Below are 71,398 nucleotides of genomic sequence, written 5' to 3'. Positions count from 1 at the left end.
AGTCGCACGTCTTCTTCCACATTCTCCGTTGGCGTTCTCTTCTAACTTCCCCACTGTCAGCAATTTCTTCGTAGAACGCGTTACGCTCAGGCACTTGGTGTCCTTTCTCATTTTTTTTCAACATAATCCTCTCCCTGCGACCGTCCAGGCTCGACAGCCCACAAACGGAGGGTTGAAGCCCTCGCTTCAGTCTCCCTGTAATTTTAATGTTTTGTGGGAGCGACTGTACAAGCTCGACCGTCCACAAACAAACCGCTGAAGCCCCCGTCTCCCTGCCCAGTGCCATCTCGGTGGAGCTGTACTACATCTTCTCGACGGTGTGGGGGCGGGAGCACTACACGCTGTACGGCATCCTGCTGCTGGTGGCCATCATCCTGCTGAGCGTGACGGCCAGCATCTCGGTGGCCCTCACCTACTTCCAGCTCTCGGCCGAGGACTACCACTGGTGGTGGCGCTCCGTCTGCACGGGAGGGTGAGCACGACGGCTCGGCAGTGCAGGGGTTAAATCACAGTGCCTGGGTCATCTGTCCAACTGGCGTGCTCTGCATCCCATGCTGCCCTTGCGTCAGGGCGTTCCCAGAACACCGACCGGAAGGATTGCCACAATTCTATGCATATTTGCTGCAATCCTGGCGTTTGGTTGTGGTCGTCGAACCACCCGTAGAAGACGACGTGACGCAGGCGTCGCATCACTTGTGGCTACCGGGGTTTTTGTTTGCTGGCCTTTTGCAAAGCTGCAGTAGAACAGTTTTCTGTCGTAGCTCTACTAATAGGGAGCTTCTTTGGTGGGTTTAGAGTTGTTTAAGGGTGCTCGCACCTACCGCGATAAAGGCGCGAGCATGAGGCGCTTTTGGATAGCTCTGTATTTGCAGAGGGAATTCCCCATAAATAAGCTACGCTTAGAGCAGGGATCAATCCCTTTGATCCCAAAGAACATTAATATGCATTTGATGACAGCCAGAAAACACCACCCAGTGTTGGCGTTGATGCGACGAAGCAGGGCAGAAGCCTATGCACATTGCACACAGTAATTCTGATACTAGAGACTATATGGCACGGAGTTGAAATAAATGATTTGGTGATAGGAGCACTTAAACTGAGACAAAAGTTTACTTGGCGACAGGGCCATTCCAGACTGTCGGGGATCTCGGGGAATCCCCTGAAGGTACCCTGGGAAGCCTCCAGGTTCCTGGGAACTTGGTTAGAGAACTGATAGCTTTGAATTATCAGCACTACATCATAAGGTTCGGGGGTTTTAGAATAACATACACACTTTTAGTGCATAAAAGTGCTTCTATTAGTGTTCGTTATGCAAGAGAGCTGGAACAGCGTTTCTCCGCTGCAACGCAAAGCTCGAGCGTTTCGCTCTTGCGACGGCACCAAGATACACTGACAACTTTTGTTTCACACACAAAATGCTGTAACTTGAGAAAAGCAAAATTTTTTGGTTCAGAGCAACATTTGTAATTCGTTGAGATATGAAAATCAGACACGAGCGGTCGACCAGTCGTATCCCCTCACGTCGCACCGCGTGTTGCAAGCAGCGAGTTGCCGGCGATTGTTGCCCACCTCTCCGGGTCTTCCAAACGTTTCTGGCGTGCACCGCGTCAGAGGACGCCGCTAATGTCGCGCTCACAGCGGCTGCTAAAGCCATCACGACCGCCACAATCCCGTAAGACCTGCCATTTTCTGTGTTTGTCTTGGCTTTAGCCAACTTCTTGCTCGTCACGAATCCACCTCGGAGGAACGCAAACTCCTTGTGTACGCGCATAAGTTTTAAAAAATTGGCGTTCGCAAAAATAAAGTTTACACAGCGCAACATGCGGTTAGCATTCGACGCATATGCAGCGGTAACAATGTTATTCTTTGTGATTCTAAAACTCCCCGTCATCTTAGGGGCGCTGCCACTTCGTTGCTCATAGCAGAGCTGGTGCAAATGGCGATAGTTAATACGATTTGGAAGTGCAATTTCCCCAGCTTCAGATGCAGCGTCGAAAAGCTCGGGCAATGTTGTTTTCCTCCACCGCGGACCGTTCAGACTTTTGTGGAAGACGGGAAAGTTGTTCCCAGCAATTTCGGATGCAGGTTCAGATACCTGGCAACCAAAGTGGCCGAAGTGTCGTTAATCTAAAACATAGCTCATTTCGTGGCTCTAATCTGCCGTATGCACGTCTGCTGTTGCATCACCGCGGACGTAGTTGCGCAGTTGCGATGTCACCAGCTTGAGATGTGGTGAACAGACCAGTCGGAGGCAGCTTCTTCGCACCGAGCAGTAGGTTCGGTGTGCTAATGACTGGTGGGCTCCTCACCTCTTTCTTTTTGTTCCCCGCAGGTCGACAGGTCTCTTTGTGTTCCTGTACGCCCTGTTCTTCTACTTCTTCCGCTCCAACATGGGGGGTGCCTTGCAGGCCGTCGAGTTCTATGGCTATACCATCCTCACGGCCTACATCTTCTTCCTCACCCTTGGGACTGTGAGCTTCTTTTCGGCCTACAGGTTCGTGCGCTACCTCTACACCAGCATCAAGACGGACTAAGCCGTGCAAGGCGCACCCTGCGCAGCCGGCCGGAGTCGGCTGCATCTGGTCATGCTGGTCTTGTCTCGGCTGGGCCGGCCTCCCTTCCTCTCCGTCGCCGTCGGATTTGTCTTCGGCTTTTCGGCCAAAGTGAGATGCGAGGCAGCGTGTGTTTGTGTGTTTGAGGCGGGCGTTTTATTTCGTGGTTTGGCTCCTTTTGTTTGCGGTGGATGGCGCTGTGTAAAGGCGTCCGGTGTCGTGCTCAGCAGACAGTTTTTCAGTCTTGGGTTGTTGACGTCTGGTGGCTTTGTGGACACAAGTGTTGTTGGGTGCCATACTGAGATTGCGAGGTCCTTGTCAAATTGTTTTTGAAGGTAAAGACCCTCTTGTTTTTACTTTAAAGGGCACTGAAGTGGTTGTTGTGTTTTGTCTTTTTATGGTGCAAACTTAGTCTGTCTACTGCAAGCATCCTAAAAAGTCCAACGTTATGATCATCCATGACCTTTTTTTTCTATTAAAAACACGACCAAGCTGTTCATGCCCCTTTTTTCTAAGATCTCAGAAAAAGGGGAATGTCCTTACGTTTGGTAAAATTTTTAATAGGCAAGAAAAGCCACATGGTTGTAAATTTAGATACAGGAGGATGCCTAGGGTGTGTGGACTCAGTGATTGCCATAAAAATATGAACACAAAAACCACTCCAGTGCCCATTTAAAACACGCATATAGAACCGCAAATTGAATGGTTTATGCGGTAGTGAAACAAAATGTCATGTGTGTATGAAAATGTTTGCAAAGAAGTCTGGTTTTGCTTGTAATTAATATTTTAAGTCAACAAAAAGGTATTTTGGCTGCAGTGCTTTTTGCGTGAGCAAGTTACTAGTTCCACCGTTTTGGCACAGCTGTGTTGACTCGCATTTCAAGGCGGTGCAACTTCAGTATTTTTCCAAGGCTAGTCATAACAAATCTCGCTCAGCTTTCATAGAACTATGCCTTGAACAGGGATCATTGTGTGTTCATCATTTATTTAGAATTGTTTATAGGGGCCAAGAAATTTCTTTGTTGTGCAACTTTTCATATTTGAGCAAATGGTCATATCCATGTCTGCTAGAGTTGGTGCAAATGTTGTTGAACTGTGTACTTGTCATAAAGAGCTGCTCACAGCACATTGTGACTGCAAGGAATGCAATATGTACTATTGTGTGGTTGCCCTTAATTTATTTATTCTGTTTGAACACTTTTGAGATTGATATTAAAGTTACGAATATTCATATATGCTGCAGTATTTTTCAGCTTGATCTGTATGCATTTCAAGTGTGCTCTTCAACCACAGCATATGCGGTTGTTCAAGGCTTGCCAATCTCCTAAACATGAGTGCACTAGCGCACCAGGGCAATGAGCCAAGTGCTTCCTTTCCACACTGGGCATTCTAAGAAAGAAGAGCACACTATTTTTTACTTTTTTACATTGGATAGCTTGTCATCTTCCTTGCAGCAATGCGATTGGTGCACTGTTTGCACTAATGTTGTGCCAAAACCCAACTTCACTTTATTAAAGCGAACGCTTTAAGGAGCTTGTGTCGCAGAAAAGCCGGCTTCGGCGGAACAAGAAAATCCTGATTGGTCAATAGGGTCATGACGTCAGCCACACTTCGCACAAAAATTTCAAACAACCCACAACGCTCCTGTGAAACGTGAAAGTGATTAAAACATGGCATGTAATATGAATTAAAGGTCGCCAGGTGTCTCAAATGATCTCACTTTATAAAGTTAATTTAATTTGCCTTAAAGAAAAATTTAGAATAATATTAGGCGGAGGCGGTATTCGAACTCACGACCCTTTGTCTGTTTAGCTTCCACGTTCCACTCTTAAAGTCCTCCTGCAATTTTAATACTGAAAAATATAATAGCTGGGGACCCGCTATATGGCTGGATCGTTATGGTGGGCTTATCCGAATTTTCAGAACTTTCAGTTATTGCCTTTAGTAACATACTACTCGATTTGATGTCTGTATCAGACACTGAGCATACTCGGAAGTCGCACAACATTCTCATGTTTGTGGTCTGTTCTGGTGAGTTAGGTAGCTTCATTGAGTGTGCTTCTCACCGTGCCCTGCAGGGAAGCAAAAACTGCAGATTAGGCATCACAATTTTTCACATCATGCATCGCCGCTGTGCCGCCATGTACTAAGCGACAAGCACTTCTCCGAAGTCAGGCATCGCACACACAAACAAACTATATAAAAAAAAATTTGGTAAGTTGATTCTACAACTCTGCCTTGCAGCGCGAAATTCTGAATAAAACTGACTAGTATAGACGATTGACTGCAATATCCCGATTATTTCTTAGTTAAAATTCGACATTTAGCAAGGATACTTGTGTATAAGCTTCTCTTTTCTCTATAAGCTTCTCTTTTTTTTTTTTTTGTCATCTTTCTGGTTTACTTATAAGCTTTACATAGCTTCGATCTGTGTGAAGGCACAGTGAACAGAGTAAATTAATACTACTCGCTTAGCTGGAGTGGAGGGAAACTTGGGAATAACCTTAATTAGTTCGACTGGATTGTTTCTAAGGCTTATTTTTTGTTCAAAATTAATCTCTTTAATCATGAAATCCTACATATAAATTGTCATTGATAATCGAATGACAAAATTGTTTTGATTTGAATTGATAACTGGAGTTTTATTAAAACTTTAAAATTTCATTGAAATATCAATTTCGGTGCACAATATTGTTTTGTTCAAACATATACTGTTTGGTTTACCTTTGGCCTTACCTAAAATAACCATTCACAGCAGTACATACTGTCCTTCATTCTACATATTATCATGCCTGGTACTGCAACGTGCAAAAGCTAGTTCTGTGTTTGAAGGGAAAGTTCCACAGAGGTGGGAAGGCAGTGTAGACAATAGGGACTTTTAGCAAACCGTTGCCACCTACCGCACTCCCGGAGCCTTTGAAGCATGCTTTTAAACGTACGTCCCGCCGTCACGGCATCGCCCGAGCACGCACTTAAAAGCATGCTTCAGAGGCTCCAGTAGTGCAGTATGCAGAATATGGTAACAGTTTGCTAAAAGTCTCTATTGTCTTTTGATGGACAGGCCAACACATTAAGGCCCATTCACACACTTGCGTTTGACTACGACTGTCCGAGTCAAGACCGGTTTTTTTAAGCCTATTGCGGCGGCTTACGATCGGATGCGCTGGTGTGGAGCTGGTCATAAGTTGCCAAAAGAAACTTAAAAGCCGGTCTCATCTCGGTCGGTTTCAAGTGTGTGAATGGCCCGGGAATTAAAATGAAGTGTAAACTTATGCTCCTGAAGTTGCTTTTGCTGCTCTAAAATGGACTTTTAGCTGCTGAAAACGGTACTCCAAAATGACTTGAACATATCACATCACTGTCATTGATATGTTTTTGTGCCAAAATATAACGCGCGGAGCCACACGGAGCCCATGCTTTTTTTTAGCACTTTGCTTGCGCAGGGCATCCGTTAATGCATTGGCAGACGTTCGCCTTTGTAACCAATTGCTGCAGTGGTAGAAATCACGGAGCGCTAAACAATGCCCGAGGTAAAGCATGCGCTGTAAGGCCAACCCAAATGTGCAGCTACGGTGAACAATGCCAGCCTGAAAGTATAAGGAATGGCAACCACGGCCACAAGCAGGTTGTTTGACACCGTTTAGTATATGTCGGAAACATTACATACACTTCTATGAGAAAGAAAAACTATTCACCAACCAATCCCTAAATGTGAAGGGGCCCTATGTTTCGGAACCAACTCGGTTCCTTCATTCGGGGCGACCGTGTCCGTTGAAAAGTAGCTGCTGCTTTTAAAAGTGGGTATGAACATTGACTCCCAGCAGTTTGTTCCTCTTCTAAGAGGTTGTGTTTTGTGAAGGGATCGGTTGGTGACTATTTTCCCTTTCTGATAATTTGATCCCAACCAGACAGATCCCTGTCAAACTTGTTTACTTTTAAGTACACTTCTATTCACAGGTGTAGCCGAGACTTCAAAACAGTCAGTCATCGCTACGTCTCGGTCGATCGGAGCGTCGCTGAAAACCTCCATGGCCCAGTTCGAAAGGGTCATCTGTACGACCTTAGAGCCGTTGCGCATCACCACACTTTCGGAGAACATGAGGTCATGCAGCTGCCTCAGCCTCTTCTTTCCTGCTTTCAGGCCACATCTAAGCTTGCGCAGCTTCATCCTCGCCTGAGCCAGCTGAATCTTCCGGTTGTAGATGCCCTTCATCACCCGCTCCTGCTCTGGCGGAAGTCTGGCCATGTCCCGTGGCTCAAGGTCCACGTCATCCTCTTCCAACGGTCCCCACCTCCTGCTCGTTCCTACCGCAGCCATTGCGCCGCCGGTCACGGAAGTTGACGTGTTTGCTGGAGCGTGCTTCACGATGAAGCTTGGCTGCGTCAGCGAAGTTCCCGGCTGCCTGCCATCTTTCGTCCGCACCGGCACGATGACGAGGCGAGACGAGGGCGGAAGGGTCATCGTGAACGGTTTGGACAGCGAAGACTCCATGATCATTGTCTTGATCGGCATCTTCTTGGGGTTCATTTCGGACAGTGCCGGGGCGGGGTGAGACGGGTGGCCGACTTCGGGCTTGTGGGACGTCACGGTGACGACTGCAGTCGGCTTCTTGGGAAATTCGAACAGCGTGGGCACTGCATCGTCACGCAGAGTAATCAGCGGATCGATGCTCGATCGCTTGGTGAAGCAGGTGGGGTCGAAGTGGTCCGCGCAGAGGCGGTCGTACAGCGTGGGCGTGTACCCCTCCATCCGCATGTTTGCGAGCCACATCTCCCGCAGGGTGGCGTCCTGGTCTGGAAACCTGGAGAAGGAGCAACGGCAGGGTCATGTCAGACAGGGACAGTCGGTCACCAGCGATACGAGATGGAATGCGAGAGCAGCGACCAGGGAGAAGTACTAAAGTCACTGTATCCTGGGAAAGTAGCGCCACTGCCTTCCCTGCCTGCTACAAACCGACACACAGATGACCAAAACCTCGCATCGGTGTTCGTTGCCATGGCAACCGCCATTTCGGTCCTTTCCCATCTTCGAAGAGTCGTTTTAAACCAGTCTCGCCAAGATCACGATGGAGCATCGTCATACTTAAAGGGTTTCTCACCAATAAAAGTGTCTTTGGCAGTATGCATGCAATCAACTTACCACAGATCTCTTGCAGTAATATTGTTCTTGCGCACGAATTTTAACATCGCTACTTATGCTGACGTTTCCCCTGCCGCCCGCTAGATTGCGTGGTCCTCGCTTCCTGATTGCTGTTCGCGCATTCCAGCTCGTATTGCCGGTGACTGTACCTCCACTTCAAGGTGAGCCAGACAATGTGTAGTGTAATGAGTATGGATGCTATACTTTGTTTCAGCTTATGATAGACCACAAAGGACACTACGAGTCACCGGAGCCAATTCATAGCTTGGAGGGCGTCGCATGCCCTTCAAGTTGGGCAGAGTGATGCGGGGAGCGCAAAGTCACGAGACATGCTATGAACTACGGATTGGATCGTGTAGCTCGTAGCGTCCATCGCAGCACATCTTGAGGTGAAACAATACGTGCGGAGCGCAATTTTGTCTGCTGCTTGCACAGGGGTTGCGATGATATCAACACCGAGCTCTTATTGGCTGATTGAACAAAATAGTGGGTAGACCTCAAGCAATCTAGCATTGAGGTCTACCCACTATCCTTTCAATTAAAGCCAATCGGAGCTCTGCGTCGTTCTGATGTCACTGGAACTCCTGTGGAAGCAGCAGACGACTTGCACTCTGCATAGATTCATGTTTTCCTGTCCTTTTTCGCCACTCTCCAAAGTAAACAAAACAAAAAACAACGTTTTATATCGTGCTGTTAAAAACTTAGCGACGCTTTCTGTGCCACGCTATCGAGTTTAGCGTCGTTTGGAGCACTGGGAACCAAGCTTGCGCAAGTCGAAGCACTTGCGCAAGCGTGCTGTTGTTTCTTCATCTGCAGCACGGTGGTAACTACGTATACCTTGAATCACAATAGACTTGACGGCGAGAATACATAGGATAAGAAACTGCGAGCCCTTCTGAATATGCAAGCTGAGCAAGAGCATGCGAGTTCTTGCAGAACCCATACAAAACATTTGGCAGTCCTCTCCTTACGGAAGCTATGAAGAGCACGCAGCTCCGCCCTTTTTTTCATATATATATATATATATATATTTTAATACGCACATGCATCAGAATATCTTACAGTGGAATTTTAACATTACTTACGGAAAGAACAGCCGTAGAGAGCATTTGCGCTTGTTCTTGCAGTGGATGAACGCACATTTGGAGCCCCTCCTCACGATTGGTTTTGCATTTGCACTGTCCATCCTCATAAATCGAACAATAAGACAGTTATGTGAAAAAAAATCGAAATTGCCTCGATGTTTTTAGTAGCTGCCCCAATAAAACCTGGGGTCACGGCTTGTGCGGAACCGACCAACGAACGCGAACAACCCCGACAACAACCACAACCGCCATGCCCGCCAGCCCTAACGGATTGATGACGGATACTGCGGACGCTGCGGATACTTGCTGTGGATACTTGGATCCACTGATCTCAATAGAGAATTAGAGATCAGTGCTTGGATCCTTGGAGTCCTTGGATAGTATTGGCTAGACTTACAGGGAAATGCCGGAAATGCCCAGAGCCGTGTATGGAAATGCCCTTTGCGTGGCCCTTTGTAATAGGCGGTAACTTGCGCTACCTAGCTTAAGATGTCTAAAAATATATATAAAAAAAAGAAAGAGTAGCAATAAATAAAAGACAATTTTATCAATATGATGTGACTTGGGAACGCATTCAACCAGCGGTTGAATGCGTCTCTCTCGTCCTTCTTACATTTGTGTGCTTGGGTTGTTCAGCTGGTGTCTCCTAAAAACCAACGTGCTCAACTCTTTCCGGTGGTGACTTGGGAAGTCATTTTTAAGTTAAAATAATTCAATCTCAACATTTTTAATCCTACGGCCATACTTTGAGATTCATTACCTCTTGTACACCTTCATGCTCCTCCATTTCAAATACAGTGAAGTCAAATTACGATGATAATGCAAAGGTAAATGCGAGCTGGGCAAGAATAGCTGTTAGTCCCCCTCTCCAGGAATTGTTATCGCAAATACTTCTCCCTCTCTTTTTATTGAATGGTTTTACCGCGCTGTTCCTATTTCGTAACTGGAGAGTTTTACAAGTAAATGTTTAGTGCATTTTTAATGAAGAAACACCTGTTCACAAATTTAGTAAAGTCTGCGGCAGATAAATGCGAACATACTTAACGATATAAGAGAAGAAGAGCTTCCCAAGTAGTCTCACTTTTGGTTTCAATATTAGGCCTCTACCAAACGGTAAAGGCCTTCCAAAAATTGGCCTATAGGCTCATTAGAGTGCCCCTCCCCACGGTAATCTTTAGTAAATGTTTATTGTGAAAAAAGGTGAGACTCGACTATTTACATACTATGTACATGAGAGCCGCTCTTCCCGAAGAGCTATTAAAAGCACAGCCGGACTTCCGGCTCCGACTCGTTAGTTCATATATGCAAAGATCGCGCGCGGTTCTTCAAGACATCACTCGGACATGCGTGGTGCCCTTCACCATGAAGAGGTCGTGGTGGTTCCTCCATCTCGCCCGGAATTCGCTCTGGCTTAGCGTCGCCAAGTCCTCAGTGATCCTGGCAAATAAGGCGTTCCGCGTCTCGAACACCAACTGGCGCAGGGCGGTTTTGTTTCCTCCGTAGATGGCCTTGTTGCGCGCCGTCCATAGCTGGAAGACCACTTCGAGGACCAGCAGTCCGAAACCTGGGGCTTTCCTCTGTGGCACTGGCATCGGGTCTAGAAACCGCACCGTGTCGTAAGTCACCCGTGGAAGTCCGTACAGGCCTGCCACCTTGCGCCATAAGGCTGCTGCATTCAGGCAGTCATAAAAGACATGCTTATGATTTTCTGGGCGGCCACACTCTGGGCACCGGTCGGTCCTGCTGTAGCCCATGCGGTAGAGGCGCGTACGCACAGGGAGGACTGCGTGCGAGAGCTGCCACACGACATCCACACGGCTGCCTTGGTACGCCTCGGTCGAGAGCCTGTGTCTTCGTTTGTGTTCCTCCCCGGGAAGGAGAGGCTGTTGTCGAAGTTCCAGGAGAGAGTGGTAGAGCCGCTTGACCGTCCAGCCTCTCAAGTCTTCACCGGGGAAGGCTTGTCGCAGCTCCCGCTCGTGTCGGCACATGATTTCGTAGAAGTACGGATGGTTTCCGGAACGTGGCCTTGTGTGGTCCAGGGTCCCTCCGAAGTGCGTTACTTCCGTGCTCAAAAAGAAGTACGTATAGTCGTAAGCAACGTGGTCGTCATCCTCAAGAACGCGGAAAGTCATTCTCAGCCCTAGGGCCACGCAGAAAAGGCCAACGTCCGGGATGGCCCATCCTCCACCCTCTCGCGGCTTCTGGAGCCCCCGCCTCGCCACTCTTTCCGGTTTGTGGTTCCAGAAGAACCCGTAGAGGGTCTTGTGGCACCGGGTCACCGCCTGACGAGATGGCTGGAAGGCCGTCCCACCGTACCACAGTGTGCTCGCCAGCCTTGTCTTGAGCACCTCGCTGCGGGTTCGGAAATCGTACTCCTCGTTGGTGTGCTGTTCGGCCAAAATCTTCAGTTTCTTGACCGCTTCTGGCCAGCACTCTGTCAGTAGGCCCTTGTTCGTAAAGCGAATTCCAAGAATCCTTGCCTCCGCCACCACAGGCACACCTTCAATATTGGATGGTCGGTTCCACCATTGGAGAGGTAGGACCGCCGACTTCGCCACGTTAACTCCTGCACCTGATGCCTCGCCGTACTCTTTGAGGATGTCGAGGGTTTCACGTACTCCTCCTACCGCGGTGGTGCACACCGTCAGGTCGTCTGCGTAAGCGAAGACCGACGGTCGGGTCTGGTTTCCCGGGGTTGGCACTGGTGCCATTCTTGTGGACTCCAGAAGTTGCTTGATGGCCGTCTCAAAAACGAGCACGTATAGTAGCGGAGACAATGGACAGCCTTGTCTTACGCCCGCTGCGATCGGAAAGGGTCGGGTGAGGCACCCGTTCACAACGACAGAACTGCTGGCTGCAGTATAAAGGCATTGCGCTCCCCCGAGGAAACGTCGACCGAGCCCCAGACGGTCCAAGACATGGAACAGGAACTTGTGGGAGACCCGGTCAAACGCCTTTTCCTGGTCAACAGTGAGCATCAGGGTCGGGATGTCCCGGTCGCCTACCCAGTAGCACGTGTCCCGCAGCGCGAAAAGGTTCTGCTGGACAGTTCGCCCGGGAACAGAACAGACTTGTTGCGGCGACACCAAGTCATGCATTACGGATGAGAGGCGGGTCTGTAGGACTTTGGCTAAGATCTTGTAGGACGCGTTGAGGAGGGTGATAGGTCTCCACGCTGCCAGGTCCCGTCGTCTCGTGTTGTCCTTGCAGAGTAGCTTTAGCACCCCCTGGCGCATGGACTGTGGCAAGCAGCCTTCCTCCATGCTCATCTGATAGATCTTGACTAGCGGGTCCGCCAGCAGGTCCCAGAATTTTAGGTAAAATTCTACGGGGAGTCCGTCTGGGCCTGATGCCTTGCCCTTGGCGAGGGAAGACAAAGCCTCCCAGCACTCTTTCCTGGTAACGGCGGCATCGAGGCCTTCAGCTTGGCGGTTGGTCAGCCGAGGAAGTGGGTCGCAGAGCTTCTTCCAAAGAGTGTCGTCTACAGGGCGTTCTGTATAGAGGCACTTGTAATATCTCCGACACTCTTCTTCAACTTCTTGCTGCGAGGTCAGAAGTGTCCCGCTGGCCCCATTCAGCTCGGTAATCGCCTGTGGTTCGGACTTGAGCTTGGCTGCAAGGGAGACCCTGGGAGGGGGTCTGCAGCTTGAACGGCACGAGGAGATCGGGCCTTGCTCGCTGACCCGCGACATGAGCAGCTGCTGGAACTCAGTTTGTAGTTCTGTGTAGGCCTCTATCTTTGCCGGAGTGTCCAGGCCTAAGCGCCGCAAGTTCCGCATACCCCATTGTAGTACTGCTACCTCCTGTCGTCGCTCCGCCGCTCGACGTCTTCCCCAAGTCTTGAAGACCTCGGTGATCTCCGTGGTGAACTCGTCCCACCAACATAGGTCGAGCTGTTTCGTCTCGAGCGTTTTCTTGATGAAGGTCCGCACATGCTTGACCACTTCCTCGTCCTGAAGCAATCTGGTGTTAAGGCGCCACAGAGTCGCTTGCCTGCCGACGCCCGGAGCTAGCTCCATCTCAAGGACGACTGCTTGATGGTCTGTCACGTAGGCTGCTGCGCTCCCTACTGGCATAACTTCGCAGTCCTTAAGGGCTCCCACCAGGGCACCTGTAACGTAGAAGCGGTCAAGCCTCACTGAGCGTCCTTGCGCGGAGAAGGTGTATCCAGGTACGTTTCCATGGAGGTGCGTCCATGCGTCCACTAGGGAACAAGATGTGACCAGCTGACGGAGTCCCTTGGCTTTCCATGGCTGGTGTTTCTGCGTGCCGCCGAGCGAGTCTTTCGCCTGGTCGAGGACGCAGTTAAAGTCTCCCGCCAACACCAGTTCTCGTCTTCCCTGCAGGTAGAAGTCCAAGTTCCTGAAGAAAAGGTTCCTCTCTCTGCAGTCTACTGGTGCATAGACGTTTGCTATCCTTAGCACCTTGCCCTTGTGCACGACATCTACGGTGAGGAGCCTGCCTTCATCGTCGTGTCGATACTTGCCGACGCTACCACGGAAGGTCGGCGACACCAGGGTGGCCACTCCCCTCGCTCTGCGTTCGCCGAAGCTATAAAAACCGGTCACAGGCACCTTGCCCTCAAAGTCCCGCACCTCCCGCGTGCACGTTAGGTGAGTTTCCTGGAGGAGCAAGACGTCCACTTTTAGCTGGTTCATAAGAACCCCTATCCACGCCTGCTTTGCCGGCGCCCGAAGTCCTTTTACATTTAACGACATCACTCGCATGATGGGTCGTAAGGGGTGGAGTCCCATTCCTTGGTCTTCTTCCGGAGTGTTAATTTGGTCTGGCTCGGTTGCTTGGGGAGCTTACTCAGCTGCCCCGGAAGCGAATGTTTTTGCTTCCCAGAATCATCGCTTTCCCTCGAGCTTGAAGAGTCACGTGGGCGCTTGATCGACTGTGACACAGCTTCCATGGGAGCTTCTTCGTTTCTGGCCCCCAAGTATTCGTCTTGCTTTTCAGATGAGAGTGATAACGCCGTCGTGGCACTCGAGGTTTCCGACCGTTGCTCCGAAGTTGTCGCCCTTTCCTCGGCCATACCCGCCGACATCGCCGTGCTTTCCGCCGAGTCACCGGTAGACGTGCCTGCGTTATCTGGGCTTATCACCGAGCTAGCACCGCCCCGCTGAGTCTCGCTGTTTTCACTGGGCCGAAGGGCTGCCGCCGGCATGCCTACTTTTTCGCCCTCCTTAGAAAAGGAGTTGTCTCCTTCCTGTCCTCCGTCCTCCCGCTGGGTTTCGTGGGCTCCCCCAGTCAGCGCGCTGGCATACGTGCTGACTGGGCACTGTGAGGTCGGGTGATCCTCTCCGCACTGCTTGCAAGGCGCCCGACACTGAGGGCCGGCGTGACCGTACTCTCCGCACCTGGTGCATCGGGGGGTCCTGCAGTCGTAGGAGAGGTGGCCGCCCAAGCCGCACCGTCTGCAAGTCTTCTTCATCCCTGAGTAGAGGCACATGCCTTGAAATCCACAGACTTGGATGTAGTTGGGTACCTCCCTCTCCATTTCCATGACGACCCGCCTGGTGCCGGTCTCCAGTGAGGGGTATTCGCGGTGCGTCTCCCGAGTCATGCGAATGACTTTCCCGTAGGCGCCCAGGACCTGAGCGACGGCATAGTCCGGGACTTCCACCGGGAGCAGGAGGAGGGTCACGGCCTTCACCTTCGATGCCAATGGCAAAAGCTCATAGCTCCTGCCGCCGACGACCAGGCACCCTGCTTCACGTAGCTTTTCGGCTGCGTCCGAAGTCTTCACCGTGAGCGTGAATCGCCCACCGCCGTACGGGTGACAGGCCCGTCCAGTTGCAGGGGGTACCAAAGCCAGGAAGGCTTCAATAACTTGCTTTGTCGAAACCCCTTGTCCCACGTGCACATTGAAGCTGAAGTCGCGACGGACTTCGGGTACGGCCCCCCGCTGCGACGCCGAAGCCTCCATGGCAGCCGAAGCGTCCGCCGGCAGCAGGGTGACGGGTGGCGTGACTTCGCGCAGACTATCCGGGCGAGGCTTCGACTGGCTGCAGACTGACTGATGACTAAAACGAACTGCGCTGACAATTAGAAATCTCCTCACAAAGGCGAAAGATTATTTCGTAATAGTGAGGAGAGGCCTGAGCATACCATTACGCGCACTGAAAAAGACGACCTTGCTGGGACGTGACACCCTTTCTCCGCAGTGGTCGCAACAACTTGAATCAAATTATTTAGTTTAAGATAGTACAAACTTGTTACCTATTATAGTTTATAGAATTAGAAAGGGTGTTAAACTATATCTCTATTGTTATATATTAGTTTTCTTTATAACTCAGAACACCCAGCCTGTTTATAGTAACTCGAAAGGTTGCATAAACGTACGAAAACTGCGTCTTCCTTGTGCAGCATTTACTACCTCTGAAGCGCCCTTTGACTCCCGTCGGCCACAAATATTTTGTTGACGTCACAAGTAATGCTTGCTGTGCTTGCTATTAAAAATGGGTTGATTCGAGGAACTCGCACTGGCTCGTTGACGGCTTTAGTAAAACATAATAAATCGTAAAAGTGCGAAAAGTTCGCGATTTTTAAAATAAGTGAACAGAAAAATGCTTTTGAATCTGAAAAAATGCCTTTGAAACGAGAATGATGTGGGTGGCATGGAGTGTGGGTGGTGAAAGGTGTTCCCCTAAACGTTAGCTGTTTTCAGGGGCAAATCCAAAACTCCGTTTTTTTTTTTTCTCTTTTTTTTTTCTTTTTTTTGGGGGGGGGGGGGGGGGGTGGAGGGGAGGCGGAAACATTTTTAAGGATAGACCCGTTGCTCTGGGCCAGGGGGCGCGAGCGCGTCCGGAAGACTAAAGCCCCTTGATAAAGGCATTTTTTACAAGTACCGCCAACCATTGTTGGGGAACCGCGCGAGACACGTGTCACGAGCGGGTGCTCTGCCGCCTCTGCCGCCATTCGCTTCCTAGGGCCGCTCATTTCAGTGCTGCGCCGCCATTCACTTCCAAGGGCCGCTCGAGACGTGGGTCTCGCTACTTGCAAGACAGACACAAACACATCGAGGGGCTTTACGGAAGACCAGTGCGGAAGACAAGGGCGGAAGACCTACGCAAGACGCGACCATGTTATGCGGCTTACGCCTAGGGGTGTCGCGAACCGGCCGCGGTTCGAGTTCGACCAGGTTCGACTTTTTCGACCTTTTAGTGGAAAGTTCGACGATCTTGCGTGCGCATGCGCGACAGGCTGGCCAGTTGGCTTCGGATTGGATGATAATGGCTTAGAGATTAATTAAGTGCAGCCTTGTTTGGCTATTTCAGTTAATACAGTACTAAAAATTAAGTTATAAACTTCTTCATTGATTAGAATTAGTTTCTTTTAATTGCAGCTGTTCACAATATAAAATAACCCTTTGCATAAAAAAAGAAATGTTTTCCAAACTTAGACATGCTTGTATCAAGGTCTAGCCCAGGGTGTAAGATACACAGGTGGGAAAACGGCCCCTAGAAGCCTACCGCAGCGCCGTGACCGGATTGTGTACTCGTCTGCTTGCGGGTACCCCCGATTTGCGACAGATGGCGCTGCGGCAAAAGGAAAAAAATTGGAATTTAATTTGCTTGGAACTTTATGGGAGAGCGCGCAAAATAAACCGAGATCACAACATTCCTTCATTGAAAATCCAGGAGAGATAATCTCCGTCAGTTTAGCCGGTCGCCACCGGGCGCCCACCCGGAGTGAGAGTTCGCGGTGCTCCACATAGATGGCGCCACAGAAAAAGAGAAACCCGAGGGGGACACAATTTGGTCACTCATTTGGCTCTCGTTTCCCCACCTGTCTATCTTACACCCTGGTCTAGCCACTGTCCACAAAGTCGAACCGGTACGAATTTGTTGAAAAGTTTGAAGATTCGTCGAACCGGTTCGAAAATTCGACCAAGAAATCTGAAGCAATGGTGAGGGTGCAGGCTAGCTGGTGTAAATTGAGCATAGTTGTAAACCCGAGACTGGGGAAACGGACTAGGGACAAAACACAGAACGACACGCTCGAAGTCTCCGTCGTTCTGTCTTTTGTCCCTTGTCCGTATCCCCAGTCTCGGGTTTACAACTATGCTCAAAAAATCTGGTTCGACAAAAGTTCGCGACACTCCTAGTTATGCCAGTTATGATGGCTGCACCAGGCTGCACCATCAGAGTGGCGCTGTAACGCTCGATTTACACGTGCCACGTTCGAATACAAGCATCTGTCGATGCGCGGGCGAATGGGGGGAGGGGGGTAGCCGGCCGTTCCCGTCGTCGTCCCTCCCCCTCTCCCTCGGATCCGCCCCTGGCTGTGTTGAGTAGCGCCTGTTTTGAGACGTTCTCTAAAACCGTTTCTAAAACCCCTTCATGTTTTAATAGTGGTGCAAGGTGGGTCGTTTCAAGATGCAGGAACGTGCAGCCGTGCAGCGAGCTCGATTTCTATGCGCAGCAGCAGGCAGCACTCAACTAGATTTCAGACGCCATGTTCTTCCCAGAAGTGGCGCGCGGCACGTGTCGACCTGCCTGACCTGCCTATTTTCTGTCTCTTCCACGTCTCTTTTACGTTGATGTTTCTTCTCTACCCCAGTGCACCTTTACAATATTTTCTCTGGCTCCATTTGTTGTTGCATATTTAAGCTGGATAAGTCGCGAGCTTATCCAGACCCAAGAATTGCAGCAACAAAAACAAGGAGTCCCCCCAACGTCAAGATAGCTGTGTGAGAGGGGGAAATGGGAAGGATGACGAGAAGGATTTTCCTCCCGTGCCTAGAACCTTTTTTGTAGATTGGATAACCCTAAACAAAAACATGAATGAAAAAAAAAAAAATCCAAATGATTGAATTTGAGGGAAGGCACTCCTAGCTTTCCGGGAATCCTGCAAAAAGACAAAGTCGCTTTTGTTGTATTCTCACCCTCAAAGATAAAAAATCTCACAAAAGGGCCTTTTTCTCCCTCTCTTGCCCTGTGGCGACTAGTGCCCTACTGCGCGGTTTTCCGTTATATATATTATCAAAAATATGTAGATGAATGAACCATATTTGATTGAATTAATCAAAGTTTCACTGCAAAACCCAGAAATCCTGGGTTTAATTCCCACCCTAGCCCATTTCAATCTGGATGAGCATCGTACCAGCGTGTGGTCGTGAATCATTACTGCGTGGTGCTCATTCAAGACACCAGGCTAGCCGTTACTGCACTGGCTAAATTGCTCATCTACTGCTGAGAGACCAAGCTGCCCGTTGAGGCAGACTAACTTCGGGCTATATAAACATTTACACGCAACACAATTAAATATTAATCAAAGTTTTAAAAAACCGCCAAAAGTCAAAATTTCAGGTGTCAACTCAGTCAACACCTGACACTGGGTGAGATTTGGTAAAGCCAGGATTTGAACTCTAGGTCGGACATTGAGAGCACGACCAAGTGATTGGGGAACCCGTTGAAATCCTTGCTACGCCAAATATTTTTACTTTTGGCGGTTTCGGATTCACTCGATCAAGTATGGTTCATTCGTCTGCATATATTTTCAATTGTTCTCTCTTTGGAGACCACGTGCAATGATGAAAGTGCCCGCGATAAAAACAAGTTCCGGGAACGGGGCGTCCCCGGACGCCGTGTTGCGGTTTGGATTGGACCGCCCTGAACTCCCTGTCATCCGCAACAATGTCGTACGTGCATGCAAGGTGGGAGGTCAAAAGGCAAGGAGGTGAGCGAAAGTGGTCCTGGAGTAGCTGAGGGAATAATAATATTTCTTATTTGCACAGTTTAGTTCTTCCCACTCGGCAGCATGCCGAGTGGGAAAAGCGTCAAAATGAAAGAGGCAGACTCGCGGAGGGTGGAGCGAGGGATTCTCAAGGGAAAGAGGGCAAGGTGGTACTTTCAGTAAAGAAGGGTTTTACGAGGGATAGCATGGGGCACCAGCCGCACCATGAATGAGACCGTTCAACTACACATCATGATCACATGGTTTATGGGCACCGTAGTGTGAATAACTTGGGCAGTGATGCTTGGTAACCAGAAAAAAATGGTCAAACAATTGTAAACTGATTATTGAAATTACTAGAGCCCTAACAGTCGCAAAACTCGGTGTATATATTAAGGCAGGCCACGAGCTTTCCATATTAAGACTAATCTGCCCGTTTAATTTCAGTGTGCAAGTGTGCAGCTTCACATCCCAACTTCTCTTTGTGCAGTTTACAAATATGGAGTGCATGCTGGTCACTAACACAAAAGAAATAAACCCAAGACACAAAGTCAACTGGAATGCAATGTATTGCTAAAATATGATACAAAAATACAACACACAGTAGCAGAAGACACATTGAAGTCAGTGCAGAGGCTCTGACTTTCACATCACCATGTCCCTTGGACTAGACAAGACCGACTCCATCATATAAATAGTTGTCACAAAGCATCACTGTAAATGACGTCACAATAATTGCACGTGTCTACAATTCCGCTCAGGAGAGCAAGCACACTAATGGACACGCCACTTGAAACACTCGCAGAGTTTGGCTCCGAGCAGCGGCAATACACTAGCGACATTGTAGAGTACATTGTAGGAAAGTAAGAAAGTCCACGTGTCTACGATCCGACCACGCTCAAATGTGCCAACGAAAGACGAACGGCAAGGCCATTCACGTTTTCCCAAAACGTACCGAAGCACACAGATATGTACAGCACAAGTTTGTGTCCGTAGAGAAAGAAAACGATCCGACGGTAGTATATATGACATCTATCGATACAGCTGTGAGTAATGAGAAATATGGCTAATTGTGTGACACAAGAGTGATGACAGTTTCAAGCGTTCTCATATCAGGTACATACCAAATCTGTTGGTTACTGTGGCGAGAAAAAAGACAGCAGAAAGGCAATTAAAAGACAGAATGTCCCGTGTAGAGGCCCGCCACTCCTGGCAGAAAGTAGCAGAAATGGTCAACAAACAAAAGATGTACAAGACCATCTCGGTGGAAAATTTTTAGCATTAATTAAAAAAAAGCAATAGAAGAAAGTCCCCCAGCAGTTATTTAGCAGTTGCATGGCTGAAAACACAATCATAAAGATGAAATATAGGAATGCGCAAGTCAGACATTGTGCACAGAACAGTGGTGTCAATTGCACCCTGCACACACTCCAATGCTTCACGGATCGTCTTGGCAACCACGCTTTGAGCATAAACGGCGTGAGAGCAGAACCAAAATTTAATCATTTTTATTACACATTTGAGGTCTCGGAGTCATTGAAATCTGTCGAGTCCCAAGAAGCAAGACTTCCCCACAAATCTCCAAGAAGATATGCAAAAGCGTAAAAAAACAAGTCGCAAAAAACTCTCACTTTGCCAAAGGAATCTCAGAAGCACATTCCACCAATTTTTAAGGAAAGACCATTCTTTGTTTTTGCTTCTGTGACTTATACTAAGGTTCACCTTACGAAATGTTGTAACGGATGTTACCAGCCACGTTTGCCGATACGGTCCTCCACGCGTGCCACGCGAAATCATGCCCACCGAATTGGAAGGTGACGTGACATGCTCTGCACTATGAATTAGCCCCGATGGCTCATGGCATTAGTGACGGTCCATTGTACGAGGAGATTGAGAGCAAATTAAAGGGAAAGGCCTCTTTAAAGCAAACAGAAGAGTTCCAATGTTATCTAAATGTTACAAGGATGTCCGGTCCTGGACAAGAACGTTGCAACTGGTTCCACATAACTATCGCACGGGCAGCGTCCTTTATGTGCACATATAACCTCCCTGCCAAAGCACTGTCTGCACTAGTTGCGCACCAGGTGACACCTTGTGATGCTCTTAACTCATCTCATGTGCTCAATGCCAGAATAACACTGGTTCAGGACCTCCCTAGGACGGGGAGCCTGAGGGCGACACACCTTCCCTTCTAAAAACAATGCACCCATTCAGAGCAAAGCAATGTGATTGGTCGCTTGCATACGAGTGCTCCACAGGCATACCGACACTTAGCTGAGCTTGCTCACTGATGCTGATTTTGATGTGAACACAAGTATGGGCACTATGAAGAACTGATAATTATAGTTGTATATGGCGTTTCGAGATTTGACTGTTTTTGATTGACCGTTACTGCCAGCTTTGATAACTTGGCCTCTGTGATGGCACCTCTAGTGTTCTGTTGAAATTAGGAAAGTTTTGTGTGTGTGTGTGTGTGTGTGTACGGGGGGGGGGGGGGGGGGGTGTTGCAAATTTCTTTCCTGTATGCTATTGAATCATTCCCAAAGCACTTCATCAGTGCAGTACTCAAACAAACAAAGTATGAAAAAAAAACAAAAAAACATTTGTTCTATTTGTTTAACAGAGTGATTTTCACTACAGTCGAATCTCGTTAATTCAAACTCAAAAGAGACAAAACTTTGTTTGAATAAAGCAAAGTTTGAATTACTGGGAGTTTCCTCCCATAGAGACGCATAGGATGGGACCTGCATGTTAGTTTGAATTAATGACCGTCGACTGTATGTGTAGTTTCACTTGCTCAAACCAACCACTAGGAAAACAGATCTTGGAGTAAAATTTCTTTACCTCGCAGCCACATGGAGCATGTTCAGATTGATTCTGCAGCATATGCAATGTTTGCGAACAGTACATATGCAATATGGCGCCGAGATCTTGAAACCCTCAGAGTGCCAAGCAGTATTTCATGAAGAGACAGCCTTTTCAGGATGCACATTATTGTGACCAGTCATGAGCTGACATTCAAAGAAATAAAATCTCTTCATGAATTGCCGACTGCTTCTTTAAGGTTTCCATGAGGATCCATTTGAAGTTCGTCCCATCAGCTACAACCTCCTTCACAAGGTATTAAGATGTCAAATATGCAGCTCTTATTTTGAAACCCAGTCGTACTCTGGTATCGTCGCATATCAGGAATTGGCAGCTGTGGAGCTTTGCCACTCTGCGAATATCCAGTGACCTTAAGTTGTCACCAGCTTGGAACAGATAGAGTGGCACTAACGCAGGATGATCTCACCATACCAGAAACCATGATCGAACACACAAGTGAATGACTAGGAGAGAACCACTGGCACAAAAACAGACTAATTAACTATGGACCACTCCAGTGATTGCATCTGAATTGCCCCCGGAAACGACGGCTCCGTGCTCAAAGACGTAGTAGCTGCCAGCCCTCAAACCAAAATGATATCTTACAAGGACACTCCTTCCGTCAAAGAAAGTCACTCTCCACAAATGTCAAGAGATGAGATGACAAAACGAGAAGAGGGGCATGAAACTTGGGACAGTCTTAACCCTGTGCCTGCCTTGGTCCTTCGTACCATCAAAGAACCCACGTTTCTCGCAGCTCTGGTCGACTTCAAGATCCGCGCAGCTGCACTAAAGTAGACGTGCCTCGATGTACTACCAGCAGACTGCGGCCTTCATATCGTTCCCGAATCAACGAAGGTGCTTGGCCCTTGAACTTACCTCCTCTCGATCTTTAGCCCAGCAAACCAAAGTAAGGCGCGCGGGCAACTTAGCAGTTTTTCCCGATCGTAACCCTCAATACTCGAAAAAGCAGTAGTTTTTTGTTTCTTCTTGAAGTAAAAATTAATTGTGCCGCCATATACTCCCCCCTCGACCTTTCCCTATCAAGTGCATGTAAGCAATACGCCCTCTCTCCGCATTTGATGGGAGGATAAACTCCAAAGAAGCTCGACGCCACTACTTTCATCTGGAGAAAACCCCGCACATCGAATGTCGCAGCACTTGTGAAAATTTGCGAGCTTGATTGAAACTATGCAAAATTCTATATTATGGTAAAAGTATGATGCTGCATTTTCTTGTCCGGAGCGAGCTTCTTCTGGGTGTCTCTAGGAACAAAAATGGACCCACAATTTTGCGGCGGAGCGTTCCGCCGATCTTCGCTAGCCAGTATAGCTTTGGCCGCGTCCAATGGGACGGTACGAAGACCAGCATTTCAATCGTACTGACAGACCGTACCGCTGTGGCGGATTCCTCGGACTAGTCTGACTCAGACTCTGTGAAATCCCTGTCGTGGGGCAAACCTTCCTGGAGCTGAAGCACGTGCTCGATGGGATATGGGCGTCCATCGGCCCCGACGCGTGCTGGCTGCACCACGCCTCCCCTGGAAAAAAACAAACAGTTGGTTAATCACGCCATCTATTAAAAAATATATGCAAAAGAAAAGAAAAAAAATCATAAAATACATTTACAACCAAAACTTCTTTTTTTTTTTTTTATTACGGCGCAAAACGAATTTGTAGTTGGAGCCCGCGGGAGCCCGTGGAGAAGTGGCAACTAGTAGCAGTCACGTGACTCTCCGCTAGTCACAAGTGCTTGTGCTCTTTTGGGAGCTTCCTATGGGCTCTAAAAGTTACTTACTGATCTTCGTTTTGTTTGTTGCACTTCTTTTTTTAACAAAATATTTGGATGTTTGAGAAATAACAAGTATAAGAAAATCATCACTTTCGTTTTGACTCATACAACAAACAAAAGCTTCCCCGTTTTCTGTTTGACATGTTTAAAAACTAACATGTGCCACCCCACCCCTTCGAACAGAAAATGGCAAAGCTTTTGTTCGTTACAGAGCGATGCAGCATGATAGTATTTGGTAATGCCAAAAGAATGCCGTGACAACATAACAAACTTTGTCATCGCTAAAAGTTTACAAAACATTTGTTATCACAACCTGCTTTACATAATTTATACCTAAAACTGACAGGTGATTTTTCAATTTCTGGACTCTTCGGTTGTATGAAAGGTAGTATAAAGGTAGTATGAACAGTCTGCATGAATAAAGCCATGCATAGTGTTCCAAGTGCTGGTTCCCGCATCCAAGGATGGGCTCCGTTTCTCCGGCCACGATTGAAACAACGCGGCACCGAAGTGTTGCAGCAGGCTGCCGATCGATAACCAAAAGTGGCAAAACGATAGCAGTTGCCGCAGTCAAAGTGCACCTCCCGGATACTTCAGGCTGCTCTGAAACTTGCCTGGCGAGCTTGTCCATCAGGGTGGCCAGCTGCAGAGCCTCATGCTCCTTCTGTTCTTCGCTCATTCCCTCCAGGGCACTGACTCCGGGCTCTTCGTAGCAGCCCACCACAGGGTTGATCCTGCAACAAAGACCCGAGAACTGTTTTAACTGCGAGGAATGCAGACAGTGTTTCAGTCATCTCTCTCTCTCTCTCACAAAGATAAATTCAATTAATAAATGTTTATGATGTGAAACAGACAATCCGATATAGAGGTGTAATAAGTAGGTGTGGAGTAAATGTACTAAAGATTTTAGTGCAGGCACTTGTTTTAGGGACAAAGAGGGAAAATGAAAGGTCCCCCCTTGCCTTGCCTTCCAATGAGTGCCCATTAAAGGAATCACATCACACAAGATCCTTGTGGTATGCTCGTACAAAAAGAAAGTTCTGGTAGCAGCTACTAATTGTTTTCCTACAGGTAAACACAACAAATCAATCTGTGTGGCCTATTCAATCAGATACACAATGAACTCCAATTATGACAACTCTCATGGCTCCAAGGACTCTTGTGAATAAACACTTCTGGCCACACTGAAGCCACTTGCGAGATGCCAAACGACAAGTAAACGAGATTTGAGAAACTCTAGAGATCATATATGGAGTCGGAAGTGATTTGTCAACACAGTGTGTTATAGATTCTACTCATCAGCAACAAATGTGGAGAAGAAGAGTTTTCCTGCCAATCCAAAATGTTTATAGTGCATCCAAAAAGAAAAGATGCCCAAAACAGCCGAAAATTCGTTCTGAATTTCAAGTGAGATTCATTAAAGAGTGCTGCATAAGCGGCCACTGCACACACCGTTGAAATGCATTGCCTTGCTAGTGCTGGACATACTTGCTAGTGGCACGCATACTCACTATGCTCGGCATATACTCTTTTGCACACGTTGCCCAGGCTAGTGTAGTTTCTAAAGTGGTGTAGCCCTGCACAACTGCGACAGCAGGTGACTTTGTCTTGGGTCACATTCGCACCCGCTCTCTTAAGAAGATGCAAGGCAAAGCACAGTGCTCGTACAAGTGGCTTCCACAGTGCTGGAGCACTGTTGAAACTACGCCAGCCTCGACGATGTGGCTAGAAGAAGCCGACACTGAGTAAAGTGCTGCTGCATCTGCTAGCACATGCAAGTATGCAAGTGCCCGCACTTGCTAGTACTGCAGGAAACCGAACTGAAGAACGCTCTTGACATTGCAACATGGACACAGGTTTGCCAAGACACAATTTTCGGGAATATGCAGCTACAATTCAGGTCCACAACGTGGCACAAAAAGCAAAGCTCACGAGAAGGCAAAGACAGGCAACCGAGGACGAACCTGTCCTTGTACTTGGCGTACTCCTCGGTGTCACTGTCCTCCGAGTCGCTGGAGTAAGAGCAGTCGCTCGTGGGTCCCCCCAGCAAGAGGCCTCGCCTGGCCAAGAGCCCCGCTGCGTTGCCGTAGCCCGTGTACTTCACCATGCGCCCAACTGCGAGAACAAGTCAGAACTCCTACTGTAAAATACCGAGTGTGCCCCCGTGTCCTTTACGAGCACCCAGCTATTTTTGAAACGCGAGAAAAATAAGCGAAGGACTTTTCGAGTGCCCGCCCCAGACTTCTGGGCCCACTGAGCTAACCAAGGTGCTCTTTTGTGTCGGCTGTTTTTCCGACCACACCAGTGCACGGCAGTGAAGCCTATCCTATCGCGTGCCCCATCTGCCTTTTTTGCTCTGGGACTTAACAAGTGACAATTGTTGTTGAATGTTGTTCTATGTTTAAAGGGAAACTGAAGCGGCTCTCTAGTTGAGAAAAAAACCCTTAAATCGTCTTCATTTAGCCTTCAAGATCACGAATATCAAAATTTTTTATTTCAGGTTGATGCGCCAAGTAGCCACAACGGCGCCAAATACCGTGAAAGCCAATACTGGCAACTCCCGCGGAAAACGGGGCGAAAAGTGATTGCAGCGCCCCTGGAGAGCTCAAAGTCTCCGCTAGCAGACAAATTCTCCAAAATGCATTAATTTTGCCTATCTCCGTGCGAGGTGACCAACGTAAAAAACTTGTCACGGACATTTGCTGCTTTGAAAGTTAAAAAATGGGTGCCAGCTCATGAGTGAAGGACATTCTCTTTGCGTGGGAAAGATGTTACAGCTTTCTGAGGGCAATTTCGGAGTTCTCCCGAAGAAAACATTCTGTCACAACTTATGTAAGCCAAGCAAAACACGAATGTATGCCTTCGCGCTGTTTCATGAAAAAGGGAAATGTACAAACATTTCAGAACATAGCTTCGTTTCAACTTTATTGTTCTTATCAGTCAATTCGTTTTGTCGTTGCAATTCCCATTTCTCATGAATGTCTTGCTTATAACCGTTTCGTCGAACAGGCGAGCTGGCTAATCCCGTTAAGATCGTCTCCGGATGAAGAAGCAGAAGTCAATTTCGAACCACGTACGTTACGGCGATGTCAGTATGCCCCGAAGAAGTCGTTGTGCATATGCAAATCTGACGCGATTATAGATTAACAAAAGCGGAATTACGAAAAAAGCAGACTTCTCGCGCTTGCAAAGAAAGAAGGGGAGATCGTCGTAGCCCCGCGAAAAAAGGTGATTTCAGTCACGTTATTTACAGTGTACAAATTCCGATTGTTAGCGCAGGGACGACCAACATCTTCTGCTTCGCTGCTTCTTTACTTCTACGATAAAAGCCGACACCCGTTGAACCGTCTCCACTCTTTCCATTTTTGAGTCTTCTTTCTTTTATATTTTTGAGGCGACGCCACCCTGCCGCGTTATTTCTTCCTCCTGCTTGTATGTTGCTGTGTAAATTTTTGTTTTCTTTTTGCCTGCATATCCTTGCTTTGTTTGGCTTAGTTTTTACTCCTCTTCCTTCGCTTCGGCGCTTACTACCCCCGGTTCGTCTGCGCTAGGCCCGGGCATTTTGAGGGCCGTCTGCAACTTTGCTGTTGCTGTGGTTTTCTTCCACTGTGTCTGCGATAACCTCCTATTTTCGCCTTCGATTGAGTTTCTAATCCAAAATCGTCATACATGCTTTTTGATATTTATTAAATAGTATATTAAGAAGTGTAAGCTCGTTATCCATTTTTATTTGAATTTTATTTGTGTACTCCGGCCGGCACGTCTGCTACGGGTCATCGTTTGTTGATCAACCGGCCGCATTCGAGCATACACCAGAGCATACTTAGAGATGGCAGGCGTGCTATGTGCTGCCTACCATTGCAAGAACAAGTTTGTGCGATGTGGTGGAAAATCTTTCTTCTGCTTCCTACATCAACCTACGGACACCTACGTCAACAAGTACTTGAATGCACTTTTAAACTGCTTCGTCAAGCCGAGCGAACGAACAACATCTTTGTACATCTTTACGTGAATAAACATTGATGATGATGATAACCCGCCAAAGTCACTGGAAAAAGAAATTCGAAAGCAAAAAACGGTTACTCACTGCTAGCACATATAGAAGATTGTTTCCTGCGACCAAACATTTCTGCGACTCTTTTTTACCGGGCAGTGTGAGCTGCACTACGTTATTTATTTCCCCTGTTTTGTTTTTAGTTCGTACCTACGCCGCAAAAGCAAATAAAGAAATGTACAACAAGCAGCTGAAAAAAAGGGACGCTTTCTTCTTTTTTTATTAGCTTCGTCTGTTGCTTCCGCTTTGTTTGTTGTCAACTCAACACCGGTGGCGACCACCAGCTATTCATTTGCTGCTTTCCATATTTCTTTCTTTTTTTTCCATAAGCGCTGCAACGATCGTCGTCGAGTTTGAAATAGTTTTTTGCTAGCTTCTTTGTTTTATTCACCGTTGTTCGCTTCTCATTCCCGTTTCTTTTTATTTTCGTCGGGAATGGCGACACCATTTTTTCTGCAAAGTTCGGTAAGTGTTTGCACGGTCATTTTTATCCTTACTTTTTGTTTTGTTTTTATGCTCCAGCAGCTCGTGCGCTTGCTCTGGTAATATTAGGATGTCATTTTTGCATGTTTTAGTGATTACGACGTAGTTTGAGTAGCTAAACGCCTTTTTTCCGCTTCCCAGACGCGTTTCAAATGCGTGTGATCCCCTGAGAGGCGTTTGAGACCGCTAAATAAACTGCTCTATCTTTGTTTATGCGCGCGTTGTTATTCGATTGTCGTTGCAGTTGCGATCAGTGGATTCCGCTTTGCAAGCGGACTCACCATAATAAATTGTTTCTGCTGTTAGGGTGACGAAACTGGGCTCGTAAAGCTCGAGGACGTCGCAGAGCCTATACTTTTCCATTGCGTCGACTGCTTCCGTAGATTCCGAGTCCGCTAGAGGCGCCACTGTCACGTTCGCCGCCACTCCTATGTGTTTTCGGAGTTTCCAGTATTGGCGAAGCTATATCGTATTTGACGGCGCTTTCAAAAGAGAGCTGAATCCCCTCCTAACCAGCATGTTCGGGGGGGGAGGGGGGGGGGGGGGGGAGGGAGGGAAGGAATAGTGACATACTATAGAGAGGTCTCAGCATTTCCACGCCTTCCAAAGGGCTTACCCGAAGAGTCAAAAACGCAGCACGTGCTCCCTCACAAGCGACATGCGCAAGGCGGTTGAAACCTCTGGGTATGACGTCGCACCCAGCAGCTGGTTTATTAGTTTTTCTCGCGTTTATTTATTCGTTCGGATCAAATGCTTGTGATATTCATGTTCACGGGACAAAAATATGCTAGGAATCATCTCTAACTTGTTTTCTTCAAGAACCTCTTCAGCGTTAAACAGTAATAATCCCCGGAGAGGGGGAACAAGGGGGACAAAGGATAAACATAAATCTCCAAACACAACTAGGCGACTGGTGCACGCTGAACAGATCCGCCGGGTCCTGGTATCGGACTAAGGGCCTCTCCATTTCCAGCGGAGCACTCTACCAACTGAGCTGGATGTCAGTAAAGCAAACGGGTCTTATCAGCTGCCACCAGTCTAACACTCTGCACCTTTGCCTTAATGACATTAACAAAGCTTCTCGGCGTTTCTTTAAAACTTTGCTGGGGACACGCTGGGTACCTACCCTCAAATGTACAACTGTTCACGTATGTCCACAGCATGAATGCCGGTCTAGCTTAATAGCCCTAAGGTAGTCTACTGAATCAAGTAAAAATTGCACAGGATACGCTGCGCCTCTTCCCTCTCGAAGGGCTTATCAGTTTAAACATAGCATTGCTCGTATGTCCTTCACCAAGGCATGAATAATAGTTTTCCTCAAATTCCTCAAAATATAAAAAAAAGAAAACAGTTTCGTGCTTTTGATTTTTCTGGATTACCCTGCCGCCGTTGCTGCACATAGTACAGTTATCGGAGGGTGCCTGGCGATTTTCTTCAAGGGCATGGACGGCGTTTGGCGCGAGCCAGAGAAAGGCCACGCTGGGCCTGGCGGCTGCCGACAGGTCTTCCTGCTCAATGGCTCAACCTCGCTAATGATGTAAGGGCGTCATCCTCCCTCTTTGTGTTCTGGCTGGTTTGACGGGAACTTCAGTCGGCAGAATGTACAAAATTGGCCCCGTGAATATCTAGTCAGTTGTTCAGCTGCCGCCAGGCTTTTTTGTCGGACCGCTAGCACTGAATGATGCAAAGAGCAACTCGCCCGTCGGCTTTGGGAGGAATAAGTCAAACTTTAAATACATCAAACCCATGACCAAAATCTATTTACTATCCAGGACTTGGTAAACATTTTTTTATTTTGTCCAATTTGAGCTTGCCAGATAAAGAGAAAGAGTAGAATGTATTTATTTGCATTTATTTATAGAATGCATTTATTTATAAAATGAATCAACATCTGGAGGTGCGGAAAAGACGGAGGTGGCGCTGAGAAGTCGCATGGCTCTGGCCAGAAGCTTAAGAGGTTCTGGCCAGAGCCATGTTGATTGTGGCTCAGAATCAGCACAACGTTCGCAAAGATACACCGACCGCCACATCAAGCAGAAAATGTACCAGAAGAAGCAAATATGCACCTTTCTCTTTGCAGAGGACAAAGAGGAAATCTGCCGTCAGGTTCTTGACATCCGTGGCAGAAGAGGTCATGAGACGTACAAGCCTGCAGAAAATAAGAGCCTGCTTGGATCACTGGTTTTTCTACAGCAAAGTTTCCTACAAAGCAATTACACTTCCTAAACTGAAAATGCCAAATTAATCCTTGACCTAAGCGAAAGGCTTCAACATAATTTATGACAGAATATCCAAGAATGGCGCAGAGAGAGAACGGCAGAGAGATCCCAACCCCACCTGTTGCGTAGCTTGTCTCCTTCTTCGGGCCGAGTCATTACGTCACTCAGTGGTGGCAGCACCTGCCGAAAGAAATCTCTCGCTCAATCAAAGTGCTAGGACCGCCCCAACAAACAAAGGCTTGGCAAGAACTTCCTTAAGATGGTATACCACTGTACCTACAACTTCTGTTCCCATTAATACACAAACTTCAATAGCCCATGCACCAATTGCAAAGTGCACGAGTAATTATAGAAATGTGTCTGGTACAGGCGAGGAGACTGAACTACAGGAGGCAGTTTGCCCAGCTTGTTTTCTACCGAGCTTGGTGTTTGTGCAACACAAGACCCATGAACTGGATTCTTTACGTCGTCTGCCTCGATCGAGCACGGGGTGCAGACCGGACCCGAACAGTGCGTTGGCGTTTGGCCGGCAGTCGCGTTCAATCGACGCTTCATCGATCGAAAAGGAGCCTCAGCCGAACACTGACGCAACGTTCGGCTACGGCAGAAACACAAACAAACAATCTTTGCCATCGCTGCTTCTACAGATTTAGTTGGCTAGGGGCATGACGGTTAGACCTCCTGTCCACTAACGAAGTTCCAAATTGAAAATGGGCAGCAGTCAGAAATGGAGTTATGAGGTGACAGAACTCGCGGCGGTTTTTTCAAGTGTGGCGTGGGGGAAAGCCCACCCTGGAGCGCAGGTATCGTCGCAGCGTGCGGTGTCCCCGGGCGCATTCCGTCAGGCAGAGCAGGATGGGGCTGAGGCGTTGTGATTGGTCCTTGGGGCAGGTACGGTGACCGCCGGGCCCCTTTGGGCTCTGCTCCTGCAACCGTGAGCAAATGGCATTCGTTTTTTCTTTTTTTTTCACGCACGAAAGAGGTGAATTTTTAGTTTTAATGCTCGCTTTTGGGTGCAGTGTGGGGTAATACGTCAATATGCACTATCACAATCGGTATGACCCGAAGCAATCGATCTGGCCTTTTTCTGCATCTGCGGTCCCCATAAGCTTTACTATCTCTTAAGGCCACGGTCCCACTGAATGTGGCAGTTTAGGTACTTTTTGGCAGGTCATTACTCATCTCCTTTTAAATACTGTTTTGTGGGATTGATGTCATTCGAAAGGTAATGCAATCCTCTTTCATTTGATATTATGTGTGTGTTGGTGTTTACTGTTCATGCGCATTTGTAGCGTTGCGAATATGATGGCGCGGACCCTAACTTGCTCCGCTAGTTCATGTTTTATGAACGATCCATTAAAGATAACACGGTTCCAATATAGCAGTTTTGTTAAGATGATGTCGGAGCAGAACGTAACGATACACTTTTTTGGTATTTGCACTACTTTGTTTTTTTCATCCCTCCAAATATTGCCCTAAAATTGTCATTTTTCAGCACAAATTTTTTTTAATGACAAGGGCTAGGACAATGAAATTATCTACAGATGTAGTGCTTATAATTGGTAATATGCAAAAAAAAATTTAATGTAGTGTAAAATTTTTTTGTTTAGATATTTTATATCAACCGTAGCACTTTTTTGTGCTTCGAGTCATGGTACTTCAAATGCCGCTGAGGAAATAATTAAACTACGATAAAATCTTTTATACCATTTAGATCTACAATGGTTGCCCAAGAGGTGGACGATGGCTTTTTTTCATTTTCAAAGTCATAACGCTCCAGGAGCCCTTCAAACTTGCCTGTTTTTGACGCATATCTTTTTTGGACATCAAACAGATTTATTGGCATCTAATAACATGTATTGTTTGCAATAGATATACATTGCGATGTATTAGATTCTCAGAATGATCTTGCTTTCGTTTTTTAATAGGTGTAGAGCTTAGCTAATTTTAAAAACAATTAAAAACTGTTTGGGTGTTTTGTTGCGCTACCTGGCGGATGGCAGACAAACTGCTGATTTTTAATGTTCAAAAAATTTCCGAGGGCGGCGTTGGCGTCTGTATCATCATCAATCTCCGTGTCTTTTTACCTTCACATTTAAAAAATATATTGGAAGATTTACTATCGATAAATGAATGGTTTAAGTACTGGGTCAGGTTAATAAATCTAATACAAATAATTACACAAGCGTAGCGTGATATAATGTGTTCATTATTCGACATGATTGAAATCAATAAACAATAAAGACGAAGAAGAAAAGAATACACCTGTGTTCACTTCATGCCTAGAGTCACTAAATGAGCTCTAAAGTATCGGCACTCCGTTCCCCAAAATTGTTTTGGGCGCCGCCATTTTGGGTCTTGCTCAGATCAAACGCAACTGCCGATCATCATGATCCAAAAGTACGACTTCCTCAGCATTAGATGCGGTGCTAGGAAGCCGATGCAATATTGCAATGCTCTGTCGCGGGTTGTTTAAACATTTGTGGGGGACGGAAAAGCGTTTCCTGTGATTTTAGATAAAGCTTCAGATAACTGGCCACCATGATTTTAAGCCACAATATGGCCAAGTGTCGTTACTCTGAACTGTAGATAATTAACTGGCACAAGCGGGAAGAATGAGGAAGAGGCAGGTGTCAAAAGGTAGTGGCTTGTGGAACCACGGGGCTTACGTCATGGCCCCTCCAGGTATTACAAGCCTCTTGAACAAGAGCATGAATAGTGTCATTAAATAAGTTACAATTCAGAGTAGTGACACTTGGCCATATTGTGGCTTAAAATCATGGTTGCCAGTTATTTGAAGTTTTATCTGAAATCACAAGAAACGCTTTTCCGTCCTCCACTTTAAACAGTTTGCGACAAAGCAAAGCAACATTACATGAGCTTCCTAACACCGAATCTAATGCTGAGGATGTTGCACTTTTGAATCATGACGATCGGCAATTGCGCCTGCTCTGCTCAAGCACGAAAATGGCGGCAATCACAACACTGTCGGGGAAGAGAGTGCCAATACTCTAAGCGCAGCTCAATTATTAGCTCTACTTCCCTCAAATCTCCTTTCCCCTGACTGAAACTGAAACTAAATATGAATAATACACTATTATTATACCTTATTTAGTTATAACCAACTACACATGATGAGAGGAGGAAGCGGCCGGGTAGGAAAAACGCAGGTTTTATGTGCAACCGTTCTTACCGTCTCAAAAGAAAGAACGCGCGAGCTTGCGCTGGTTTAAAAAAATACGATCCAAAGAAAAGAGGCGGCATGCTGTGTTCTTTGAGATTGTGCGTCTAATTGCTAATTGTTGTGGGTATGTTTATACAACCGGAAGTTAGTCTGCCTTAGTGGGCGTCTGGTGTCTCAGTTGTAGATGAAGAATTTAGCCAGTGAGGTAAAACCGCAAACCTGGGGTGTTTAACGTGCACCACGCCGTAGTGATACACGACCGCACGCCGGTACGATGCTCTTCCAGATCAAAACGGGCAGGGGCGGGGAGGGTTCTGCAGTGCGAGCTTTCGCTCCACGTGCTCCGAGCTGGCGTGCGCTATAGACGCTTTGCAGCAGCTGTGCATGGACGCCGCCATAACTGACCTTCAGTTTTTGCTTCCTCTTATTCCGTTTATTTCACTTCATCATTACCATAGCAGGCCAGGTAATTGCCATATTAGATTCAACTGTGTCTTTTTCTAAGGCATCGGCCTTTGTAGAGTATCGTCAACTACCGTTTCAGTTGCTCGGCATCTCGGTAAGACAAGAGAAGGTCAGCAATGGCGGCTGTAATTTGGCGCATGTGTAAAGCATCTATACTCCATTTCACCTTATGTTGTACTGCAGAGAAGGCTAGAAGCGCGAGCTCATAGCGTTGGTTACATACGAGAGCTTGTGCCGCCGAGGAGCAAGGAGCTCGCGCTTCTACCTTTTACTGCGGTACATCATAAAGTGAAACAGAGTATAGACCATGCACTCGGCCACCGATCCGCCCGCCCCCCCCCCCCACCCCCCCCCCCCCTTGTGCGTCTAATTTATATACAGGTAGAAGTATTTGAAGATTGACGATGGGCGTCGATCGTCTCGAGGTAATGTAACGTAATAACATTATATAAACGATAAACATATTGAAGGACTGAACGACTCAATTTTCTAATTCTTGGATTGTAATAAAGCGGTAGCCTATTGTACTTACTGTTGTTGAAGAGCAATATGAAGTGACGAGGTAATAATTAAATGATGAGGCTCTATAAGGACAACGACATTAGTGGGTGTCGAATCACAACGTACATTGCTAGACTTGCTTCAAGTATCATGTACCCAAAGACCTTTCTTCACCCGCAATAGAATATGGTAGAATCAATGACGATGCTGCTTTACAACTGTACGTGGAACAGGAAAACTGCACTGTGCAGAAGTGCGGCTTATTCGTTAATATGAGGGACGGATTTCTAGCAGCATTCTCTGATTGACTACTTGGAACAAATGGCCTCGTTGACGTAAACTGTCCCCGTTCCGAAAGATTATTGAAGCGTATACTCAAACCGCAAAGGAGTATGCGGCGAAAAATAAGAAAAAGGAGCCTGGTGTGAAAGGTCCAAATCACCACCATAGCTTCTACTATCAAATACAAGGGCAGTTACACAATACACAAAGAGAGTTTTGTGATTTAGTTATATTTACACTCAAGGGCATTGATATCCAACGTATTCAGAGGGATGACACCTTCCGGTCAACCAACATAGAGTCTTTTCTACTCAAGTTTTACATGAAAGGCCCGACTTCCGCTGAAATTCCTCACGTAGACGAGTTGTCCGACCGAACAAACTGCCATTACTCCCGATCTGGGAATCTCTCGATCTTCGTTCGTAGGCCATTGTATCATGAGATCGAGGGGTGTGGCTCTTCGTCCGCCAAATACTGCTTCGGCGGGTGTTTTTACCGTGTAATATGAGACCGTCGGCGTGCTGCTGGAGCAAGAACCTGGCGATTCTTCACTGAACTACTTCTTCCGTAAGCTTCAAAAGGGCTTTTTTTGTTTTGCACACCATCTGTTCTGCTTGCCCGTTAGTTGCAGGATGGTATGGTGCACTAATGTGATGCCTGATGCCGTTTTTCTTTTTTTTCTTCAAAAACTTGTTTATTTTATGTGATGCGAGATTTGGCGCGTTATCGGAGAAAAGTATTTTCGGTAGGGCAAAAGTAGGTAAAAGAGACCGTAGAACGTCAATGACGTGTTTGGACGTCGTGGCAGGCATCGTGTAAACTTCTAGCCACTTGGAGTACGCATCGACCATGGCTCCGCAGATGCGGATCACGTTTCGCCACCCACCGACTGAATAGTGGATCGTTTTCAGTTACTGTTCATGATGGCGTTGGACTCAAGGAAGACTTCGAGTCTTTCCAGAAAGTTTCTGGGAACTAAAATGTAACAACCTTTACAACATCTTCCGGACCCAGTGAAGCACAATATTTCGTGACGTTATTTTAGTCGTCCGTGAATCGCGAAGCAGTTTACTTGACGTCCGCTTCTACTGGTGTCTTGGAAGATTGAGTCTACTGAGCGTGCATTCCTGCAAAATAATTTTTCATTGATAGAATATTGACACGTCAATGAACATTTGATTCCTTCTTGGTAAGATTTATTGCGAAAGCCCGTTACAACCGCCGAACCACATCTCCCTATATCAGAGAACAATTTCTACCCAACCTGACATTCTCGCATACATCCGTTTGCTGGGCCACGCTACTGAGCTAGCTGAGCACAGCTGGCAGCGGTGCGAGCAAGGCCACGAGGGGAACGTGATGGTGCTCGAGCCATCCCTCCGTGAACCAATGTTTCGGCCACCCCACGGGTGCGTGTCGCCATCTATTGGTTGAACTAACGCTTTGTTCAAGATGGCTGCCGTGGGACCGCAGCCTTAATTTGTCGAAAAGTCCATAGTACTGGACTTCGACTTTGCATTCTGCGCCTAGTTCGTACCACAGCTCTCTCATAAACTGGCAGGTATGCCAAAACGTGCAAGATTGTTTCAGCTCACACTGAACGTGACAGTACACATTTCACTAAGAAAATGAAAAATGACATTTATTGGACCTTATCCATTTTGCGTAGGCCTGACCCCACTACATAAAACGGATTCCTGCATTTACATTTATGTCAATTCTACTGCACTTATGTAGAAGTTACTAAAAATAAAAAAACAATATATGCCAGGCAGTCAATAAGATCGAGTTGCCACTTTATACAACAATCTATGGAAATAACATTTCGCTTATGTTTACAGTAGGAAGCATGATGTAAGGTGCAAAAAACAACAGACACAAGGAAGAATACACATACACACAGGTGCCTCTGCGTGTCTTCGTCCTTTTCTGTTGTTTTTTGCGCCTTACACCGTGTTTCCTAATGTTCCCCAACTAGCTCAATTACAAGTTCTTCTACATGTTTCTCATAGTTTTGGTAAATACTGGAGAATCAAAATATAAGGTAGGTAGATAGTAGAGTTATGAAGCAACCAATCAATCAATGTTTCATTGAGCTCCCAAACAGGTGGCAGGCCTCAGGAGACATGCACACATACAAAGTGAAAGAAAAATTTGACTAATGATTAATCATCAGTAAAAAAACATTTCTTCAATTTTTCAAAAGTAGCAACAAAGTTCATGTCAGAGTTATATGACTTGTCATAGATAAGCAGCATCCATGTCCCTTGAGGACCAGATTCTGACCAAGTTGTGAATACACAATGGTGACCACACGAAGTCCCTCCATTTGCATTATTCCTGTACCTGAAATCTAACTTGAGAACGACCTAGCGTCGCCTTCTCATTCGCATCTCATGCTCTTCCTGCCAGTGAGGAGGAAGTGCGGCGGACATGGCCAATTAAGTAGAGTGTCTGGCACGTAACCGAAAAATCGTGGATTAAAATTTCGCCTAAAATGTTTCAAATTTTTTCTTTAAGGCAAATAATTACTTTATAAAGTGAAGGCATTTGAGATATGCGACAACCTTTAATTTGTATTACGTGTCATGCTTTTTAGTCACTTTCATTCCACGCGTGACATCACGTTTCACGCGAGTCTTGTGGGTTGTTTGAAACTCCACGCGTAAAGTTGTGTCGCTCTGACGTCATGTCCCTATTGACCAATCAGGATTTTCATGTCACGCCACCGACGCCGGCTTTTTTGCGACACGAGCTCCTTAATGCTACGCATCAAAATTTCAATTGGTATACTGAATTAAACGACCGGCCACGCCGATCGCACTTAACTTTTTCAATTAGCCGGAATCGACAAGATTCAGTTTGCGTCCAGTGAACCAAACGACTGACCTCTTCCTTGAGCCTGCGTTCGAGGTAGCCCACTAACGCCGAGACGGCCTCCGTGCTGAATCCTTCAAACTGCTCCTCCGGAGGATCCATCGGAGCCGACCCCGGAATCACCTCCGTGAGGAGCTCTTCGTACGTCGATCGGGGCATATTGGAGAGGAGGTGGACCACTTGGCTGCATCAAAAATTTCCCCCCAGTTTCACAAGTGCACCACGGAAACCACCGCTGCAGTGCCTAAAAAGTGTCTCTGACCGGAGCAATTAGTGTCCTCCTACACAACCTATACATTGAAAGTACGCCGCCTCAATCCCGGAAGTTGGTCACGGCGGTTCTGGCAGAAAAGACGAGCAAATGCAAGAGTTGCCCTCGACACAGCATCCCAACTCGCAACTGCTGAAGTTTCTTGGGGACTGTCTGGCTGGAAAACGGCCTCCAGCAGAAGAGGCGTCTGCTGCGTATGCCTTTCTGCCGCCGCCAAGATCGTGGCGGGCAAGAGCGAGACACTTTTATGAAGTTGCGAGTCTGAGACCGAGGAGCCACAAATGAAGACGTGGTAAACGGAGCGGTCGGAGAAGTGTTGCAGGCACTGTACCTGGTGCCCGCCCGCCCCCCCCCCCCCCCCCCCTTCTCCCCAGCAGTGTAAGGAAAACAGAAGACGTGACGCAACAGACGCACCCGCACAGCTGGTCTTTGCTCTCCGGGTCAGCGACATCACATAGAAGCAGGTCGTGCAAAATGCCCACCAAACGCTGGAAATGTACCTCTTCCTCCTGCAATGGTTATGAAAAGTTTACAAAAAGCATCAACATAAAAAAAAAGTACCTTTTCTTCCTGCAATGGTTACAAAATGTTTGCAAAAAGTGTTGAGATAAAACAAGAAACTAGAAAAAAATCATTATGGGATACGAGAGGTTACTAAATTTTCTGGTCTTAACGTTCTGAAACACAGATGAGAAAGCCTCTTTTGCAACCGGATAGGCTATAGACTCAAGAAAACTGATGATAACGATGTACACTTGGGAGAAAGGTAGAATTGTTTAGCTTGTAAGGGTAGACGAATGCAAAGCTCAGCTATGCTTAAATTGTGAACCAAACTGATGAAGCGATTTACTTCTTCAGTGGAAAGGGACAAGAGAGAAACTTGCGCGTTTGAAAGATTTTTTGAAGGTTCTATCCCAAGGCAAGGCCCCAGAATGGTACCTTTGGCGAATATTTTGAGCACTCCAGTTTTCTTCAAAGGAATTTCACATAAATTTCAAGTTCGACGACTAATTTCGGAAAATGTTTCCCATACATTATATTTAGGGTGTGCATTTTCCGGTTTTAACCGAAAAACACCGATAAACATTCGTCGGTGACGAAAATATAAAATCGGTTAAAACCGAAAAACACCAGTGGTTGGATATTTTCGCCTTGGTTAAAACCGAAAAACACCGGTTGGTGCTAGTTTCCGACCTAGCGAAACCCTTTCCCCGTAGAGGTTCGTATCTCGCAGATCCTGCATTCTTCCAGTGCTTATACATGGCTTGCAGGTGGCGTCAGTCCGCCCTCCTTTCTGGGGGTCAAAAGCGTATAGTGAGCGCAGTGGAAGCTAAGCTCTCGTACGCATTTCCCCCGGGATACGGCCCATTCGTCACATGTCGATTCGTCATAGGGCAACTGGTAACAGGCCCGTTCGTCACAGCGGAACATTGGTCATTGGGTGATTCGTCACGCTGGCAGTTCGTCACACAATGACTTCAAGATTGTTAAACGTTTTTTTTGTTTTTCCATCTTGTTTTCTTAGGAAAGTTACGAAAGGGGGCCACTTTATTAAATCCATGCAAGGCCAGTGAGGTTTACTACGGGGAAACAAAAGCATGTCCCAATGACCCCAAGTTAAGGCAGCCTGCAGCCTTTAGCCTGCATGTTGTCTTATTGGGGTCAACTTTCTTACAAAAGAACTTCGAGAACATAAAGTTCACAATAAAAAAAAGCCCACCAAACGCGATTCTTTTTTTTTTTTTTTTAATGCCTCGTTTTAGGGCTTATTATGCCGGTTGCCCTCCGATTATAAAAATATCACTCTCGATTTCTAAATGGAGGTAGTTACTTACTAAGAAAGGTGGCGCTATGCTTCTTCACGAAGGACATTCCTACACTTGCATTAAGGTTTACGAAACTACGTTCTATTGGGCCTACCGGCGAAGAGGAGTTTGTAAAACTAAAATAGCCTCCGATCACGCCAAGACTCGTGTAATCTCTTGTTCAGGAGACCATACGCATGCATTTGACAACACCAAGATAAACGTGCTTGGGTTCGTCATCAGATGGAGGAAAAAGCTGGTATGTACCAAAATCTGTTCCTGCTCTTATATTCCCAAAACAAGGTCACTAATGTCCTTTATTCCAGTGGAAGGCCGTCTAGCACCACACCAAATTCTTCTGGCTGCGGTTGCCTGTGTCAGTGACCACACTGCTTTGCAGATTCCCGCACCGCCAACACTTCGGCGCATCATCCGCAAGCAAAGGCAGCGGGCGAATTTCGAGTACAGCGTATCATCTTGCAGAGCCGACATACGATCGAATGCCCAGAGTTCAAAGTAAAGTGTATTGCAGCGCAAAATCACAGTGCGCGACATATTATGATATTAATGACTGTTTTACCTGCATGCAGACCACAGTCAAAGGAGACTCCTTTCTCTTCCATGATAGCGGAGAGGGCGACGGCGAAAGAATGCTGATCTTTGCTACCGAGCGCAACTTGAGCTGTCTGGCTCAGGCGACTACGTGGTTCGCGGACGGGACCTTTAAAGTGACCCCGGCACAGTTCTACTAACTGTACACGGAGCATGCCACAGTCAACGGCGTGGTAAAGCCAATGGTTTACGGCTTGCTGCCCAACAAATCTGAAGCTACCTACAAAAGGTGAGCATTCAAGAGCTCTGATAAGCGTATAAAACGAAACGCTCGGTGGTCCTATTATTGGATATGTGTTCAAACACTTCAAAATATGTTCGCTCGTATTAAGGTTTTTCGACGTCGTTCTGAGTCACATGGGGGGCCAACTGCCTTGAGGTGGCTTACACGGGCTTCAAGATAGCGGCCATCAACGATACAGGGAGGCTTTTTTTCACTTATCCCAGTCGGTGTCTAGGAAGGTGTGCTCCAGTGGTCACCAGAGTCGCTACAATTCAGATGACAAGTTTGCTGTTCTGGTATGCGGCATTCTATTTATATGTCTTATTTTTGTCTTCAGGTAAGCTTACTTTATTTCTTGTTGATTTTCAAATGGGAATGCATCCAGCATTGGCCTTCTTGCCAATCGCCGACATTCCCGAGGCCTTCAAGGTACTTCTCGAGATTTTCCCCACCGATGCCTCACTCGTGGCGGACTACTTCGAGGACGTGTATATCGGGAGACCCCGTCGAAACGGCTTGTCGTTGGCCACCTCCCCTCCTCTGGTTTGGTCAGTCAGAGAATCAACACTAGCAGAAAGGCCAACAAGGACGAACAGCAGCATCAAAGCGCGGCTCCGGGGACTGCACGTTAGAACTGACCTAATCCTCTGAGAACTTGGACGTTTTCTGTAGTACATTTTTGGATTTGTGGCTCAAAATTTCAGTACGGTGCCCAATCAAAAAACTTTCTCCACGAGTGTGTGTGTTCTTTTTTCTTTTTATCCTTAACAGAGATGAAGCTGGCTCAAGTAGCGGGCGGCACGACATCTTCGAGGGTGTCCAAGAAGCACGACGACAGCAACCGGCGTCTTCAGATCATTGTGAGCCGCTACAATGGTCGCAATCGTCTAGAAACCCTGAGGGTGGTAGCTCAGAATATTGCTTTTTAATTTTTTTTTTTATTTCGCTCAATAATTCTGTTGTTTTCTAAGTACAACGATGACTTGTTTTGATGTTCCCTCTCTTTAGTAAAATTAAATATACCGTACTAATCTTTATTGCATGCTCAGCCAGGTGAATATATGTTGGGCAAATTCAAATATCCGGTTCGCACAGTGACAAACGTTCCTAGGGACAAATTCCCCTATGACGAATGTTCCGCGGTGACGAACGGGCCTATTACCAGTTGGCCTGTGACGAATGCCCACATGACAAACGGGTTTACACCCATTTCCCCCATAGTGTCTCACAAGGCCCCCTTTTGTGGACAAATTAACGCAATGGAGGGTAGGCTCTCACGTGCCTTTTCCTCATTGTGTCTGGCCAAGTGATGTCGGTGCAAGCCATGTATTTAGAGGTTGCTGTGGTTCCTGGAAGACACTGCCAACGTCCGTGTTGTACAGGAGCGTGCGTTTTCATAAATGCGGGTTGCGAACCGCAAGGAACGTGTAGATGCAAGCATGAAAGTATGCTTGCATCTACTATAATAACCAAGTGTGAGAAATAGTTGCTTCCTAGAGAAGAAGTGTATGAACTATGTGAATAAAATTGGAAATCTTTGTCTGTGATCAATCGCTTTTTTCACCGATAATCACCGATTTTAGCCTCGACGTGAGACGTTCCACTGAAATACACCGGTGTTTTGAAAATAAATAAACACCGAAAAACATCCGCCGATTTTTCTCACAAATAAACACCGGAAAGTACACACCCTAATTATATTCCAATCTCCTTTTTCTTCTAGAAAGCAGCTTTGGCTACATTTTGGTGTGTCAAGGAAGACATAAGCTGATTAGCTCTCCCAATAAAAATTGTCTTGTCCCTCCCTCAAAAATGAACGCTTTTCCACAAGGTATGATTAAGAGTTAGAATGTCAGTGAACTTGCCAGAAATATTTTTTTTATGCGACTAAATAAAGAACTTACCTAACAAAACAAACAACCCCAATAAAAAAAAAAAAGAAAAAAAAAGAGAAAACTCAAAGCAATATTTATGTTGGGAAACACATTTTAGTTTGGGAGCTTTGGTTTCAAGATGTCCACGTCTAAACAAAGGCGTGTTTTGGAATTAAATACTACTCACTCAAAACGAGTCCTGCAATGTAAATAATGCAATAACAATAAAAATTTTCATTTATTCATTAAAAGCCTTTGTCAAAAGCAAACACTTAAATTTTTTTTTTTATTGTAGTGACGCAAAAGTAGGGTGTTGATCTTCCGGTGTTTACTGATAAGAAAAGTGGCGGATATTTTTCGGTGTTTATTTAGTTTTGAAACACCAGTGTACTTTGGGTGGATGGCTCACGACGCTAAGAACGGTGATTATCGGAGAAAACAATGTATTTGTTTTATTTATTTTTGCGCCAATTTTGTCACCAGTGTATTTCTACAAAAGAAATGTTATAAAAAGTGAAAAACAAATGAGGCTCTGTACACCTTTTCTCAACATAAATAAATGCTGCCATAGCAAGAGTAATTAAGGTTCATTATATTGAAGAGACGCATTCTCCCAGGTCAGCCATCGTGAACCACACCAATGTTGGCAGTGTCCTCCAAGAACCACAGCGACCACTGAACGGACACTGGAAGGATGAAGGATCTAAAAGATATTCGGAGAAGCTCTACAAGGGAGGAGTTCCGAAGAAAATAGCCGTTGATAGGAGGGAAACATACAATGACCATTGTTTCTCGGTTTTAAAGGGGGACATGGGCCTAAATTTTAAATTTTTTTGAAAAAATTCATTTTTCAATTTTGAGATTTTTAGTTTTAGAAACTAATTATACACCCTTACACCAAATTTGATAACCATACGCCAAATAGTTACGTTGATATAAAATATTTTCAACACATTATGAGGCAGTAACAAAGTAAAGGAGTTCAATATTTGAATGCATTTTTCTCAGTTCCACTTTTTGCTGCAAATTTCATACGAAGGAATCTTTTGTTCGAAGGTGAAAGTATTCTGATACCACAATCAAGATGTTTCTGAACTGAAATATACTCAGGAATCGGGCTATCTACTTTATTTTGTTTTAAGTTGAAGTCCTCAGTGATAAAAAACTGAGTTTTCAAAAATTGACAGAGGACAGATATGCATCTCATATTTTGAGGTAATAACTCTTCCTAAAATATTTTTGTTTAAGTTATTAAAACTAGGTAGCCCAAGGTCCCATATCCCCCCCTTTATACTCAAGCAGTCAAAATGATGCTTAATAGCTTCATTTGCATATCATAGATTTCTTAATGAAGAGTGACACATCATCTTATGCAGGTATGTAAATTTGTCCTAGAGAACTGAAAGTTTGCACAGCACACCTACATCTGAAGCTAAATGTCCCCTACAAATTTCATTCCAATCACTTGAGTAGTTCAAAAGTTCAACCTCTAGCCAGTGTCCCCCCTTAATGAGGGCGGAAATATTCAACCACCGGTGTTTTCCGCTTTCAAAGGGCCCTCCGGAACTTCTGCGATCGTCTGTTTATGTTGTTATATTGCGTAGTAGGTGCAAGTTAATATGTATACAAAGTTTTAGATTACAAAACCGTTTATTAAGCAGATGGCAGAAGAAATATATCGGGACTATTTTCTCTTGGAAGACAATCCCCCATTCCCTGCCCATCGCTAAAACTTGACCAATGGAAATGCTGCATCTCGCGGTGAATGCGAACGTTATTATTGCAACACTTTTTAAGCTCGTTGTAAATTAGAGTTTGAGGAAAACGTAAACTGATTGTGGTGCGGGAAACATACTCCGTAATTCTCGTTCCAAAACCAGCGAACTATGTTTTCTCCCCACAAGCTTGTTGCTAGGGGGTGATGCGTCGGCGCGTCGGCTCGTCTGCTTCCCAGGGCGTCTGCAGGCGTGCGTTTGTGGGACACATGTTCCTTCTTCCCGTGGATCCCGACTCCGAAGCCAGCTTTGCGATCCTTCCACGTCAACGGGTCAAACTTTTCCTTGTGATCTGTGGGATGCGACTGCTGCAGTAGCAACGCGACGGTGCGGTGCGACGAACGACGACTGCCGAGCACAAAGTCCGGGTTCCTTGACGACGGTCCGTGCGTGTTCGAGAGATTCCTCTGCGGGTCGGCGGTCGTCCGCGTTGGTGACGCGCGGTGACGCCGGAATCCTTCGCTTGCTATTGGCTGACGCGTAAAGAGATGCCCCTCCCGTTTTCCAGGGTCATCTTAGAAAGGGGGGCGTGCCGGGGACTTTGATAGCAATTTTAGTAGGGAAATCCGCCGCGCATGACCGTAATTTTATGATTTTTAGGATTCTTAGGGCCTGTAGATTGAGTTACCTCCATAAATAGACCATCGCAGAATGCTCCGGAGGGCCCCTTTAAGCGATTTTTGCATTCTCGTTGCTGGCAAATGTTTATTGGCGTTTTTAGGTTAAAACCGGGAAGTAGACAGTCCATGTGTAATTATTTCGCTGTTGTCATGTAATGTGATGCAGTGAAGCAGACGTTTATGTCCTACTGTTTTGTTATTACGTTACTGCGTGCCAAGCTGGTGTGCCCTGACCCCATCTGGCAAAGGTATCACAGTTGGTGACAAGAATCGGATAGAATACAATTGGATGGGATTAAATTGTAAGATCTTAGTCAGACAGTCAGGGCGACGACTGCTTAAAATGGTTTCTTCGACCCATCTATATATACAGTCGCATCATCACGCCAGCTTGGCATGCAGTAACATAACGAAACAGTAGAGCACAAACGTCTGCGCCACATTTCATGATAACAGCAAACAACTTGTGCGTTGCTACATCACGCTCACTATAACCCCACCCCACAGAGTACACGCATAATCACACACATGCGAGGTACATTCGCACACCTCGTCCACATGGAACTTGTCCACGCCGCAGGTGAGGTTGTAGAGCACCTTGAGCACCTCGGAAGCCAGGGCCGCCTCGTCGGCGTTCAACAGCGGAGCCGTCCCGAGATCCATGTCGGAAGACGGCTCCGGGGCCCGGGTGCGGCCTCTGCGGCTGAGGCGCCCCCTCCGCGACGGAGTAGTCCTTGGCTCCTGCTGGGAGCGCTCCTCGCACAGCTTCAGGATCAGGTCCAGCGTCTCGCGCAAGTAGACCAGGCCATGCTGCTCCGTACGCACGCGTGGCCTGGCACAAACAATGGTTGTATGTCACTAAAAGAGCTTCTAGTTTGATAGAATGGACAGAACTATTTTGGCCAGCGTTCTCTACTGATTTGGCGGAACATGGGCAGCTAGTAACAGCTGTAATGAATACGGCGTTTCTGGATAGCTGGCTGGTTGCAGGTTTGTATCTAAAACTGGCCGTAATTTGACTTTTGTTTTTCGTCTGTCCCAGCACGTTTTTCTGTGTGCGGTTGGGGGAGGGGGGGGGGGGGAAGCATTTATGTATATATTTTAGACTGTCAACACATTACCATTAAAATCTGCTGAGGAGTCTCAAGTAGAGAAAGGACGTGAGCAGGTTTGCTTCAGAAACGACTGCATCGTTAAAATTTTTTAAGCGGGCACATGAGCAAGCAGCCATATGAGGGAAATGGAAGAAATCAGAAACACGCGACTATTATACACAGGACTGCTGTGTCTTCCTGATAGCTGTCTGTGCCTTCGGTAAAAGGGGGGTGAATGGTTTTACGACTTTCAACAATTGTCGGCATCTTTACAGGCATGCGTGGAGCTATTGCCCATCCATGTAGGCGGGCAGCCGTGGCGTTTCCCCTTTCTACCATACTTTTCCGCTTGTTTTCTTTTCAGCCGTATATGTCCACATGATGTAAAAACAATTTAAAAAAATATTTACAGTGCAATTTATTTATAACGACAATGAGAAAACCCGAAATTTCAATCGTTATAACTGATTACCATTGTACCTGGACTAGATAGAAACTGATTGTTTCTAACCTAGAAACTCAAGAAACTAATTGTTTCTAGTCTAGAAACTCAAGAAACTGATTGTTTCTAGTCTAGAAACTCGAGAAACTTTCCGTTATAAATGGTACATCGTTATATGTGGCATCGTTCTAAGTGGATTGCACTGCATTTGCTTTATTGCTTTCAAACTTTGTCGTTTTGTTTTTATATGGCACTTTTTGGGCATAAGTATAGGTAATAGCACAGCTGTAATGAATAGTATGGGCATACATATAGTAGTATAGGTAATAGTGCAGTCATAATGAATAGCGTTGGTTCATATTTCAAACTTAACTTAGCTGGCTACCACATTTATTAGAAAATGGTCGGGCTCCGATTCTAAAAACATGGAGCTATCTTACAGTACATATGGCAGCTCTACAAACTTTTATAGGCTTTTTGAGTTATCGAGAGCAGATTGATTCATTGAGTTGCATGCCACTCTTTTGAATACATAAAAACTACATTCAAAGTTTTTGCTACTTCGGCAAGAGTTCCCTAACATCTAGATTAACAACCTCTCTCTGTTGGTGAAAATCCTCCAACAAAAGAGGAAAGGGGGGAGGGAAGAAGGGAGAAAAAAAGCAATGAGAGAAAAGAGGGGGTCATCCAAGCTGGCAAAAGTAGCAAAAGCACTAGCAAAGCTGCTAAAACTGTTTGATGCAATGCAGAAATAAACGGAAGAGGGGAGTGCCGCGTAACAAACCTGGTGTCCGCACACAAGGCCGTCAGAAGGAAAAGCATCCGCATGTCGAAGAACTGCAAAGTTGACGGGAAACACATTTTTTCTGGTTAGTCTTTGACGGCAGCAGCGTGAAAAATACTGCCAGGCAAACTAGCGTTTAACAGCAAGTACCTTGACGTCATGTGGTAAGCTGGGACTGCCGTAAAGCTTCAGCCGAAGCATGACCCCTTCCACGCACCCGTTACTGCTGCGGGAGTAGAAAAAAACAAAAAACATCATTCAACCTTTTTTTTTTAGGAATGCAGCATGAGTGGTGAAACTTTACAAATTGCACAAGGTCGAGCTCATCTGCTATCGTGACCTCGAGTCATACTAAAGCTGATGGAAATTACAGTGACGCATTGCAATATTAAATTCATTGACACGTTTGTTACTGAAGTATGTTAATGCATGAAACATTCCTCCACAAACGTGCCACAGAATGATTACTGGTGAAGAGAGAAGATAATTTCTTGCCTGCATGTTCGCTGCACCACAGGACTGTTGTAGATCAGGTTGCAGAGAGCCTTCTGGGCCTCCACAATTACTGGAAAGAAACCGTCCCTCCGAGATTATTCAATCTTGGCATGCCCTTCCATGGCATGCCCTTTCAAGGAACATTGCACGACACTGTTACTGTGAGCACGACAATCTCTGCACTTTACTTGTAAAGAGTATTGGCAGGCATCAAAATTATTCGCTTAATTTAGTGCCCCAAATTAAAGCTTCAAACTCCAGGAGCAGTTTTTATGATTGCCCCTCCATTCTAAAAAAGAACAATTGGCCACCAGCAGAAAAACTGCATTAAGACAACAGAATCTGGCCGATGCTAACCCCTTTTAGTTTCATTTAATTAATTTTACTTCGAAGGTATCTAGCAGTGCACGACATAAGGAAGCGGGAAAAGTCGCATTGTGTACTCAACGGCCGCCTATTCGTCTCATACACAGGTGGCCAGAGTGTGGCTCATGAGCCACACGCAAGTCTTCGAGCATCCAAGTGCAGTCCGAGGCTCCCTGGTAAGCCTTACGTCGGACCAGATGCATGTTTCACGAATAAGAATGCACAATACAGAAACATAACGACCAATCTCTTTATGAGTGGAATTGACTGTGGCCACCAACTTCACTTGCTGCAGCTCTACTGACAACAACGAGCAGGAGCACGTCACGTGTTGTATCCGAGAGCAGACAGCGCTCCCTACTCCATGGCATTGTGCATTGCAGTGAGAGTGAGCGCCTATGATTTTTTCAAATTACGTATGGCTCAGGCCGTTTGCGGCACGCCACGGAGGATAGGGGAAATCGGTAATTGGCTGCAGGGTGCAATAACGCCACAAAGAAATGCAGCAGAGTGATGTCTTATTGGTTTCCAATCGAGAAGTCTCTGCGACGAAAGTGGGTCTGAGCAGTCCGATACGAACGCTGGCTCCTAGCGTTCTCGTCGTGCTAGAAAACAATTCACACCCTGCTAGCAAATAAAACCTTCCATGCCATTCTGCTTTGAAGCGGCACCTGGGTCACCGTGTCGGCGGATCGCGAATGCAGCCCCCACGGAAGGTCTCCTCAAAGGCAATGCCGGCGGGTCAGATGCAAATGGTGAATCGTCTGAAATCTCGTGCTGAAAATCCTCAAACATTTGGCGGTCATTGCTTGACTAAGACAAGCTTGATGAATCAAAGTGAATTATTTTCCAGAGACAATCGCGACAGCCTTTCGACTGCTTCCGACGCTGGGCGAAACAGGTTCGAGCTACACGTCTGCTGATGTTTAAGCAACATCTGACGTCACAACGAGATGGCGGACCAGTAAAGTTGCAGGTTAGTTTCGGTTTCGGTTATATCGTATTTCTATGATTAAAAATTATTAAAAAATTTGTGGGGCAATTTATTTGCTGCTCTAGGCTCAGTTTCTCGTGCTCCTCCAGAAAATGTGTTTACTTAAAAACGTTTAAGTTGACGCTGGAGCTTTCCTTTAAAATTGTTTGTTTACAGCTTTTGTCATGTGTCTGGCTACCCTTGGTCTTGTGCCTCGCTCTGGCCAACGCTTACCCTTGGCCTTGTCCTCCTTGAAGCCCTCGCAGATGACGTCTTCCTCTTCGACGGTGAGCTCGGCCGTGTGAGCGAGCGAGGCCAGCACCTCGGGGGTGAACACCTCTTCCAGATGGTCCTTGTCACGGCTCAGGACGCGCAGCGTCTCCAAGCACGCCAGGTGGCAGTTCTCGCCCGCCGGCTGTTCCAGGAGCGTGATCAGCGTCGATACCAGGCTCTGGAGAGAAAACACAAGATCGGCGGCATCCTTGGACGAAGTGCTGGCAATCAACACCCAACGAGAACAAGGGTAAAAAGAAAAAGGGTGGTTGTACTCTCATAAGACTCTCATCGCTTGGCCTCACGCTTTAGTGACAAATAAAGACTCTGGGGTTTCCTGTCATCTCCCTTCCCCAATGGCCGTAATAACGGACGCAGGTCGGAACACTCAGCCCCCTTCGCTGTGGGCTTCGACCTGTTTGTGAAGCGGAGGGTACCTTGTCTTGGAGGGCCCTCCTCTCACTCTCTCCCAGGGGGCCTTTTTCCGTCCCCCCGCTCGGATGCGGATCACTGCTGAGCAGACAAGCGAGGAGGTTTCGCCTCTTGTTTTCCTGCTTTCGAGACAGGGACTCGTCCGGTGAATGCGAAAGAAATAGGACGTGCGTCGGCGACTTTTCCGATGCCTCACCGATCTTGGCTCTCTGGAACCCCGCGTGTCTGGCTGGTAAAGAAGGGCTTGTTCTTGGGTGGCATTCAAAACGCCGAAAATCAAAAAGCCCGGAATGCCGAAACTTTAGACACCGAAAATTCACAATGCCGAAAATACAAAACGTCGAAAATTCAAAAAGCCGAAAAGTCACAACATTCAAACATCAAAATGCCGAAACATCAAAATGCTGGCATCACCTAGTTATAGCAGAAGATAAAGTTTCTTGGCAAGACAAATTTTCTTGGCAATGTGATCAAAGTTAGTGGAGAGGTTCCGCCGGCCGATGTGCACGCGCTTTTGCCCTCTTTTATAATAGCCATGAAAGGTTGTGCCCCAGTATAGCTTCTCTTTGCATGGTTCAAGCCTTCAAAAAAGGAAAAATATATGTCTGCATATCTCATCCTATAGCAGAGCGATTCTTCGTTTATTCCATTTCAGACAGATAAGTTGTGTGCAATTCCTCGAAGAAAGCATAGAAAGTCAACATTGTCCCGGCTGCCCACAGCAGCTGCCAAACAATTTCCGCACAACTTCGCTTCTTGCTTGGTGAGCGGCGGGGTTGGCCTCTGGTCGCTCCCTCAATGTCGCCTTCAACTCTAGCTCGTTCCCTTTTCATGTTGGTGATGAGCCGGAAGACGCTTGCGTGGTGTCTGCCAACCAATATCTCCCATCGTCAATGCCATGCCTCAACGGCGTTGTTGCCCCTTGGAAATCCGTTCTGAGCAAGGGCAAGCACATTCCAGAGGGATGGAAGGAATACCGGTGGACTTTGTATGATCACGGCGGTGTTACCTCTAGCAACACGGCGGCGTGATTTCCCTAGCAGGTAGTTGTCCTCCCACCATCGCAGCAGGTCAGAGGCTTCTTGCGGGAAAAGTGGTTTCAAGGAGACATAGGCATCTCATACTTCTTCGGTGGGGAAGAATGAAAGGTCTGCAAGCTGCCTCACCTTGATGGCAAAGCCACCTACATCATTTTTGTAGAGCACTGCCAGTCCTAGGTGCTGCACTCTCCTCCATACTGGTTGGCAGAAGTGGAACAGACAACCATGCACATCCGACGACGGGAGCAACGACCGAATAGCGTTGATTGATGCCAGTTCAAAGCCTGTACTCACAGTTTTTGGATTTAGTGCAAGTTCCATATCTGCGGCAAAGTTCAGCACTACTTCGAAGAGCGCCTCGTATGCCATCTGGGTTCGTCGAGTCATTAGGAAGTAAACAAGAAGGGAACACGTGGCCATGAAGATAACCGTGAATTGTGTATAACCGTTCGAAGAGCGGCGACACAGTCTTAAATGTTCCGTCCATGAGCCACGTTGGAGCATCAACCAGTTTCCTAAAGTTTTCATCCGTGAAACAAATTAAGAGTCAAGCTCCATCTGCGCTGGTGCAGTTGCACCGCAGAAACTCCCGGCCATCTAAAGTTGTTCTGAACTCGCCCTCGATGATGAGCTCCTGCATGGCAGACGGCTCGTGTGGGCAGTCCGCTTTCCACTTCCTTCTCACAATCTGGCGCAAGGCTTCAGCGCTTGGAAGGTGCTGCCTTGAAGACGCTGCCACATCTGCCGTGACCTGCTGCACAATCTTGACGGGTGCCTTGCCCGAGGCCGCCGCTTTGATCCGTTCTTGAGCACGAAGAACTGTAGCTCTGCAGATATCCGGAGCATGGCTTGAGTGGGTCACCGTTTTCGAGATGGTCTTGTGAGTACCTTCTACGGGAAGGTTGGTAATCACTCTAGCGTTGCATTCGCCTCGCTTCTCGCACCTCCAATAGTGCCTAGAACCTACTTTCTTGTCAAGCATGTAAACAAAACCGTCTTTGCAGCTAAGTTTTGCTTTTCCTTTCTGGGAGTACACCCCAACTGCATCTTCGTCCATTTCTCTCCGAATCAATGAAGTGATTACTGCCGCACATTGCTGCTGCTTTTGTACTCTGAACACTGAACAGCGCTGTTTTTTTCTGCTGACCAATAAGAGCTGTCCTGTCCGACTGATATGCCTAGCATTACGACAGATAGAAAAATACGAAATTTTACATCAGGTTAATCTACTGATACTGGTGCCTTTGCAGAACGAGTTAAACAGGTTGGTGTCAGTGGAAAGTGGTCTCGCAGAAAACTAACAAGTGGTAGTCACAAAGCGCGACATTTCTTTTTTTACATGGTTTTTGGTGGTAAGTCTTTCCAAAATTTTGATTTTTCGGCAGTTCAATTTTTCAGTGTACTGACGTTCGGCTTTTTAAAATTTGGCCTTTTGATTTTCGGCATTTTGATAGGGACCCCCTTTTCTTTCCATGCCAGCCGGGGGGGGGGGCAGGGAAAGGGGGGGGCATTTTGGATGGGGACATAGTAATTATTCTTGACAGTGCTGTAATAAATGCTCTTGGACTCAGTCCTTAATCTGGTACGTGTGTTTTCTCCTCCACTATATTTGAGATAGTCAGACAAGGTGATCGATCATTGGCACTGATGGAGGTGATTCATCGAACCGACCCACGGTAATATGCCGCTAAACATTGTCTATATTACCACAAGGATGTGGGGGCCACTCTACTAGGTTTGACGTCTCCTTTGAGATCGCCGCTGCTGTTGAGATGACCCTTTGGTTACTTCTCGGTACCTGTTAGTAGCTAGCACATCCCACAAGACCCGGAGTTTCTCTCTTTTAACCCTCGCACCAATGCTCCGCCGTGTTCCCCTGCCTCCTTAGCAGATCGGTAATAGTTTTTTACAAGGTAGTACTGCCCTCTTCAATTAAATAATTTATGGCACTATGCGCATTCCTGGTCCCTCGACGCTTGTTTCCCCTTCTGCAAGCATAATATTATTCAATATCGACAGGTTATTTGGCATAGGTTAGGAGCCAGTGGCATAACTGGCAATTTTTATTTTTATATTTACTAGGGGGTGGGGAAGGAACAAACGGACGCACCAGCCCCCCCCCCCCCCCCCCTTCCCCTCCCCCTCTGCTGGCTAAGTCATTGGTAAGAGTTTTGTGCTTTCAGCTCACATTCAGCAAAAGAGCATAACACTGTAACTGCCAAAAGGGTAAAAGTTCTAGTGCAACCGACTTCTTTCGGAAATAAATTTATTCTGCTCGCTAACATGCGTCCATTGAAGCAAAGGTCCTGTTGGCAGAGTGTCGAACCGATATTTTTATCGGTTCGGTTCGGGTTCGGGTTCACAGCTTTCGGTTCAGTTCCGGTTCAGTTCCGGGGCGCAAAAAATAACGGTTCAAACCGGTTCGAACCGGTTTGAACCGCTAAATTGATAATATATTTTCCGCGTTGTTCTGTCAATATGCACTATTTAGGCCGTGAAACTAACTGCTGTAAACGGTCTGATTTTTGCGAGGACTTATTTTTGAGAATTTCGCGAATCGCCTACAATCCGCGAAAAATGGGTCCCCGAAGAACTTCGGTAAAATGTAAACAGATTGAAATTTATATTGAGATTCCACCGCGTCGAGAAAATTTCAACCCGCGAATTATTCCGAAACTTCAGCTTTGACCTAAATCGCGAAATATTGAGCCCACAAAAAATAAGTCGTTTACAGTATAAAGTTTTTTTTTTATCGTTTGTTCAATCAGTTTTATTTTCAGGTACAAAAATTATAAAATTCTGTTATTTATACCTACACAACGAGAAAGGAAAATCTACATTAACATACAAAACGTCGTGTTTATACGACTCAACATCCCTTCGTTTGCCAGAGTCACATACATTGTACCTGAATCGAAATGTTTTCGCGAAGGGAAGTAGGTTGCCTAAAATACCCGTGATTCCTACAACTTTGTATCGCAGTATTAGATGTTGATTCGTGGTTTTGCCCTTGAACTAAGGAATTCATTACAGTGAATAAAATCATGAAATGGGCAGTTCGTCACCAAATACACCATAAAATGTGTTTTATGGAATAAGTTTCAGAATATATATATATATGATGACGAGACGACTGAACTCAAGGCAATATAATTTTCAAGATGTCACGAAAGTCCCGGGACAAGTCCTTCCAGTCTATATTTTATAGAAACACTAAGCGACAATCGCAATGCTTGTTTTTCTAACTAGCGTTGTTTGCTCTCAGCAGCATGATGCGGGCGACGAATCATGCGAAAAGGAGTGGCTGAAATTGTTCACTCTAACCTATGAGCACCTTCGTACTGAGATCGAGTCTGACCTAAAACAGTGCTTACCCATGTGAACATTTTATTATATTGGATAAACTGGCATAGCCTGGTTCTTGAGGTTTGCTCTTGACAAAATGCCGGTCAATTTTATTTGCAAATAAGCACCACCCTCGCTAATTGATGATTTTTGTTAAATAGAACAAATTAGGATTTCATGCTCTACTCAATTCGGAAGCTACTTAATTGGACACTTTCTGAGAGTTTAAGTGTGCAATCGTCATAGTTCCACCATTCGTTCCAGTAAAAAAAGGCGATAATAAAAACACATAAAAAACGCGATAATAAACTTCTATATATTTGAGAAGTTATATATGCGTGAGGAACACATATAGTTATTTAAATTAGCTTCAAAATAAAAAAAAAACATTATTTAAAGCTTTTCCAAATCACCTATAACGTGTCTATTGAGGATAAAAGCGCCGGAAAAGATTTGCAGAACATCTTTCAGATAATTTAAAGGTGCATTTACTTATATATCTTTGAGGTGACGATCTTCTATTTATGCTGCCAAATCTTCAGACAGGAATTAAGTATATTTTTATTATCATCGATAAATTGGACTTTATGAAGTTCACATAACCGCCTGAGACCGACACGGAAGGACGATACTCGAAAATACACCAGCTGTTGAGTCTTCGGTAACGTGCTTTTGTTAGCTGTTTTGCAGTGTAAAATACTGGGTTGCAGGGTATGCCAAAAAACACTGTGGTCACATGATATATCGGAAGGCAAATACACGAAATGTGCAGAAATAAGGAGATGACACGCAATTTTTTCTAAATAATCCCTTACACAATGCTTTACTGCAAAAAGGAATGCATGGAAATGCATAAAATGATATTCCTAATTAAATATAGATTCCGCGCAGGGCAAACAAAGATTTTTAGACTCCTAATATAAATCACTTTTGGGCATCAGCTTGCTTCAGCTCGAAACGTCGCGAGATACTACCTCGGGAGGCTAATGTTACCTTAGGTTTTACGTGCACTTGTTTTGGGACCTTACTTCACGACTCTGTTCTTTATCAGTCATGTGCTCCAACATCTCATTAGGCTGCCGTATATCATCGCGAGACTGCTATATATACTACACAACTTTACACCTTGGACGTCTACTGCTGGTGTTGCGAACGTCGCACTTCACTAGAAAGCTGAAGTATTTAACATGGTTTGCACGTGACGTAATCTCACTAGATACTGGTTGTCACTGCGAGTTGTTCTTACTGAGAAAATCAAATCCGATGGGGCAAAATGCACGCTGCAAAAGTTTTGCGCTCAGTGCAAGCTGTGTATTTGAGAGGCACACATTTTTCTTGTAGGTGCATCGTCGTTAGGCACGGCACGAGTATCTGGCACGGCGAAAACGTGCTTTCTGGCAAGAGTGTTTTTACAAATAAAAGTTGTACCAACTACCGATCTGTCACTATCGTTTCCAAACGACGCTTTCTAGTCTGCGCCGAAAATGCGGGGCAGAGGAATCTTTACGAAACAGTATGCTTCAAAACTACCCCCCTCCCCACTCCCTTTCTTTTTTTAGTTGCTCCTCAAGATACTTTTTATTCCTCAGGGATTCCCTACTCCGTACTGAGTGGTGTTCACTCGACAATTATATTTGTGTCACTTGTTAACAGTAATTCTTCCTTGCTTTTACTTTGCACCAAACTGTGAAGGATAAACAAAATACAGGGCGATCGAAACTTGGAGAACTTGAGAACGACACTCATGTGAGACTTAGAGCGGCTGCCAACGTTCGGCTATCCCCGTGAGGCCACTACGATCTTTCTTTAGAGGTATCCCTCCCGTACACACTAATAGTTCCATGTAACGTCGGACTAATACGTCACATTTACACCCTTTAACACTTCTATTCTCGGTACAACTTTCTGAGGCAGTTCAGCAATAACGAAAACACGTTTGGGAGCCTCAATGGTGTGCATACATGTAAAATGGGTCGTGCAGCATTTTTTTTTTTTTTTTTACCTTAAGTTCAATAAATACCGCCAAGTTGTAATCCCTGACGTTGATAACTTGCAAAAGCATCCATTAGTTTGCCCCTCCGCGAAATGGCAGACAGTCGAAAGAAAGAAATGAAACAGGTTTCCCCTCCTCAACTCGCAATTAGAACTATCAGTCACGTGATCTGATCCTAATATATGCACCGTCAATGTTTATCATAGTCATACGCAGGGTTGGCAAAGCAGAGAGCATGGGCTAATCTTCAGGTATAGTTTTAGTTCGGCTATAATGGGGCCCGAGCCCCACTAAAGCGACAAACAGAAACAAACGACAGCGGCTAGCCTTAAACCAGAGAATTTCGCGATTTGACAGGCTTTGTAGAATAAAGAAGGCTATGCTCAGACACGAGTATCCTGCGCACGACGGTACCAGTTGCAGGCTTGTAAACACTTGTGCAAACTTCGCGAGCACCGAACAACTCAAAGCCATATAAAGGTACCATCGCGAACATGCTGCATGTGTCTGAGGCTTGTCGCTGTCGTTTGTTTCTGTTTCTAGCTCTTGTGGGACTCGGGCCCATCATAATTTTTGAGTTGAACACGAGCCGTTACCCGAATGTTTGGCGATACTGGTTGTCATGAACCAGAGCATTCGACTCGGGATCATGACAATCGAGTACATCATGGTGTCACGTGACTCTCAGTGCGAAGTTGTGATGTCATGTGACGTCACGGTATCAACAACGTTAATAGATCTAGCGACGTTCTCAATTTGAATCGACTTAACGCGGTGAGTCATGTGACGTCACGGGGTCACGTGATGTGACATTACTTGACAGTATGTCTTGACATCATGACGTCACGTGACGATGTGACACATGGCTAGTCATAGTGCCAATAAGAAAGAGCCGCAAAAAACCAGGATTTATTATACATTGCAATTCTGTATATGATGATTTGATCAATACGTAGAGGAATACACGTGCCAATTTTTTATTCCCAAATAATAAATTTGTAATACTAACAAAAAAAAATACCGTGAATTGTTATGAACCGGTTACCGTTATATTTTTTTCCGGTTCAGTTCCAAGATGGCGGCGAAGATTTCGGTTCGGTTCAGTTCTGGTTCGGCTAAAAATAACGGTTCTGTTCCGGTTTTCGGTTCGGTTCGGTTCCGGTTCGACACCCTGCCTGTTGGGTTGGACGTCAAAGCAGTGTGTACACTGAATGCCATGCATACCGGGGAATCAGGTTGATACCAGCACAAAGAGTAATTTGTACAATCGACATCAAAAAGTCATACCTTTCTCAGTGCAACTTCAAATCCGGGGAACTTGAAGACCTGAGCATTCTATAAAATAAAGACAAAAGGACGGCATTACTTTGATTTTTTTTTTATAACACGATCTAACAGACACACGTTTCAATAGGTGTGAAACGGCTGAAATATTTACGAATGCGGTAAATATTACATAAATAAAACCTACAAATAAGCGAGCACATGTAGGCATCAATGTCACACCGGCACTCATATGGGTTCACGAACAGAACGGACTATGACACTACAGCAACTTCGTGCGCGTAGCCATGCAACCACCAGTCCAGATTTCTTTATAGACGCGTAGATTTGCGGCTTAAACGTAAGAAAACTTGCCTTTTCGTTATATTCGCGCAAGATCTTGGTGACATCGTCAAACGAAGCGGTCCGAAGCCTCTCAATCTCGGCTTGGTCCATCACTGAGATCGCCGTTCGCACCGATGCCGCTATTCACCTGTTAGTAGAAATAAGTGGCGAAGTAAGTAAACATCTCTCTTAATGAAACGTTTTTCTGGTGATTGAACCAGGCTTCAATGCAAAATTCAATTGAAAGGAAACAGCAACCAGCAAGAATTTGAACGCGCGGTATCGACTGTCAGGACAACCATCTCGTACCGACTACCCTGCTATCAAGTAATTAGTTCTAGCTCTGTTGTGTTTGAAGCCGTACCGTGCGGATGCGGCCAGTCGTCTAGCAGTCCCGGTTGTGGAAGAAACGTGATAAATTACCAACTATGAGGCGGCGAATGCAATCCGGGATAATCCGGAGTACTGCAAAAGTGAGAAAGCGGATCAACGTGTAGTGCAAAATATGGCCGCGGCGTGAGAAAGGCGCTTCAATCGGATGAGCAGTAATAATGGATAAACGTAGTTGGCTTTTTGTTTAAATTGGGTGGCTTTTAGCGGAACCTAGCGTATTTTGTTTTTACTTAAATGGAGGACCAGCAGAAATATTCTTCCGCCTGGCGGAAAGTCCTCCTCGCCCTCTTTCTTCTTGTATAGGCTCCTTGCACATGACGTCATTTCCGATACCCTCCAGAGAAGAGGGGGAGAAGGAGCTCCCCTCTTATCAGGACCCTCCTTTGTGCCTTCCGGATTTGCACAGGCGTCGCTATTCTCCTCCCAGAAGATTATAGAAGATTAACCCGTCACTCAAAATTCTTACAAAAGCAGCTTCCCTCTCCTCCTTTTACTTGGTGTGCAAATGTGTGCAATGTGACGTCAATGCAAGGAGCCTATTGTAGCACGGCGAGGCGAGGGGAGAGGTCTCCTTTTGCGCCGGCTTCTTCTGAGAGGATCAGCCGAGAAAATCCCCATTCTGAGCGACGGGCGATCGGTGCGGCAGCACCGACCTCGTGACTCAGAGGTTGCTTCAGCTCCTATCGCGTAATCTGCCCCATTTTTTGGCGCTCACCAAGCCTAGCCCCTCGGGTGTAGGTTTTACGGAGCTGCAAGGCTGCGCCCGCGCAGTCACCGAATTTCCGCTGTCGAAGGTCTTTAGTTTAGCCCGTGGCAAAGTAAACGCATACTTGAGAGCTGCGATGCATCCCCGCACCTAGGGTGCCTTCATGTGCGCTTCGCATAGGGCGATGCCAACTGCCCGTTTCCCTTTCCCAGACCCTCCCCCGGCGCCATTTTGGTTCTCCATTGTTTCGCCGTGCGCTGGAAAGTGGCCTTTGTGTCCATCGGTCCTCCCATCCGAGGGGGGAAAACGCTAATCCCGCCTCCGTGGGTTCCACAACGCTGCTCCGAACTTGTGAGATAAGGTGCTTGTTTCCGGGAGGGTTATAAGCCCCACGGATTATCGCCGAGAGCCGAGATGGCTGCTGGTCTGTCGGCGAGTGGTATTACAGAGGATGGCATCACCCTAGCAAAGCGCACATGAAGGCTCCCTACCCGCACCCATTGAAGGAACGTTTCGTAGATATTTTCGGTTGATCAAGGAGCTCAAGACACATGCGCGAGAAGTGGTGACTTGAATATGTAAGGATGACTCACATCTTCACAAAACGTTCCATTTTGAAAAAAAACGGCTTATCACGCTCAAACCTGCCTCAAATTGGGATCGATGGAGAAGAGAACGATGTATTAGGCGCGGGCATCTTCTAGAAGGTCTCTGTTTTCTAGCAGCGAGCACAAACATTGTGTGCGTAACTCACACTATATGATGGCCAACGAATGTGTGTGACATTTATATTTACGCATTTCAGCAACCACATGAGGTGAGAGGGCAGCTATGGTGTGTGTCGATACTAAAACGTTCTAGTGGATCGTCTTTAGCTCTTGGATAACCGCACCCTACAACAATTTATAAGCTATAACCTTTCTGTGAGCATTCTTGATCAAGTGCAGCTATCGAAGCGTCTGATGTTATAGTTCAACGTTGCTTAAATCGGCGCTATAGCACGTGCTGCCACTTTAAAGTATTTCTGAGGCATTAAAATAAAAAATCAACTGTAGCCTTTTTTAACATAATACGCGTTTGTAATTTGTCTGTGCAAACACATTTTAGTTAGCACGGACAAACTATTGCCGGTCTTTCTGATTTTGTTTTTTAGAAATAAATTATATTTAGAAAACTGTCAATGCAACTATCCAACCTAAGTGGCAGAGCTCAGTGCTAGACAATACATGTTGCTGGGCAGAAATAGTAAAAAGCGCCGATGTCGCGTTCGGGCTAAAAGTGCCACGTAATGCACGCGTACCGCTACAAGTGCGTCCGGACATTTCACCGAACGCCGTTTCATCGAATGCCGTTTCATCGAATGCCGTTTCATCGAATGCCGTTTCATCGAAGCCGTTTCATCGAAGCCGTCTCATCGAACGCCGTTTCATCGAACGCCGTTTCATAGAAGCCGTTTCATCGAACGCCTTTTCATCGAACAATGTTACAGTCTGTAATACTTTGGAATTTACTTTAATTTTTATACACAACTTCATCTCATTCTCTCTTTTTTCTTCTTTTGTTTCTGCTTTTATATCACTGGGTGCAGTGGCGAGATAAGTTCCATCGTGAACATTTCCTGCTTCGAGAAGAAAGCCTCCATGAAACAATGACCCTTCTCCATGTCACATGAAACAATTAAAAATGAGGCAAAAACAGAAAGCACAGACGCTTAAAAGTGTTTTAAGTGTCTGTCCTTTATTTGCAGCGTCGTGGTTTCAGCCATATATGTACATGAGTAAGGCTTTTCAGTAAGTCGCATACCCAATTGTTTTTATTTCTTTTTATGCCAAGTGCTTTTATTTTTAGTAATTTGACACCACCTTCAAAACAATTTCTCAAGTGACTACCTTAGTCTTAACAAATGCAAGGTGAAACATCTATAAAGCACTGTTATGCCCCAAAACTCGGTACAGAGCCATAACTGAGAAATTCGATGAAACGGCCCTTGGCGATTCGATAAAAGGGCGTTCGATGAAACGGCGTTCGATGAAGTGTCCGTTCATTCGGTGAAACGGCTTTCGATGAAATGGCGAAAAAGTGAGGTTCAGGCTTGGTCGGAGACTGCTACGGTTACACACGTACGCTTTTTCAGTTCTATCTCGCATAAATAAGCTTCTTGCTCAAATAAACAGGGGCATCTGACTTTTCGCTCATCTTGGCCTTTTGCGCGACTGTTAACAAGTTCTAAAACAGACAAAGCAAAAGTGATTTAATTAGCTCAGGATTATAGGTTGAGCGAAATATTTACAAAGTTCAAGGTTCCCTGAGTCGTCTTTTGTATTCAATTCCCCCTCCCCTCACCACCACTTCCTTCCTCTAAATAAACAACGTAGATTATTTTATGAACCATCAGTAATAGAGCGCACTCACAAAACGTCTATTTGGCGTAAGAAAGCGTAAGAAAGGCCTTGTTTAAATATTCGAGCAATGAACTTGTTTTCTTACTGTGCGTGACACAGCTAGCACGAAACACAATATTGACATTTTTACGCAAGGGCCATGCACAATTTAGTGTATAAGAACAAATTGATGCCTCGTAAGTTGGTGCCCAACGGAAGCACTCTTTACCGAATTGCTTGTTTAAAAATAACAACTTTTCATACATAAAAATAAAACAAAATAACACCACTTTTTTGGGGGCCACTAAATTTACCGATTTACTATGTTAGCGTTGATTGTGCAGCGGTATGCGTACATTACGCGACACTGGTAGCGCAAGCACGACATCGCGCTTTTTGCTATTTTCCCCAGCAATGTATCGACTCGCACTAAAATCTACCGCTAAGGTTGGATACTCGCATTAACAGTTTCCTAAACATCGTTCTCTTCTAACAAAAAAAAAGAAAAGTGGGAAACACCGGTGATAGTTTGTGCTAACTGCGTAGCGTAGGGTACCTAAAAGTTTTTTTACAATGTTAAATACAATTCTGTGTCACGTTAAAAAAAAATTGTCTGCTTTTGCCTTAGTTTCTTTGAGACACCGCAAATACTTCGAAGTGGCGGTCCGTGCTATGGTACCGATACAAGCAACGTTGAACCATAACACGACACGCTAGACTTGTCAAAAAGGGTTTTAATATTGTCTTTTCGCACCATAGCCGCACTCGATGAAGAATGTAAACAGCGAGTCTAGCTTACATTTCGTTGTGGGGTACGGACCGTATAGGGTTATCTAAGTGGCTAAAAGCGACCCACTAAAACTTTCTAAAATTGACATCCACCCTTGATGCCGTCTCACCTCAGGTGCTTGTTGGGAATGTGTAAATATGAATTTCATACATTTTGCTGGCCATCATGTTCTGCGAGTTAGGCACACAACAGGGCATTTTAGTAAATCGTTTTCAAAGGCCCGCTGCCACTTCAGGCGCGCGCTTCAGAGAATGCATCGAAGTGGCAGCGCGAGCTCCCGCTAAATATAGCGTGGCCTGAAAACATAGTCTGCTAAAGTTCTTCAATAATTTGTGCTCGCTCCTAGAAAGCAGAGACCTTCTAGAAGATGCCCGCGCCTGGTACATCGTTTTCTTTTCAATCGATCCCAATTTGAGGCAGGTTTGAGCGTGATAAGCCGTTTTTTCTTGAAGATGGAATGTTTTGTGAAGATGTGAGTCATCCTTACATATTCAAGTCACCACTCTTCGCGCATGTGTCTTGAGCTCCTTGATCAACCGAAAATATCTACGAAACGTTCCTTCAATGGGTGCGGGGATGCATCGCAGCTCTCAAGTATGCGTTTACTTTGCCACGGGCTAAACTAAAGACCTTCGAAAGCGGCAATTCGGTGACTGCGCGGGCGCAGCCTTGCAGCTCCGTAAAACCGACACCCGAGGAGCTAGGCTTGGTGAGCACCAAAAAATGGGGCAGATTACGCGATAGGAGCTGAAGCTACTTCTAACTCACGAGGTCGGTGCTGCCGCACCCATCGCCCGTCGCTCAGAATGGGGATTTTCTCGGCTTATCCTCTCAGAAGAAGCCGGCGCAAAAGGAGACCTTTCCCCTCGCCTCGCCGTGCTACAATACAAGAAGAAAGAGGGCGAGGAGGACTTTCCGCCAGGCGGAAGAATATTTCTGCTGGTCCTCCTTTAAAAGAATTAATGCACTTATTTAGATCGTTAAACATAAACGTGGATACATAAATGCTTTATTAATATATAAAAAAAGAAATAGACAGGTAGATTCAGTCCAGCTTTTTTTTTTTTTTAAATTATGTGGGGTCCTTTGCCAACCCACAGCCTTGGCCACAGTGGACTACCGCAATAGCTAAAAATCACGCAAAAATGGCACTACCCAACCAAAAGTTACCCGTTGAGTTTTACCTTGAGCGACATCTGAGTACAAGGCAACCTTCCTATAAGTATCAAGGCAGTTTGATACTTTAAAACATAATTACAAATTAAAAAAAAAAAAAAGGAGGGCGCGGGATGGTTATAAAAACACGCTTTTCGTGTCAAATTATATGAGGCGCTGGATAAAACGAGCCTTTTAAGTTCTTATTTCGAACTCCTTTTGTTCGCGTTCCGCTCATTGAAAATCATGCGGGAAGCGCCTCAGCACGCACCTTGCATCGCTGCGCCGCAGTGTTTTTCCGCAGCATAAAGGCCGTCTGCTTCCATCGCCGTCACCATAAAAACGAACGCCAAATGACCTTTTCGAACGGCGCGTGTATCACTGGTGTGTTCCCATGCGTGGGCAGTACTAGTGGTGCAAAACTATCGATAGTACTATCGATAGTATCGATAGTCGCCAGAAATCTGACTATCGATAGTGAAAAAAACTATCGATAGTACTATCGATAGTCGACTATCGAAAAACTATCGATGATACTATCGATAGTCGACTATCGAAAAACTATCGATGATACTATCGATAGTCGACTATCGAAAAACTATCGATAGTACTGATAGTCGACTATCGAAAAACTATCGATAGTCGACTATCGTAAACCTATCAATAGTACTGTCGACAGTTTACTATGGATAGTTTTGCGACACTAGTAGTTTGCGTCGCTCCCTCTTGTCTATTTATCGCTTTAATTTTTATTTCAAACGGGGCACCAACTAGCCCAGGCACTTACCATCCCAACTTTGGTTCAGCTTTCAGTGATGACGAAGATGGGGGTTTGGGCGAAAAAAGAAGAAGGGGGAGGCGAGCGGTAGGGCGAGGGCAAGACGGGCCGGGGAGGAGGAAGCAGACGAACCGCTGGAGAAGAGAGGGGGAAACCTCCTTCTCTCTTTAGCGTTCCGTCTGCTTCCTCCTCCCCGGCCCATCTTACCGTCGCCCTACCTTCTTGAGTTGTAACGGACTATAGAGGTGCAAGACTATCGATAGCACTAGCGATAGTATCGTTAGTCGCCAGTATAGTAAAAAAACCATCGATAGTCGACTATCGAAAAACTATCGATAGTGCTATCGATAGTCGACTATCGAAAAACTATCGATAGTCGACTATCGAAAAACTATCGAAAAACTATCGATAGTCGACTATCGAAAAACTATCGATAGTACTATCGATAGTCGACTATCGATAGTTCTGGGACACTATCGATAGTTTTGGAAAAACTATCGATAGTATCGATAGTCAATTTATCGATAGTTTTGCATCACTAGGCACAGTACCAATGTGCCCACGCTCCTTTGTCGGATTTCTATTCCTGATTGAACCTCTAATCTCATGCACAGCGCTCCAATTCCAAAAGTCAGTCCTGTCACCATCACGTCTTTCCATATACCCCTAACTAGTTCATATACTTATAATTCCATAGTGCCTTCAGTTTATTAATTGATGCATTTCACTTTCCTTAATGTATTTCCCTATTTTTCCTCTAGACATTTGCCTCCCTCATTGAGCCATAGCATACCTCCATATATTTGTACTTTTTCACATCGTCTATTATAATATATCGTATATTCATAGGTTTGCTCTTCTCGTCATTAATTAAACACTACACTGGCCGCTACTAAAATTCCGACCCAAGGTGTCCCCTACCTTACCGCTCCCACGTAGTTCCTGCAATCTATCCCGGTTATCTGCAATGCGGACTATGTCACCTGCGTATATCAGTACTTGTAATACTTGATCTAATTTCCTCCCCTGTCTATATCATTATGTTGCGCTTTAATATTTTTTTCCTATTCCACTAAGGTAGAGAAGGGTTGACAGTGGACAGCTTGCCCAAAAGTCTTCTTTTTATTGCTACTGGTTACGTTCTTGCGTCCCGTGTTATAACTTCCTTATTGTCTGTGGACACCTGTTGAAAAAACCTAAACAAATTTTCAAATTTACATCTAAATGATACCCATTCAACTGACCTCCGAATTTTGCCCGACTCACATTATCATGCGCCCCATAAAGCTAACCATAAAAGGACTTCGGCTCCCTATTGCATGAGTGATGATGAATTGGTTATCTTCTAGTCTTCTTTCCGTTCAGAGCTGATTTTAGAGCTCACCGAGAATTCGCATTCTTTCTGCCCATTCTTCGATTCTTCGTTTTGAGAATCCAGTACGGTTAAAAATTACGTACTCCTTCAGCTGCTTCACGCGTGAGATTCCAGACTTGCATTCCATTCCCGATTGAACCCGTGCTTACATGATGCAGAATGTCAAGTACAGCCGATGTAACTTCGAAGCTCTTTCACTAGCCGTTTGGTGTCGTTGTGTCTTTTGAACACGAGAGCCCACCAAAACCATACCAATAATGTGCAAAAAGCTTAATTACTCGGGGCACATAACGTACTTGCAGCTCGTCAATACCGTTTTCTATCCACCTACGACGGCCTACTTGACCCACACCCAGTTGGGTGTGGGTCAAGAACAAAGATCCTTATTCGGAAGTATCAAAACATGTAGAGAAATGCAATAATTGTCTACCCAACTGGGACTCAACAACAGTCATCTTATCAGAAAAGGATGACCGGAAGCGTTTGATAAAAGAATCTATAACAATCATGAATCATGGGAATGCGGTAAATAAGCCATCCCTCACAATAGATAAAGAACAAAGAAAGTTTTTACAAATTTGATGTCTGCGCGTCCTGTCAATTGATGTGTTGAGGCCTTTGTCCGATTTTAAGTCTTTTCGCTTTGTTGTTTCCTGGTCGTTTGTTCGTTGCGTCCTTCCTGTTATAGTGTTGGGGTTTCTTGAGGACTAATGCATTTGGTCCTTCTACTTTGCTTTTGTTTTTGTATAAAAGACCTGTTGTAGTGTTGGGGCCTCTTGGGCGCTTATGGCCTGAATGTCCAACGAGACTGAATGTCCAACGAGCCTGAATGTCCAATCGGTCACGTGACAGGCGAGACGGAATGTACAACGAAACGAAAGATCCAATCGAGACGGAATGTCCATCGAGTCTGAATGTCCAACGAGACGAAAGATCCAACCGAGACGGAATGTCCAACGTGCCTGAATGTCCAACGAGACGAAAGATCCACCCGAGACGGAATGTCCAACGAGCCTGAATGTTCAACGAGTCTGAATATCCAACGGATATAGAATTAACCTTGCAAAGTATTTAGAAGACATTTCTTTGTTGAATTGTAGGATTACTGATAGTTACGGCGGTGAAAAATGTGTTCGATGAAATGGGGAACCGGACATTTCGGTGCGGAGATATCGGTACGCGATCATTTCGGTATGTGGTCGCTTCGGCACCGGGGCTTTTCAGTGCCGGGATTTTTGATGAACGGCTCTTTTGGTGTGCCGCTGAGCTTGTCCCACTGAAGTTGCCTCAGTGAAGTCTATAAATGAAATTAAAATTACGCCCGTGTATTTTTTAGACTTCATAAAACCTCAAAAACAATGTATTTATTGTTCGTTTTATATATCTAAATTTAAAGATGATTTCTATAATTAAAAAAATGACATTTAAAAGATCACACATGCTACAAGATAAAAGGCCAAACTCGTTTACCATTGACAATCTGTCACGCGTTTGATTCTAGAAGGGACGCTCCTCTGGAGCGGAAACAAATGTGGGGTCCTAGGGAGTTCTGAGAATCGTTAATCATGCTTATCCTCAGCCACAGTTCTTCCGTATTGTACGAGTTGCTGTAGTTTTCTTATTCATGTGCCTAGTCCCGCAAAGATGATGTCCCTCGCATGGGAGAAAAACGCCTGATTGAATTTTTAATATTGTCATTATTGTTATGTGAAGTTGGTGTAGTATGTGTAATTACACTAAATTGTAGTTTTTTTTTCTCTTCTTTTTTACAAAACGAATGTGAAAGTTTTAGACATTTCTGATTGGACTTCTCGGTCCCCAGAAACAAAAATTCGATCCTCATATCAAAATCAGTGATAGAATGCAACGTTCCTTTCATTAAGCTTTTGTGCAGGTAATGTCCTCAAGTGGTGAGCTTTTGTCCGGTGATTGTCCGGAGGATTCAGCACATTAACGCTAATCGCGACGATTAGTTTCGCATGCTCCGACCACCAAAGCGATTGCTGTCGCAGTGAACCATGTATTAAGCAACAAGTAGGTAAGATGAATAATTAATATAATTCTTTTTAGGATTGGCTTCCGTCGTTTCTGCCTTTTCTGGTCACGTGGCATGCAGCAATCGCACCGATACTCGCCCAGGTAGCATACGAAGGCTGCGATCGGATTTCAACTGATTCTAACTCCGTCACAGAGCCGCTGCGACAGTGCGACCGTGATTTATTCATATGCGCACATTACAAGTACACATATGACCACGGTATCAGGAAGTCAGCCCCTTGCTCGGTCTTCCCAAATTCCATAATGCTAGAGTTGCGAGTGAACATATTCGCGAAGAACCCGACTTTTATAATTTTGAATAACCCGAGTGCGATTCACTATCGGACCCTTGCTAATTCTGAGAGCTGCATTTGTCATCCTCTTTTTTTTTTTTTTGGAAAGAAGGTGTCATTGTTGACCCCCACTGACACCGGCAATCTACACACCCAACCCTAATCAACTCTTTTCGACAGTTCGACAAACGAGCACTTTCGCCCCATTTTTCATTCTGCGAATCGGCTAGGGCGAGTTGCCCTATTCGACGAATTTTCCTTCTTCCAATTGTCCAGAGACCAATGGAATTTCGACGAAGTGACCGGATTCGTGGTGCAATACGCTTACCCTACAAGAATAGAAAGCCACGTGGAACGATCTATTGTTATATTCACACATGATGTAGGCTATTGGTACATCCGGGTGTGAGCCTTCTGCTGCACGCCGAGATAGATGCGTTCGCGTCCTTTATCAGCAGTCAAGCTCCCACCTACCAAAACGTCATGAACTACCTCGACAGAATGGCGAGCTTTGGAGTGCTTCCAGAAGCCAGTTAAATTACATGGGCTTCTGAAAACCACTATGCATGTCACATGCAAAAAAATAAAGTTGCGTACTGCGTGATACTAGTATTATCGCTCCACTCACTGACATACAAACCTATTTGCAGGGAATGCATGCGTACGTAAACTACTGACGACTGCAGTGTACAGTGAGTAGTTGTCTGTTCCAGAGATAAACGAACAAAAATAAAAATTTGTCAAATTCACACAATTGTTCTGCATTTACTCAGGAATTGTCGGGTCACACCCCCCACCACCCCCATGCATTTATAGACGCGTTAGATGTAGATTTGATATTAAAAGAAGATATCTATATGTTTTTATTAGTGGGAAAATAGGCTTGTGCAAAACTCTTGATGCTTCGCACCCACAGCTCCCAAAGCTCCTTTTAAAAAAATAAATATTGACTCTGCGCATAGTCAGTGGCGCTGGCGGTCGGTCATGTGTTTTACAATGGGTGGGTCTCCATATGTAGCTCATCTATATAAATCGAAATGGGCAGGGATGAGGACTGAACTAGAAATTCCTGGGATCTGAAGTGCGGCTTTCATGGACGTCCCCCAATTGCGATGCACTAGAACACCCGGACATTGCATCCCTATTATATATTTCAAATTGGCTGACATATGTTATCGGAACATTCCAAACATTTGAACTGTTAATATCAAAGGAGCGTTTGGCGTCGTACAATCGACACCTTTAACCGATTGGTACATAGCTGCGCATCGGCACTCAGCTAACTAACCATCATACCTTCCTAGAGATAAAATTATAATATTTGCGCCTGCTCTGTTTCTTTGTCGGTCCGTCAACGTCGGCTTTTGTGGCACGACATTTTAGTATGATGGAACTACAGCAATGCCTGCAGGAACGCGAACTAAATATACACACAAGTTTGTACATTTAAGAAGGAAAATTATTCTAGCACGTGACAGGCGAGACGGAATGTCCAACGTGCCTGAATGTCCAACGAGACGAAAGATCTAACCGAGACGGAATGTCCAACGTGCCTGAATGTCCAACGAGACGAAAGATCCAACCAAGACGGAATGTACAACGAGCCTGAATGTCCATCGAGACGAAAGATCCAACCGAGACGGAATGTCCAACGTGCCTGAATGTCCATCGAGACGAAAGATCCAACCGAGACGGAATGTCCAACGAGCCTGAATGTCCAACGTGCCTGAATATCCATTATTGGATCTTCCGTCTCGTTGGACATTCAGGCTCGTTGGATATTCCGTCTCGTAATCCCTCTTGGGGACTAATGCACTTTAGTCCTTCTACTTAGCTCTTGTTTTTGTATAAACTTCTCAGTTCTATTGTAATGCTTGTTTTTTGTTGTACTGCTTGTGGCAGATTACGAGACGGAATGTCCAACGAGCCTGAATGTCCAACGAGACGAAAGATCCAATAATGGATATTCAGGCACGTTGGACATTCAGGCTCGTTGGACATTCCGTCTCGGTTGGATCTTCCGTCTCGTTGGACATTCAGGCTCGTTGGACATTCCGTCTCGGTTGGATCTTTCGTCTCGATGGACATTCAGGCTCGTTGGACATTCCGTCTCGGTTGGATCTTTCGTCTCGTTGGACATTCAGGCACGTTGGACATTCCGTCTCGGTTGGATCTTTCGTCTCGATGGACATTCAGGCTCGTTGGACATTCCGTCTCGGTTGGATCTTTCGTCTCGTTGGACATTCAGGCACGTTGGACATTCCGTCTCGGTTGGATCTTTCGTCTCGATGGACATTCAGGCTCGTTGGACATTCCGTCTCGGTTGGATCTTTCGTCTCGATGGACATTCAGGCTCGTTGGACATTCCGTCTCGGTTGGATCTTTCGTCTCGTTGGACATTCAGGCTCGTTGGACATTCCGTCTCGGTTGGATCTTTCGTCTCGATGGACATTCAGGCTCGTTGGACATTCCGTCTCGGTTGGATCTTTCGTCTCGATGGACATTCAGGCTCGTTGGACATTCCGTCTCGGTTGGATCTTTCGTCTCGATGGACATTCAGGCACGTTGGACATTCCGTCTCGGTTGGATCTTTCGTCTCGATGGACATTCAGGCTCGTTGGACATTCCGTCTCGGTTGGATCTTTCGTCTCGATGGACATTCAGGCTCGTTGGACATTCCGTCTCGGTTGGATCTTTCGTCTCGTTGGACATTCAGGCACGTTGGACATTCCGTCTCGCCTGTCACGTGCTAGAATAATTTGCCCTCTTAAATGTACAGACTTGTGTGTATATTTAGTCCGCGTCCCTGCAGGCATTGCCGTAGTTACATCATACTAAAATGGCGTGCCACAAAAGCCGACGTCGACGGACCGATAAAGAAACAGAGCAGACACAAATATTATAATTTCATCGATATGAAGGCTTGATGGTTAGTTAGCTGAGTGCCAATGCGCAGCTATGTACCAATCGGTTAAAGGTGTCGATTGTACGACGCCAAACGCTCCTTTGATATTAACAGTTCAAATGTTTGGAATATTCCGATGACATAGGTCAGCCAATTTGAAATATATAATAGGGATGCAATGTACGGGTGTTCTAGTGGATCGCAATTGGGGGATGTCTATAAAAGCCGCGCTTCAGAACCCAGGAATTTCTAGTTCAGTCCTCATCCCTGCCCGTTTCGATCTATAGATGAGCTACATACGGAGATCCGCATCGCAAACACATGACCGCCCGCCAGCGCCACTGACTATGGGCAGAGTCAATATTTAATTTTTTAAAAGGAGCTTTGGGAGCTGTGGGTGCGAGGCATCAAGAGTTTCCACAAGCGTAATTTCCCACTAATAAAAAAAGATATAGATATTTTTTTTTAAAATAAAATCTACATTTAACGCGCCTGTAAATGTATGGGAGTGGTGGCTGGTGTGACCCGACAATTCCTGAGTAAATCCGGAACAATTGTGTGAATTTGAGAAATTTTGATTTTGGTTCGTTTATCTTTGGAACAGACAACTACTCACTGTACACTGCAGTTGTCTGTAGTTTACATACGCATCCATTCCCTACCAATACGTTTGTATGTCAGTGAGTGTAGCGATAATACTAGCATCACACAGTATGCATATTTTTTTCCTTTTTTTTTGCATGTGACATGCATAGTGGTGTTCAGAAGCCCATGTAATTTAAAGGGACCATGAAATGATTTTAAAATCGAGTTTCATCCACCGCACGTCGTAAAAGGTGTGAAAAGAAACACAAAAACACAAAAATGAGGAGCCAAAAAAATTATTTGCTATAGAACTTTTAAAAGAAAACTGGACTCTTTTGCGCCTTCCTTCCTTCGCCTGTTCACTACGATGCATCCGCGATGCATCCGCGGAACCGCGATCTTAAACAATAAATAGCCGGCGAATGTTTCCTAAAAGTTTTGTTAAATAATATTCAGATCCACATTTTGTAGCATAATTAGAGATGTGTGGCGAAAATTGCCAAATTTGATAATGCTGAGAGCCAAGCACCATCTATCGTGTGGTAAACGAAGCAACTACTGCGCGTGCGCAGTAGGGCAGGGCCGACAGTTACTTGGTTGGCGGCGACCGACGAACGTTTATTTTTTTTTGTTTTCCTTCCTCTCAAAACTCTGACTGACTGAACGTTTATTTTTCTACGTTTTCTTCCCGCGCGTGCCGACTTCAAGCAGCAAGAAAACAGTACTTAAAACAGACCACGACGAACAAGAACGCTGGATCCACCGACTCCGACGAAGCGAGCTGCTCAGAATA

At 45.8% G+C, this 71,398-nt stretch overlaps 3 protein-coding genes across 4 annotated transcripts in view; 1 reads left to right on the top strand and 2 right to left on the bottom strand.

Moving 5' to 3' along the window:
* Positions 1-3,785, top strand: part of LOC8032865 (transmembrane 9 superfamily member 1) — a 30,419-nt gene extending 26,634 nt beyond the window's left edge. The window contains exons 13-14 of the mRNA XM_029986686.3: positions 281-472; positions 2,333-3,785. Of these exons, the coding sequence (XP_029842546.2) occupies positions 281-472; positions 2,333-2,534 (394 nt within the window). The 3' untranslated portion in view covers positions 2,535-3,785. The remainder of the gene's footprint in view (positions 1-280; positions 473-2,332) is intronic.
* A 2,680-nt stretch (positions 3,786-6,465) lies between these two features.
* LOC8032858 (THAP domain-containing protein 8) lies at positions 6,466-9,162 on the bottom strand. The gene is made up of 2 exons (XM_002401232.5): positions 8,778-9,162; positions 6,466-7,354 (listed from the first exon to the last, which is right to left on the bottom strand). Exons 1-2 carry the CDS (start codon positions 8,882-8,884, stop codon positions 6,472-6,474), a joined length of 990 nt encoding a protein of 329 aa, XP_002401276.3. The 5' UTR covers positions 8,885-9,162; the 3' UTR covers positions 6,466-6,471.
* A 9,850-nt stretch (positions 9,163-19,012) lies between these two features.
* Positions 19,013-57,714, bottom strand: LOC8032860 (synembryn-A). 2 transcript variants are annotated; one of them, XM_029986687.3, is made up of 16 exons: positions 57,572-57,714; positions 57,238-57,355; positions 56,887-56,934; positions 48,751-48,967; positions 47,178-47,247; positions 46,833-46,908; positions 46,683-46,735; positions 44,912-45,194; positions 37,868-37,962; positions 37,195-37,366; positions 30,665-30,799; positions 29,992-30,053; positions 29,721-29,803; positions 25,082-25,232; positions 23,732-23,851; positions 19,013-22,866 (listed from the first exon to the last, which is right to left on the bottom strand). In XM_029986687.3, exons 2-16 carry the CDS (start codon positions 57,316-57,318, stop codon positions 22,743-22,745), a joined length of 1,770 nt encoding a protein of 589 aa, XP_029842547.1. In that variant the 5' UTR covers positions 57,319-57,355; positions 57,572-57,714; the 3' UTR covers positions 19,013-22,742. The 2 variants fall into 2 exon arrangements, with proteins under 2 accessions (XP_029842547.1, XP_029842548.1); XM_029986688.3 differs by having other exon boundaries at positions 57,631-57,691.
* Between the last annotated feature and the right edge of the window lie 13,684 nt (positions 57,715-71,398).

Source organism: Ixodes scapularis, unplaced genomic scaffold, assembly GCF_016920785.2.
Source record: "Ixodes scapularis isolate PalLabHiFi unplaced genomic scaffold, ASM1692078v2 PGA_scaffold7__128_contigs__length_106722199, whole genome shotgun sequence".
In the NCBI taxonomy this organism is placed as follows: Eukaryota; Metazoa; Arthropoda; class Arachnida; order Ixodida; family Ixodidae; genus Ixodes; species Ixodes scapularis.
The sequence above is the reverse complement of the archived record's forward strand: the minus strand, read 5'-3'. Positions and strand labels throughout refer to the sequence as shown.

Coding starts and splice junctions, on each gene's coding strand:
- LOC8032858 (XM_002401232.5), bottom strand. CDS start 8,884: ATGAGGATGGACAGTGCAAATGCAAAACCAATCGTGAGGAGGGGCTCC. Junction 7,355..8,777: donor TCTCTACGGCTGTTCTTTCC/GTAAGTAATGTT, acceptor CTCCTTCTCCAG/GTTTCCAGACCAGGACGCCA.
- LOC8032860 (XM_029986687.3), bottom strand. CDS start 57,318: ATGGACCAAGCCGAGATTGAGAGGCTTCGGACCGCTTCGTTTGACGAT. Junction 30,054..30,664: donor GACGATACCTGCGCTCCAGG/GTGGGCTTTCCC, acceptor TTCTTTCGGCAG/GTGCTGCCACCACTGAGTGA. Junction 29,804..29,991: donor GGAGACAAGCTACGCAACAG/GTGGGGTTGGGA, acceptor TATTTTCTGCAG/GCTTGTACGTCTCATGACCT.